Source organism: Triticum urartu, chromosome 1A, assembly GCF_056163025.1.
Source record: "Triticum urartu cultivar PI428250 chromosome 1A, HENAU_Tu73, whole genome shotgun sequence".
Taxonomy (NCBI): Eukaryota; Viridiplantae; Streptophyta; class Magnoliopsida; order Poales; family Poaceae; genus Triticum; species Triticum urartu.
In genome coordinates this window covers 484073667-484145755 of record NC_141873.1, presented here as the reverse complement: position 1 = coordinate 484145755, position 72089 = coordinate 484073667, and the positions used below count along the sequence as shown (strand labels likewise).

Below are 72089 nucleotides of genomic sequence, written 5' to 3'. Positions count from 1 at the left end.
ATTTGTGAACATTATTACAAAATTTTGAATATTTTTTGAATTCATCAACATTTTATATTATTCGCAAGCATTTTTTAAAATTTCTAGAATTGACGAACATTTTTTTGGAAATTGGTGGAACATATTTTGAAGTTCATGATCATTTTTTTTAATTTTACATTTTTTTGAAATGAATGATCCTTTTTTGAATCAGCGAACATTTATCAATGAATAAACTATTTTGTAACCCCCGAACTATTTTTGAATTTTTAGGATATTTTTATATTCATGAACATTTTTTTAATTGATGAGATTTTGTTCTATTTCATTAACTTCTTTAATGCACGAACTTCTTAAAAAATCATAAACATTTTTTGATTTCCCGAACATTTGTTTTCAAAATGTGAACATTTTTTGAATAAGCAACATTTTTTTTACAAAAAATCACGAACATTTTATGATTTATTAAACATTTTATTTCAAAATTCTATTTTTTAAAGTTCGGAAAATTTTTTGTGTCCCAAATTATTTAAAGTAAAAAACACAAACGGAAACAAAAAAAATGATTTTTTTTAAAAAAACAGGCCGCCCGATCATGGCCGTCCCAATCGGGCGCGTTGCGTCTTCTCCAAGCACGCAAAGCGCAGTATAGGAGGTCCCTACTGCATGGACCGGCCCAGGCGGGGGATTCCCCTATGTGGAACATTTTTTTATCACTTTAGGTGATATTTGTGTTGACGCAGAGCACTAGGTTTCCACAAAATTAATGTTGACGCTGCAGTTTGGTTTGGCTGGTCGGTGCAAATCTTCAGAGACCAGGACGACCCAGAGACTTTGGAAGCTATGGCATGTGGAGAAGGACTTGCCCTGGCTAGTGATTTAGTTCTGAACAAAATTCAGATCGCTACTGACCGTCTTACAACTGTCAAGCATCTTTAGGGATCCTACTTAGGACGGAACTGTGTGATCATCAACGATACAATGGAGAAGAAGATGGAGTTTCTCGAAGCATAGATCACACATGAGGCGTGAGATCATAACACTCAAGCACACAACCTGGCTAGGCAACTCTGTTTTTAGATTTTGGTCGTCATATGTGGCTGGTGGCGGCCAGAATTCTTGTTTATTCTTGACGTTGTTCCTTAAGTAATATAGTGTGCACTTTTTCAAAAAAATTAGGTGACATTGATGGGTAATATTTTGCAACTTGGGGCCAATTTCCGTGACGTACTGCCAGAAGCAATAGCTCCATTATTATTAGATACAAATTCCGGCAAACATCATCAATTCATCATTAAGGACAGTAAAACTGAGCCTAAAATGAGCTCTCTCAAGCCATCGGCGATTTTGGCCGTTGGATTTCGGTTTGGATCAATTCTGGCCATCAGATCGTCGTTCCATTGCGAGTTTCCCGCGACCTGGGCCATCTGTCCTGATGGGCTGCTAGTCTCATGACTTTTTCGAGGTCTGTGGTTGATTGGGCTTAACTGGGCTGTTATGGAAGCCCAGTCCACACGATCGACCCCGCATCACCAGCGGTGGCTGGATCGACCCTCGCGTCTCTCAACCGTCACCCGCTTCGACTAGATCCCCTTCATCTTTCTCTCTAGCAGCGACCGCCGCCTTGCACCGCAGCCGTCTGCCCCCACGTCGTCATGGTAGGAAGATGCTGCCCTGTGTGTCCTCGCTCCCGATCTCCCCAACAGCTGGATACAGAGGATGCATGCGCTGTGGGATATAGAGGATGCATGCAGTCTGCATGGATCTTGCTGAGGCAGCCGAGGGGATCAAACCGAGCTGAGGCGCGATAGGCCCGAGGGGATTCACGATTCGGATCGCCTTGTCTCAATAAGTCTTAAATTGGTTGTAGCTCTGATTTTTCCAAAAGTTTTCAGCGATTTGTTAGTGGGGGTAGGGCGTAGTTCCGGTATTAGATTAGGTTATCCCCATCTCTATAAGGGCATGTACAATGGTGGCATATGGATACAGATGCCTCATAACAAAAAGTAATTTGAGGCATATGTGTTGATTTTTTCTTCCCAATGCAAACTACCACTAGTGGGCCTCATAAAAAAATGACTCTCACTACACATGCATCCCTCCTCTTCACTTCAACTTTTTCCAACTTTATGCACGGACCACACTTTTCTCTCTAAGCACCCGCCTCCTAGAGAGGATCCTGCTTCCCCATCCGAACCTACTTTTTCTGTTATTCGATCCTACATGACATGTGTGGCATCACCCTAGGGCTATGCATTGGCCATGCCCTAAGTCTTCAATTGGCCAGGACCACTCCCTTTTCCTTGTCCAATGTAACAAATCTAGCGATTCTAAGCTGTAACAAATCTGGCGATTTTGACTCATCTTTGGTTACTATACCGAAATTGATATTTTCTTGTTAGAGATTCCTTTAGTTCCATGCGACAACTTCTATTGTTATAGTATTGGATATGCTTGCTGAATAACTAACTAGAGAACTGCCATATGCATAGTAACACAATTGTGGAAGATCTTATAGTTCCTAATCAAGATAGCACAAGGAAAGGGGGAAGAAAGGTTATGCAAATATCTAATTATGTTAGACATCACTACATGTAAGAGACAATTTATAATTAAACTTTCCTTTAATAATTAGTGTACTCAACTCTCCTTTCTTAATATGTTCCTGTTGTTTAGACATGATTCTCTATCCATGTCATGATACTCTTTCCTTTTCTGTATTTGTAGATGGAAAAGGATGTAGGTTTGATTCCAGGTACAATTAATCAATCTAGAAGGGAGAAAAAATTCTTTGTAATTTACATACCATGTGAGTTTGTTGTTAAATTCAACATCTTTTAGCAATACTATTTATGTCGTCCTTTTTGATAGCCTGGCAATGACAGGCAATATCCATGATTGTTCTGCATAAAGAAAATGCACTATCCAATACAATCTTCTTTGTAATAATTGTCAACCCCTAACATTCAACATTACAAATAGACGGGCACAACAACTTGCTAGCATGAGTTATTGGTATAACAAATGTGCAAATTCGTTGCTTTGTGTATTCTGGTGTACCATTTTTATTACTTAGTTGAAGTTGCTGCTTTAGTGATAGATAAATGCCACTACTACTTTGTTAATCAAGCTGATCAAACTTCTTTTTATTGCACCTTTCTCTCCCTGAACCATTTTAATCATTTTTTACCGAAGAACCGAACTAACATAATTTGATTGTCAGGTCTTCAGTTTCAACTAGAAAGGAAGAAATTCTTCAAGCCTCAAGCATTGCTAGGTTTCGACAGCGAGATTATCTTTTAAGTGTAAAACAACGGTGAGTTATTTGTGCATTTCCTCTCTGAATTTCTTATGATGTCTCGAATTATGACTCTCTTTATAGTGTACTCATGCACATAAATGCCACACTGTTGTTTGCTCCTATGGTTGTTGAAGGAAATATGCCCTAGAGGCAATAATAAAGTTATTATTTATTTCCTTATATCATGATAAATGTTTATTATTCATGCTAGAATTGTATTAACCGGAAACATAATACATGTGTGAATACATAGACAAACAGAGTGTCACTAGTATGCCTCTACTTGACTAGCTCATTAATCAAAGATGGTTATGTTTCCTAACCATGGACAAAGAGTTGTTATTTGATTAACGGGATCACATCATTAGGTGAATGATCTGATTGACATGACCCATTCCATTAGCTTAGCACCCGATCGTTTAGTATGTTGCTATTGCTTTCTTCATGACTTATACATGTTCCTATGACTATGAGATTATGCAACTCCCGTTTGCCGGAGGAACACTTTGTGTGCTACCAAACGTCACAACGTAACTGGGTGATTATAAAGGTGCTCTACAGGTGTCTCCAAAGGTACATGTTGGGTTGGCGTATTTCGAGATTAGGATTTGTCACTCCGATTGTCGGAGAGGTATCTCTGGGCCCTCTCGGTAATGCACATCACTTAAGCCTTGCAAGCATTGCAACTAATGAGTTAGTTGCGGGATGATGTATTACGGAATGAGTAAAGAGACTTGCCGGTAACGAGATTGAACTAGGTATTGGATACCGACGATCGAATCTCGGGCAAGTAACATACCGATGACAAAGGGAACAACGTATGTTGTTATGCGGTCTGACCGATAAAGATCTTCGTAGAATATGTAGGAGCCAATATGGGCATCCAGGTCCCGCTGTTGGTTACTGACCGGAGACGTGTCTCGGTCATGTCTACATTGTTCTCGAACCGTAGGGTCCGCACGCTTAAAGTTACGATGACAGTTTCATTATGAGTTTATGTATTTTGATGTACCAAAGGTTGTTTGGAGTCCCGGATGTGATCACGGACATGACGAGGAGTCTCGAAATGGTCGAGACATAAAGATTGATATATTGGACGGCTATATTTGGACACCGGAAGTGTTCCGGGGAAGTTTCGGATAAAACCGGAGAACCGGGGGGTTACCGGAACCCCCCGGGGGTTTAATGGGCCTCATGGGCCTAAAGTGGAGAAGAGGAAAGGCAGCCAGGGAAGGCCGCGCGCCCCCTCTCCCCGTAGTCTGAATTGGACAAGGAGGGAGGGGCGGCGCCCCCCTTTCCTTCCTCTCCTCTCTCCCTTCCTTCCCCCTCTCCTACTTGGACAAGGAAAGGGAGGGGAGTCTTACTCCCAGTAGGAGTAGGACTCCTCCTGCGCGCCTCCTGCTAGGGCCGGCCGCACCCCCCCTTGGCTCCTTTATATACGGGGGCAAGGGGGCACCCTAGGACACACAAGTTGATCTTCGTGATCGTTCCTTAGCCGTGTGCGGTGCCCCCCTCCACGATATTACACCTCGATCATATTGTAGCGGTGCTTAGGCGAAGCCCTACGACGGTTAAACATCAAGATAGTCACCACGCCGTCGTGCTGACGAAACTCCTCCCCGAAGCTTTGCTGGATCGGAGCTCGGGGTGCGTCATCGAGTTGTACGTGTGTCAAGAACTCGGAGGTGCCGGAGTAACGGTGCTTGGATCGGTTGGACCGGGAAGACGTACGACTACTTCCTCTACATTGCGTCAACGCTTCCGCGTCGATCTACAAGGGTACGTAGATCACACTCTCCCCTCTCGTTGCTATGCATCACCATGATCTTGCGTGTGCGTAGGAATTTTTTTGAAATTACTACGTTCCCCAACAGTTGTCCTATTCCTAGCAAATTATTCGGTTTATGCGGCTATCGGTGAAGGTTGCGCTTCTTCTTGGTGTGCCAGGGCTTGGTTTGGTTCAAGCTCCATGTATCAATAGATGACGTTGTGGGAGAAACTAAAAACTAAGGTGACTTTTCTTTTCTGTCGTTCTTCTTTGGTTCTTAGTGTTTGTGTTTGGCCGAACAATTAAGTCAAATATAAGCGGACCAAAATAAGTACTGGATGATTTCCTATAGCAAAGTCGTGAACTCTTTTACAACATATTATGTGCCCAATTTTTCATTAGTTAATTGTTGTAGTTTCTCTGTTTAGGCTTCTCAAATAATGGTCAATTAAACAACTAGAAAGTAGAAGGGGCATCCCATAGTTGTATGTGTAGTCCATTTGAAAGATTGAGAATCTGTAAGTAGCTTTAGCTGATGAAGTAGAGGTGCACTCATTCTAAACTGATTATACCGGTGTTATACATTATGTTCTCTCTTGACTTCTTAATCCATAGTTGCTGGTACAGCTCCACCTTAATGTTCAAACCCTCGATATAATGTACATGATGGCCAAGGTTGCTCAATAGAGCTTCATGGTTTCTCTGCTCTAGATGGCGAAGTTGGAAGAAAATTGAACGACATGGTTCCTTTCATGTAAGTACTTATTTCCTGCTCATCCAACACTGCATATGTGGTTATTGATATAACAGTATTGTCGGAATGCCAAACCGCAAAGTAGAATTTGAGCAGCAGGCTTCCAGTGGTCATTTATACTTTATAACTCTACATATGCCTAGTTAACATTAATTCACTGCCTGGAGCGGATACGTTCAACATTTTTCGGTTTGTACAGTTTCAGCGGTTTACTAAGTTCCACTCTGGATACATTTCAGTTAACCTTGCCAACAAACACAATAGTTTTTGTCTACTTTGTATCATACAAAAGCAACTTTACATGTCACTTTTTTCGGAAAGGGTTGCGTATGCTACACACTTTAGTGAGGTTTAATTCAAGATATTTTTGTCATAACTGACCGTGATTGAGTTTTCCCTAAGTTATAAAGTTTAGCACCATTCCAAGATGTCAAGGTATCTATAGAACTGTTTTAACTTGCTGAAATATTTGCTTCAAGTACCGTCTTATGCATAATGTGTCTTACCATTACAAAATTTCTTGTATCATATATTCTGTAATTCTGGATTTGCCTCTATGATTGTTTCTTGGAAGCAGAGTTGAGCATACATTAAAATATTTGTGAGAATGATGGCAATGTACACTCTTCCGTGAACGCATAATAATAGTAATGTATAATTCTTCCAGTCACTTGATTAACAAATGGAATGGTAAAGATGTTCAGGGACAGCTGCCTCACAAACCACATTGGCTCCCAATATTTTGGTGCTTCCAGTCCATTGGATGAACAAAGGTTGCTTGATGATAATAATGGTACTGCTGTTATATTGGAGTGTTGGTTGTATATGAAGGGGAGTTGTGGGTTTGTGAAACATTGAATGATGTACTAATTGCTTTATCTGGTAGAATGACTTGCAAAAAATAAGGCATGTTAAATGTTTGATAGTGTTTCTTGAAGCTTGGCATTTCAGGAGTCTAATTGCAGATTGTGATTAGAGCCGAGAGTAAGCTTTTGGTTTATGAGATTGTATGATACATTTGATATGAAAAATTTGCAGCAATTATTCATTTCAATGATGTTATATAATAATTATTATTAATTTTCACTTCAATATCTTGCATCTGAATTATGATATTTAGGACACTAAAAACCTGACCCACTTTTCAGCCCTCTCATGCCTTCATCTTTCTAGGTTGTCGGATTGTGTGATTCGATCGTTCCTGGCGGTCCAATCAGCTTGAACATGATGTCCTAAGGGTGTATAGTATTTTGCTTGTACAATCATTTTTAAAAACATCCCACATTTTGTTAACTTCCACTAATGAATTTGTTCAAATTACCTACCATACTATTGTACAAATGGATGGGCGCGGCAACGCGCGCCACCAATGATCTAGTATCCCTAAGTCGAGGTCCTTTGAACTGGCCAATCAATCAAGACATTTTTAATTTGAATTGTGTTGGAGTTGAAATGGTTTATATGTTTTTATAATGGTTTATATGATTTTATAATGTCCTGAACATATGATTGTCACTTAGGTTAACTGGTAGGATGAAGCATGCTCCACCTGTGAAACAAGGCTAGGAAATTGTAGAGATGAAAAGTAACTCTAGATATATATACAAAATCTGCACAAGAAAGTAATGAAATCCAAATAACTCATGTATATTAGTACTATTAATCTATTAATGTAAGAAGTATTGAAGAAGAGAAGACTAGGTTCTGTTGGGAAAATTACGAAGATGCTATGTTGCTAAATCATCTCCTTCTCTAGTCTAACTCAATACTACCTCGGTAACTTAATGTAAGACCCGAGTAGTAGTTAGACACTACATGGATACCTTCTATTGTGTTGGAGCTAGTTTTGTTGTTGCAAAAACTCATATTGACGGTTTTTGATTATTGGCTTAAGATATAGGTATATGCTATTGGAGATGCTCTTAGTGGGTTAGGCGGAGGCCGTTTTAGTCCATTTCATTTGGTGTAACAGGACCATGTTCTTATTCATCACCAGTTGCTTGTAATGGCTTTCTTCATTCTTAATGATGAAAATGACAGGCAATGTGCTGCTTGTTCTTGAAAAAAGGTTTAGATCCACCCATTAGGAAGCCACACGAGTTTATTTATTGAGGGTAGAAAGGCATCTACCGTGGTTTACAAGAAGATGACGCCAATCACTAGGATACAACTGTGGAAGTAAATTAGGAAGGTTTAAACTGGAATAGATAGATATAGATCGAGTCCATAGTGATTACTACTACATGAGATCTTAACTATTTAATCCGCTAGGATGAAGATCGAAGGGAATGCGGCTTTCCCTAGTCACCTTGAACTGCTAGGATGAAGCATGCTCCACTCTAGGAAACAAGGCTAGGAACTTATAGAGATGAAAAGTAACTCTAGATATACACACAACTTGCACAAGAAACTAATGAAATGCAAAATAACTCTTTATATCAATCTATTTAATGTAGTAAGAAGTATTGAAGAAGAGAAGACTAGGTTCTGTTGAGAAAATTACAATGATGCGATGTTGCTAAATTATCTCCCATGTAACTTAATGTAAGACCCGAGTACTAGTTAGACACCACATGGACACCTTCTATTGTGTAGCTAGTTTTGTTGTTGCAAAAACGTATACTGATGGTTTTTGGTTATTGGCTTAAGTTATACTCCATCTAGTGTAAAAGACGTTTTATAGGACGGAGGGAGTAGGTATATGCTATTGGAGATGCTCTTAGTGGGTTAGGCGGAGACCGTTCTTGTCCATTTCATTTGGTGTAACAAGACCATGTTCTTATTCATCACCAATTGCCTATAATGACTCTTTTCCTTCTTAATGATAAAAATGACACGCAATGTGTTGCTTGTTCTTGAAGAAAAAAAGTTTTGATCTCACCCATTAGGAAGCCGCATGAGTTAAAAAAAAGGCATCGACCATGGTTTACAAGAAGATGACGCCAATCACTAGGATACAGCTGTAGAAGTAAATTAGAGACGTTTAAACTGGAAGATAGACATAGAGTCCATAGCGATTACTACTACTATACATGAGATCTTAACTACTCCATAGTGTCCATAGTGACTTGCTGAGAAGAAGACTTGGTTGACTATCCCCTCCAACCCTCCATCAATCCAAGAAGCTCGCAGGCGGCAACACTATGAGCTGGTCCGACCTGCCAGCCGAGCTCGTTGCCGGGATCGCCGACAGGATCACCGAGCATGTGGACCTCGCGCGCTTCCGCTCGGTGTGCCCATCTTGGCGCTCGGCCTCGGCGGAGCACGCCGCGCGCCGCCGCGCCCCCCTGCTCCTCCTGCCCTCCCAGAGCTACTCCCGCGCCGACCGCCGTCTCTGGTCCCCCGCCGACGACAGCATCAAGGAGACCCCCATGCCCGCCGCGTGCGGCCGCTCCTTCCTTTTCGCCTCGCCCCGCGGCTGGACGCTCGGCGTGGCCAACGACCTCTCGGCCACGCTGCTGCAACCATTCACCGGCGCGTCGGAGAGCCTGCCCGCGCTGCCGCCTTTCTTCCACGGCGAATATGAGAAGATCCTCCGTGACATGGTATGGGATCGGTCCCCTGGCGCCGTCATGATCTCGCCGGGCAAAGGCGTGTTCTTCTGCAAGCTGCCGGGCGACGGCGGGTCATGGAGCGCCGCCGGATCCTCGCAAACGGCTGCCGTCAGCAGCATCACCTACGACGACGGTACGTTTTACCTTCTGGACGGGCGAGCCCGCAGGGTCACGGCCGTGGACGCCGCAACTTTCGCCGTGACCGCCGTAGTCGAGCCACCAGATCTGGTGTCGCCCAGACACGCTTGGTGCACACCCGAGTCCACGCTCGTCGTGTCCTCCGGCGAGCTGCTCCTCATCGTCAGGACGCACCTCTTGTTCCAAGTAGCACCATACGGCTCGGGGGGCCTCTTCAAGGTCTTCCGCGCGGACAGCCGGGGCCTGGCGGCCGGATGGTCGGAGGTCGCCGGCGGCGGCATCGGCAACCGCGCGCTGTTCGTGGACCATCTCCGCGGCTTCTGCGTGGAGGCCGGCGGGCTCAACGGGGTGCGGAGGAACTGCGTGTACGTGGCCAGCTCGCACGAGATGGTGAACGACGACTACGGGCTGGACGTCTATGGGAGGTACACCGTCTCGGTGCTCGACCTCGACGACCTCACCACCCAGGATCTCTCGTACGGGAACCTGTTGAAGTGCATGTGTGGTAGATTCTGGCAGTGGCCTTCTTGGATCATGCCAAGTCCGCACTGATCCAAACAAAACTATGTGCTTTGTAGCAGGAATAAGAGCTGTTAATTTTCGACCAGTTAATTTATCAGTTTTGCTAAAGCACATCTAGATGTGCCATAAGTATTGCACATCTAAGTCCTATATCATTGATCTTACGTTGAGATTCGTGTAGATATTTTTTTTTTCTTTTTCTCTTCATACTTGATTCACTCATTTAGATGTGCAATAAGTAGGGCACATCTAGATGTGCCCTAGACATTCCCTTAATTTATACAATCAGCACGGATGGTACGATGTTCAGGTTTTATTTGCAATATTTGTCAGACGTGCTTTGGGTTACAAGTGAGATGTGGTTTAATTTGCAATTTTTGGATTATGAAACGATTCACTCTGTTGCTACGAATAAAATGTGCATTGGTCATGGCCCGGCCCGGCACAGCATTCCCGGACGGTCATCCCGGCACACCACTGCGATATGCAAATGTAATGTTGCGTTCATCAGCAATTCCCATGCATAACCAGTTTTCCCTCACCATGGGAAGTGACATATGAAAAGATGATGAGAATGACCTTTTATGTTTTCCTGAACAGTCAATTTGCAAGACTACATAATTAGTAATCGTATCTCTGCTTCAAAAATATAAATAGTTTCATACTCCCATCTGTTCCAAATTACTCGTCGTAGAAATGGATGTATCTAGAATTAAAATACATCTAGATACATTCATACCCGCGACAAGTAATTTGAAACGGAGGGAGTACTATGGTACATTACTCAATGCCTTGCAAACAGAAAACACGAAGAGAAAAAAACTATCAAAACAATGAAACCACGTGACAAAACCAAATTTAAAAAGCAAAAATGCAAAGTATACAAATATTGTAAAATTGTGACATGAAATGCAATTCGAAACGGAGGGAGTACTATGGTACATTACTCAATGCCTTGCAAACAGAAAACACGAAGAGAAAAAAAACTATCAAAACAATGAAACCACGTGACAAAACCAAATTTAAAAAGCAAAAATGCAAAGTATACAAATATTGTAATATTTGTCAGACGTGCTTTGGGTTACAAGTGAGATGTGGTTTAATTTGCAATTTTTGGATTATGAAACGATTCACTCTGTTGCTACGAATAAAATGTGCATTGGTCATGGCCCGGCCCGGCACAGCATTCCCGGACGTGTCATCCCGGCACACCACTGCGATATGCAAATGTAATGTTGCGTTCATCAGCAATTCCCATGCATAACCAGTTTTCCCTCACCATGGGAAGTGACATATGAAAAGATGATGAGAATGACCTTTTATGTTTTCCTGAACAGTCAATTTGCAAGACTACATAATTAGTAATCGTATCTCTGCTTCAAATATATAAATAGTTTCATACTCCCATCCGTTTCAAATTACTCGTCGTAGAAATGGATGTATCTAGAATTAAAATACATCTAGATACATTCATACCCGCGACAAGTAATTTGAAACGGAGGGAGTACTATGGTACATTACTCAATGCCTTGCAAACAGAAAACACGAAGAGAAAAAAAAACTATCAAAAACAATGAAACCACGTGACAAAACCAAATTTAAAAAGCAAAAATGCAAAGTAAACAAATATTGTAAAATTGTGACATGAAATGCAATTCGAAACGGAGGGAGTACTATGGTACATTACTCAATGCCTTGCAAACAGAAAACACGAAGAGAAAAAAAAACTATCAAAACAATGAAACCACGTGACAAAACCAAATTTAAAAAGCAAAAATGCAAAGTATACAAATATTGTAATATTTGTCAGACGTGCTTTGGGTTACAAGTGAGATGTGGTTTAATTTGCAATTTTTGGATTATGAAACGATTCACTCTGTTGCTACGAATAAAATGTGCATTGGTCATGGCCCGGCCCGGCACAGCATTCTCGGACGTGTCATCCCGGCACACCACTGCGATATGCAAATGTAATGTTGCGTTCATCAGCAATTCCCATGCATAACCAGTTTTCCCTCACCATGGGAAGTGACATATGAAAAGATGATGAGAATGACCTTTTATGTTTTCCTGAACAGTCAATTTGCAAGACTACATAATTAGTAATCGTATCTCTGCTTCAAATATATAAATAGTTTCATACTCCCATCCGTTCCAAATTACTCGTCGTAGAAATGGATGTATCTAGAATTAAAATACATCTAGATACATTCATACCCACGACAAGTAATTTGAAACGGAGGGAGTACTATGGTACATTACTCAATGCCTTGCAAACAGAAAACACGAAGAGAAAAAAAAACTATCAAAACAATGAAACCGCTTGACAAAACCAAATTTAAAAAGCAAAAATGCAAAGTATACAAATATTGTAAAATTGTGACATGAAATGCAATTCGAAACGGAGGGAGTACTATGGTACATTACTCAATGCCTTGCAAACAGAAAACACGAAGAGAAAAAAAACTATCAAAACAATGAAACCACGTGACAAAACCAAATTTAAAAAGCAAAAATGCAAAGTATACAAATATTGTAAAATTGTGATATGAAATGCACGCATCGTCCCCCCCCCCCCCAACCCCCACCAAAACACAAGCTTCATTGAATTGATGATAAGCTGCAACAACAACACTTAGACGGTGTTTGTTTCAACTTTATGGACCAGATTCAGCTTTGAAAAAGTTGAAAATGAAACAAACAACTATTTCAAACCAGCTAAAATGTGATTCACGCTATTTCCGGTGTTTTGGGCTGAAGCACATCCCGGTGTAATTTAGTGCCAAAGCTGATTGTGTCAAATCAGCTTTGCCAGCATAGTGAATACATAGCTGATCTGAAGCTAAAGCCCAAACAAACACCTTTGGCCAGCCCAATCTGCCATGAAATTTCAAAATTATTATTGTACACTGCATGTGGCTGTCATGCATTCTCGTATCAAAACAAACATGTGGCCTGTGGCCAGGCATTTGTCGTCATAGAACAATGGTTTGACTTCGTACAACTGATATGCTTGACACTTTAGAACTCAAACCGGCCAAGAAAAGTGGCACTAGCAAGACACAAGTGCTTAAACCCTTATACAAGAACCCTTTCTAGTGGCTCCCCCAAAAGAGCAACCTTAGTGGCGTGCGCAAATAAGCCCATGATAGTAATAACTCTTTACTAGTGGCATGTTGGCCAAAAGGCACACCACTAGTAAATGGGACCCAATACTGGGACACCACACCAGTAGTGGCATGGATGTCGCGGGCACGCAACTTGTAACGTAACTACTAGTGATGTTGGCCTCTGGTGCGCACACTAGTAGTAACTGGTGCGGTCCCACTTTTGGACCCCACTTATTAATGGTATGCACATTTTCCCGCACGCCACTACTAAGCTCGATACTAGTGGCGCCGTACAGAATGTCACACGCACTAGTAACGTATGCAAGTCTCACTTACAAGTTGCGCGCCGGCACGCCACAAGTAAGTGGCTTATTAGTGGCGTTCATCACACTAGGCACATCATTATGGGCTTCGCTCAACAATTTACCTGCTCTCACATCTTATGCGCCTATCACCCTCCTTCTTCCTCCTCTCTTTTCACTTTTTACTCCCCTCTTTAACTTCATCCTCCTCTCCTTCTTAACCCCCCCCCCCCTATTTCTCCCTCCTCTCGGTCACTCCTCTCTTTCATTTCAATTTTTGATTAGTTTTTTAATTTTGGCGCCCTCCTTGGAATTTATTATTTTTTGCTTTCCTTTAATTTTGCTCAGGAACATCCCCTGCTTTGCTAGGCCCGAACTCTTGGAGAAACTAAATGTGGTCATGGATGAGGAAACCACATTTGAGGCTCACCTCGAGAAAAAAGAGGGCTTTAACTTCAGGGTTTTTTTCACAAAGAAAAAGATCAAACTTTTTTGGTTGCCCTGGTTGGAGAGGATTGACCAAAGCGTACATGTTTGAAGTTGGGATGGAGCACTACCTGGATACTGCCAGAACAGCTCAGCTTTATGTCATGGTACATTTGCCCACACTTCCAATAGTTTGTATGTGTAAGTTTTCCTTACCATACGTAGTAATTTCGTGTAAACTCTATATTATTCTTCGTAACTAAAATGTTCTATATATAATTGGACATATTGTTTCTTTGTGTCAAAAGAAACTTGTAGGATAGTATGCTACTAAAGGCATCACAACTGGTTTGCAAGAGATGGAGGAGGTCATAAGCTTTGTAGACAATATTGTTGGGAAATGTAGTAGAAAAGAAAAAAACCGCCCTACGAACACCCATGAACAATATGAAGATGCATAAATGGTTTGGATCACGATTGTTACTGACTCCGGAGTGCAGCAGAAGTAGATGAGTCGGTGTAGATCGTACATGGAGTCCCTCGAACTGTTGATGACGATCCCGCGAACCGCCCTCGAATGATCCCTTGAACAGAAGACCAAAAGCACGACCTCTCTACTTGGTTGCAAGCGTACAGTCTTCATGATCCGGCAACGCTTCGCCGTCCAGAGCTAATCATCACCGGAGAATTAGAGGGAGGAGATTAGAACTGTATAGGGCTTTTAATTATGAGGATTAGAGGATCTAGGTCAAGCTCTAATCGATCAACTTGAATCCACTAGAACTAGAAGACTAGAGGGGGCTCCAAAAGTTGTGTGTCCAAATACTACCAAAATCTCTAGTATATATAGGTTGGGAGGGGAGGAGGAGGCGCCACACAAGGGGGAGGAATCCTCCCTCCTTGCGTCGGCCCTAGGAGCCTCCCCTACATGGGCCTTGGTGGCCTAATTCTCCCTCCACTACTTAGCCTTTTAAGGCCTGCTGATACTAAATTAAATATAAAAGCCTTCTAGCAATTACTAGAGTCTTTTATTATTAATTTAACATCTCCGGAAACATTTTCCACCTATATATTGTTTATTGGTAATACCTGGTATTGCCCGATAAACTCTAAAAACCCTTCCGGTGACCCCGAAACGCTTCTGGTTCCTCTCGAAACTATTCTGGATATTAATGAAACAATTCCACAAATAAATCCTTGATACTCTCATCCTACTAACACTCAAAAGATCGTGATTACCTTAAGCTTGTGATCCCGTGATGCCTACTATGCAACTTTATTCTTGTAGACTCTATTGGGCCTCCAAGCGCAGAGTTCTACAGGACAGCAAGAATTTTCCCTCAAGTAGATGACCTAAGGCTTATCAATCAGTGGAAGGTGTAGGATGAAGATGGTCTCTCTCAAACAACCATGTGATCACAATACAAAGAGTCTCTTGTGTCCCCAACCCACCCAATACAGTTGTCAATTGTATAGGTGCACTAGTTTGACGAAGTGATAGTGATACAAGTGTAATATGGATGGTAGAAATAGATTTGTATAATCTGAACAATTAAAAACAGCAAGGTAGCAAGTACTCCCTCCATCCCATAATGTAAGACGTTTTTTACACTACACTAGTGTCAAAAAACATCTTGCATTATGGGACGAAGGGAGTAGTAAACATCGAGCAAAATGGTATATCAATGCTTAGAAACAAGGCTTAGGGTTCATACTTCCACTAGTGCAATCTCTCAATAGTGCTAGCATAATTGAATCATATAACAATCCTTCAACATGAAACAAATAATCGCTCCAAAGTTCTTATCGTAGAAAGTAGGACAAAAACGTGTATCAACCTATGTTCCTAGATTACCGCAATGTCAACACGGGAATCCGAAAGTTGATCACCAAAACATATATCAAGTGACACACTAGAATACCCCAGTGTCACCACGAGTATCCATAGGCAAGACATACATCAAGTGATCTCAAATCCAAATATTTAATCCAACATACGAAACTTCACAGGGGAAGACTCAATTCATCACAACAAGATAGAGAGGGAAGAACACCATATGATCCGACTATATTAACAAAGCCCATGGTACATTAAAATCGTGCCAAATCAAGATCACAAGAGAGATCAAACACATAGCTAGCTACTGGTACATACCCTCAGCCTCGAGGGTGAACTACTCCCACCTCATCATGGAAGCAGCGGGGATTATGAATATGGCCTGTGATGACTTCCCCCCTCCGGTAGGGTGCCGGAACGGAGCCCCGGATGAGATTGCTTCAGGACAGAGGCAAACGACTCCGAAAGAAACTCATCTAGGTTCACTTTTGGGGTTTACCCAATTTACAAGAATTTTCAGCAATGGATTCACGCTAGGGGGAGTCCCAAGGGTCCCACAAGCTCGGGTGGCACGCCCTAGGGGGATGCCAAGTGGGCTTGTGTCCCCTAGACACCTTCTGGTCCATCCCCGAAGCTTTGTGGGTCACTTCTTGTCCGTAAAAAATCACCATAAATTTTTGTGGCATTTGGACTTCATTTTCTAAGGTTTTTCTGCGAAACAAGAAATAGCCAAAAAAACAGGAATTGGCACTTGCACTAAGTTAATAGGTTAGTTCCCAAAAATCATACAAAAGTGCACCAAAACCATATAAAATTATTGTAAACATGGCATGAATACTTCATGAATTATAGATATGTCGGAGACGTATCAGCATTCCTAAGCTTAATTCCTACTCGTCCTCAAGTAGGTTAATGATTAAAAAAATCTATGAAGTGTGAATGCTAGCATAGTGCATAAGTTTGATCAATGATAATTCCAATCACTTTTTCTAGCATAATTATATATCATAAAGAACAACTCTTTCTCACAAAACTCATCATGATAAAGTAGCAATCAATTCACATGTTATGGTTCAAACAATGAATTTCTTGAAACTTAACAACCTATGTTCTTAGTCACCAAACAATTACAATTCAATTTATTTCCAGAAAAGTCTAAGTAAGAGCTTCACATACTCAATTATCATATAATCTTGTATGATTGCTAGTACTCAAAGCATATTTATAGAACAAATAGCATCCATTGAACACAGAAAAAGATAGGGGCTTAATGCTTTGCCTCCCAACTTACTTATCATAGAGATAATTGTCAACAATAGTAACTCATGATCGAATATATTTGAATGGATATGTGTGCCTGGTTCTTTCCCCACCACATGAGGCTTGCCAAGTAGAGAATTAATGAGGTTGTAATAAGAAGTTGACTCAACATGAAAAGTAAATAGATAGGCCATTCACAGAGGTGAGCAGGGATTTGCTGATGTGCGAGAGCTCATTGCTTAAAACAGAGATAATTTTATTTGAGAGCTGTACTTTTCTTGTCAACGGTTTAATGACAAAGTTTTAAATATCTTCCATGCTAAACACATTAATAGAAGTTGCCATAATGAAAAAGGTTTTGATCCCCCACAACCTTACAAACACAAGTCATGGTTAGCTGAAGCCACACGTGCCCTCCAATCAATCAACTTTCCAGGGAGATTTTTTTATATTAAGTTAAGCAGGACTGGGCATCCCTTTTACCAGCCCCCCTCAAATTTGACAAGTGACTAAACTCTTTTCCATGAGTAAAACACACTTAGTGACATTGACATTAGCCTTTAATAATAATAATAATAACAATAATAATAATAATAAATAAAAATAAACAAATAATGACAAAATCACCACACATTTTACACAAAAACTGCGCTTTTTATAATATATGCAAGAATAAGCATATAATAGTGTATTTTTCACAAAAAAAGATCCCTAAGAAGGAATGAATAAATGGCATTGGTGTTACCCATAAATAAGAAAGACAAAACAAATCAAAATAGTAAAGTTTTCTAGGGATGAATGAATTAGTGGCAATTGTATCATCCTTTAAGAAGAAAGAAAATGAAATAAAATCTAAAACCAAATCAAAACAATGAAGTGTTCTAGGGAGGAAAAAATTAATGGCACTGTTATTATCCTTTAAGAAGAAAGAAAATAAAATAAAAACTAAAACTAAATAAAATAAAAATAATGAAGTTGTATAAGCAATAATGAATTAGTGGTATTGTTATCACCCTTTAAGAGAAAAACGTAATGACAAAATTCGCACAGAATTTACACAGAAATTGTGTTCATTTTCTAATATGCAAGAATAAGCATATAATAGTGATTTTTTCACAAAAAAGTACCCAAAGAATGAATGGGTAATGGCATTGGTATTACCCTTTTGAAGGAATAAAATGGAATAAAAATTAAAACTAAATTAAAACAATAAATTATCTACGTAAGAATGAATTAGTGGCAATGGTATTACCTTTTAAGAAGTAATAAAATAAAACTTAAAAATCAAAATAATGAAGCTTTCTAAGAAAGAATAAATTAGTGACATTTTTTGCACACAATTTACTATTTTTATATAATATACAATTGTAAGCATATAATAATGGATCTTTTGCGAAAAGGAACTTTTCTACAAAAAATGAATTGGTGGAATTGGTATTATCCTTAAAGAACAAAGAAAAAGAAATAAAAACTATACCAAAATCAAAATAATGATGTTTTCTAAGTAAGAATGAAATAGTAATGGTGGTATTAGCCTTTAAGAAGAATAAAAATAAAAATAAAAAAGTTGCACAACTTTGTACTGAAATTGCACTTCTTGATACAAGTAATACACATATAATAGTACAACTTTCACACTCTTATGTAGTTATATGCTTATTGTATAGCACTTGCGTGAATACAGTTGCACTCATGAAACATCCCAAAAATAGCTATTTTTTTAAATAATACATTTTTTATATTAAATTTCAAAAATATCACGCCATAATTATATTTTTTAAAAATATTACCCAATCGGCCTACTGCTGACCGATTGGATCCAGTCGGCCTGCTGCTGGCCGATTGGCCCCCAGTCGGCCCACTGCCGGCTGATTGGATCCAGTCGGCCCACTGCTGGCCGATTGGCCTCAGTCAGCCCACTGCTCGCCGATTGACACTCAGTCTGCTTCCTCTAGGCCGACAGGTGCATGCACCTATTTATCTGTTAAATAAGTATTTGAAAAATGTTGAAGAAGTATTTGAAAAAAATGTTGATCATGCATATAAAAATGTTAATCAAGCATTTAAAAAAATATTGAACAAGTATTTTAAAGATGTTGAACAAATATTTGAAAAATGTTGAATAGGTATTTGAAAAATATTAAAGAAGCATTTTAAAAAATGTTGATCATGTATATAAAAATGTTAACCAAGCATTTGCAAAAAATGTTGAACAAGTATTTCAAAAATGTTGAAAAAGTATTTGAAAAATATTAATCATGTATATAAAAATGTTGAACAAGTATTTGTAAAAATGTTGAACACGTATTTGAAAAAATATTAATCATGTATATAAAAATGTTGAACAAGTAATTGTAAAAATGTTGATCATGTATATAAAAATGTTGAACAAGTATTTAAAAAATGTTAAACAAGTATTTTTTTTTAAAATTGAACAAGTATTTGAAAAAAAGTTTAACATCTGGAAGCTGGTGGGGTAGTTATTAGCTGCATTGGTGATCGATGCCTGGTCTCCATGGCAATCACCAAAGCAGCTAACCACCCCATTAGTTTTCAATTGCTCGTTAGAAAAGGGATCGCGACCAACTAGAGATGACTGAGCCGGTCTTCTCCATTATTTCATTCTTTTTTCTTTCTATATTATTTTTTCAAATACTTGTTCAAATTTTTTCAAATACTTGTTCAACATTTTTATATACATGATCAACATTTTTACAAATAATTGTTCAACATTTTTATTTACATGATCAATATTTTTTAAAATACTTGTTCAATTTTTTTTTCAAATACTTGTTCAACATTTTTTTAAATACTTCTTCAACATTTGTCGCAAATGCTTGATTAACATTTTTATATATACATGATCAACATTTTTTAAATACTTCTTCAACATTATTCAAATACCTATTCAACAGTTTTCAAATATTTGTTCAACATTTTCAAATACTTGTGCAACATTTTTTTAAATGCTTGATTAATATTTTTATATGCACGATCAACATTTTTTCAAATACTTCTTCAACATTTTTCAAATACCTATTCAACAGATAGATGGGTGCATGCACCTGTCGGCCTAGAGGAAGCAGGCTGGGTCCCATAGGAAAAAGATGATGGATTACAAAAAAAGAAGCAAAACGCATAAGAATAGAAAAACAGAAAAGGCATAGGGAGGGAGGAGGGCTGGGTTGTCAGATGGGCTAGAGAGAGCTAACTTGGTCGTCCGGTGAACGGGCCTCAGCTCATTGAAATACTGAGTCACCCAACACAGACGTTAGTGACAAATTAAGTCACTACACATCAGGAAAAAACATGAATCTTGGAGCAACAATCTCTGTGTTAGTGACAAATTTTCAGCTCAGGAAAAAAAAACATGAATCTTGGAGCAGCAATCAACAGGCTGAAAAATCTGAATTCAATTTTCAGGCAACTTACATAGTGGCGGAGCTAGACCAAACCAAAGAGGTGGATCTATGCACGGTAGATATTTGTATTAGCGCTCAATATAGTAAAGCTCGTGGGCCTCGTGGTTTAGCTTAAGAATAATCAAACCAAAGAGAAAGAGGATCAGGGAGCAATCTTCCTCACAACCTCGATCTAGAATTACTCCGCACTCCACACTACTCAGTCTACTCCACACGAGCAAAAGTCAACCAAAGCTCATAGCTCCGTTTCCATCGCATTCCTCTTCCATCCCTCCATCAATCCAAGAACACGCAGACGCGAACACCATGAGCTGGTCCGACCTGCCAGCCGAGCTCGTAGCCGGGATCGCCGACAGGATCACCGAGCATGCGGACCTCGCGCGCTTCCGCTCGGTGTGCCCTTCTTGGCGCTCGGCCTCGGCGGAGCACGCCGCCCGCCGCCGCGTGCCCCTGCTCCTCCTGCCCTCCCAGCAGAACTCCCGCGTCAACCGCCGTCTCTGGTCCCTCGCCGACGACAGCATCACGGAGATCCCCATGCCCGCAGCGTGCGGCCGCTCCTTCCTCTTCGCCTCGCCGCGCGGCTGGACGCTCGCCGTGGCCGACGACTTCTCGGCCACGCTGCTGCACCCCTTCACGGGCGCGTCGGAGAGCCTGCCCGCGTTGCCGCCATCCTTCCACGACGGGTATCAGATGATCCTCCGTGACATGGTCTGGGACCGGTCGCCTGACGCCGTCATGGTCTCGCAGGGTAAGGGCGCGTTCTTCTGCCGGCTGCAGGGCGACGGCAGGTCGTGGACCCCCGCCGACCTCTCGCCGCCAGCTCGCGTCGGCAGCATCACCTACTGCGACGGCGCGTTCTACCTCCTCGACAAGCGCGCCAACAAGGTAACGGCCGTGGACGGCGCGACCTTCGCCGTGGTCGCCGCGATCGAGCCGCCAGATCTGGTGATGCCCGACCGCTCGTGGGTGCGCGAGTCCACGCTCGTCGTGTCGTCCGCTTCCGAGCTCCTCCTCGTCGTGCACGGAGGATGCCACCGCTCGAAGGGCCTCTTCAAGGCCTTTCGCGCGGACCGCGGGAGCCTGGCGGCCGGGTGGTCGGAGGTCGGCGGCGGCGGGCTCGGCGACCGCGCCGTGTTCGTGGACCACGTCCGCGGCTTCTGCGTGGAGGCGAACGGGGTGAACGGGGTGCGGAGGAACTGCGTGTACGTGGCCAGCGCGCACGAGGAGGCCAACGCCAACTCCGGGTGGGGCGACTGGGGGAGGTATACCGTCTCCATGCTCGACCTCGACGGCCTCACCACGTCCCAGAATCTCTCCCACGGCAACCTCTTGAAATGCCTGCACGGTAGGCAGCGCCCTTCCTGGTCGATGCCAAATCTGCATTGACCTTGCTCCTCCAAACGAAAAAAACTACGTGTGCGAGTTGATCGCATTGAGGTTGGTTGCAGTAATAAGCAGAGCTGCCAGTTCGTCTACTATTCTAGTTTTAACTTGCGCTACTTTGTCGGGCTTGTTTTATTCTACGAGAAGTGAAAGATCTAGCTTCAGTTACGAGAATTTGATTATCAAATGTGTCACCGTGTTCCTAAGGGCATGCCCAACGCAACAGGCTGGAGGGATGCCTCAGCTCTCCACGTCGGCTCGGGTGGTCCTCGATTGCTGTTCGTGCTGCTTGCAGGCTAAAGGGGGATCTGCAGAGGAGGCCGTCTCCTTCCTGCCAAAAGTGGAGCGAGGCAAAAAAAGAAGAGAGGAAGCTGAAGGAAGCGTGGGGCTGAGATCTGGTAAAGCAGGAGAGAGAAATATGAATAGTAAAAAAGTTGGCCTGCTGAGGCTAGTGCTGCGTTGGGCAGTGGATTTTTGGACGGTGGTTTCCCTGCTAATTTTCTACGTGGCAATGGTGAGGCATTAGGTAGGTAGTGCTTCCATTGTACATGCCCTAACAAAGTACGTACAGTACCAGCCTTTGTATCAGTGTATGTATGTTTCTCTTCATGCTCTGCCTTTTCACGGCCGACGTGCAGCCTGATTGACGATTGTTCTGATCGCCTGATCTGCAACACGATGCGCCGCGCGCTGCGTTGTCGAGACTACATACGTTTTGAGAGGTGCGCATCGAGTTTCAAATTGGCATGGCATCGTCGCCTCAGGTGTATTCTGTAAGCAATTTTGTGCGGCTTCTGAATTTTGACAAAGGAAACAAATATGTGGATGCCAACAATGCAAGCGCAACCAGTGAAGACGAGCTCAAGCAATCACTCGGTGAGCACCACTACGGACGAACCAGGAATCTTGGTAGAGAGGGGCCAATATAAGAGGTAAAATGTTGGAAGGGCCCAAATATATAAATCTGGAGCATCTTCGGCTAACAACGAAGGGGTGTTCAAAAAATATATATGGTGTTTTCAATACGATAGTGGTTAAGTCTCAGTCGACTAACCACCTCACCCAGCCAAGTTTCATGTCCACTATGGATACTTACCCTATATATTCTATGCGTCTTAACCGGACCGCAGTCCACAGGCTATTTTATACTGTTATTTCTTATTTATTTTATAAAAAATATATAAATTATAACCATGGGTCGCAAATATATAAATAAATATAAAATAGCTATAATAAGTGAATACCCCCTTCGTCCGGAAATACTTGTCCTAGAAATGGATAAAATGGATGTATCTATAACTAAAATAAGTCTAGATACATTCATTTCTAGGACAAGTATTCTCGGACGGAGGGATTATTATTTATATGAGCATTTTTTAATTTACTACGTGAATACTATTTATATAAGAAACTTCTAAAATCTGAAGTTACTATGATACACGAATATTATTTATATGAGCATTAGAAAAGTAATTAAATACCTGCATATATAATATATATTTTTATTATATGTAGAAATGTAATTAAATACGTGCATATATAATACATATTTTTATTATATATAGAAATTTAATTAAATACGTACATATATAATATATATTTTTATTATATATATTATTAATAACATTGAATTAAAATTTACATATATTTATAAATTTGTAAAAATAACAGTGCGAAATGGACCACATGGACTGCAGCCCATTTAAGAAAACATACAAATTTTATGAAAACATGTGAATACTTTTTAAAGCAAAAAAATGTTGTTTATAAATTGTGAACATTTTAATACTTATAGAAGCATTCATAAATATGCACAAAATTATAAAATTACCTTGATATGTTTGTATTCAGTATGCAAATTATTACATGAATATTTTTGTAATCTATAATTTAATCATATGGATAAATTTTAAATTGCGTGATTATTTTTATAATTGAAATTTTTTATTTATATTTGGATTATTTATAACACATAACTATGATTTACATATATTCTACATTTTTTACAAAAACAGTGCAAATTCGGCTCTACAGACTGCAGCCCAGTTAAAAATCAAATGATATATAATGTCTATATCCACTTAGCCGCGTTCATTCTGTATATTGTAATTTATTTTATTTATATGTATAATATTTATAACACATGATTATATTTACATATAAGAAATAAAAGTACAAAATGGGCCACATGGACTGCTGCCCCGTTAATACTCTATGGACATTGTAACCTGTCTGGTTTAGTTGGTTAGCCGCGCTCATTAGGGTGGCTCAGATCTTGTTGAGTTCGAGTCCAGCTGAAGCATTATTGTTCCTCATAAAAAAAGACGGAAGCACTATTTTTCTTTATTTGTGAGTCGCTGACATGTGGGGCCCATACGGCAAACTATTATACATTTAGAAAAAGCCGCGCTCATTAGGTTGGCTCAGATCTTGAGTTCGAGTCCAGCTGAAGCACTTTTGTTCCTCGTAAAGAAAAACTGAAGCACTATTTTCTTTGTCTGTGAGTTGCTGACATGTGGGACCCATACGGCAAACTATTATACATTTTGACCCGCATCAGGATCTTTTACGTGAGAAAAAAAAAGAGGTTTTTCTCCACAAGATAACACCAGGACCCGCGGCTAGTCCTGGCCATGGGCAGCCCGACCCGTACGGCCCGGCCCGAAAAAGCCCGACCCGGCCTGACCCGACCTTGCCCACGGGCCATCAACTAATTATAAGTAAAATACTTGAAGTAATAAAAAATTAATATAAGTTCTGCTGCTTTTTTCTAGAAATATGGCTCATTTGGCTTGCGAGCTGGCTCGAGTTAGCTTGTTATAGCTAACGAGCTAAATCTTGTTATACCAAAGAGATTCAATATGTTACGATAATGAGCCGAGTCGAGCCAACGACGAGCCGAGCGAGCTAACAGAGCTTCGAGTTTTTCGTCCAGCCTTATGCTTGACCCTCCATAGTCTTCTTCATATCATCCTGTATATCCTCTTAGGCTAACCGGGCACACATATTCTCCACTGCTTGTTTTTTGATCGGTACATCTTATTCTAGCGATAACACCCCTACGTACACGACCCAGTGGTACATTGTCGCTTCTCAATCTTGTTATGAATTCTTTGGTCATTGGGTCTATGTAACTGTGTGAACCTCATTGTTTCTTTTCTCCACAACGAACAGAAAGTGCATGATTGTGATCAGAGATAACTCTACTTACTATCCATGAATGGTTGTCAGTTCGATGCAGCCAGATCATTGCTCTGCAACCAGCTGGGTTCCTGCAGAAACCCTGCATCCAATGTCTCTTCTGTTAATTTAAATTCCAGTTATGCATTGTTTAAATCAATTAACCGTCTCACTGTATCCTGCTATTTACATGTTTCTAATTTACCTCACATGACCAGACAATATCCTTCCTTGTGGTGTAGTCGTTGTTTGGTGTTTGGTTTAGGAACTTTTTAGTCCCAGAAACTAAAAAAAATCCCTAAAAAGTCCCTAGGAACCAAACGGGGGGACTTTTTCTACAGGGACTAGAAAAAGACTCTACTAGAAAGTCTTTTTTGATTAGTCCCTGGGACTAGAAAAAGTCCTAGGACTTCTAAACCAAACACCCCCTTAGACCTTTAATTATTCTGTGATCCCGAAACTAATTTTCCATGAAAGTGTTGTAGAATTCCTTTGCTTCTTCGTATGAGCTCCCAAAAGATAGATGGGCTAAAAAGAAGGACGAGCTAGCCTGCGTTGCCCTATGGTTTGTGTGTGTGGCGTGCCGTTGCGGACTTGCGGACTTGTGTGTGGCGTGCCGTTGCGGATTTGTACGTTGGCTGCAAAGGAATCAACAAACAATTTTAGCTAGCTGATGAGTGGTCCTCCTCCTATCCCCCTGCCTCATATATATCTGATGCATCTCATCGCCCTCGTATCGGCATTATTCTAGCTGAGGTTCTAGCTACTACTCCCTCCGTTCCTAAATACTTGTCTTTTTAGGCATTTTAACAAGTGACTATATACGGAGCAAAATAAGTGAATCTACACTCTAAAATATGTCTACATACATCCGTATGTAGTAGTCATTTAAAATGTCTCGAAAGACAAATATTTAGGAACGAAGGGAGTAGTATGCATGTGACACTGCTGCCACAAGTCCCTAGCGTGCCTGCCTGAAAAGATCGTCGACCTGGCTTCCTGATGTTCCTGGTTGGCTGCAGCAGCAGATCATATCTACTTCTGCACAGGTATCTTTGGCTGGTGGAGGTAGTACCTAGTAGCTATGACGACGAGATCGAGGCTTTCTTTCTTTCTTCTTTTTTTTTTTTGACACGACGAACGATCGACCAGAATCTTCTTCTTCTTCTTAATAAGAAGAGTAAGTGGACAAAGAAGCACGTAACTTGGAATTCCTATCACATTAGGCGTTTCAGCCATACGGAATGATCACCTACCCGGCCGGCCAGGGAGAGCTACTAAAACAGCATTTGGGATGGGCGCCAGAGTATCCCGGCCGGGACGGAACGGTGAATTCAATACGATACGGGATACGGGCGGCGCGCAGGGAGAGAGGATGACCGTGCGTCGTTGATGTTCGTTACGCTACGCAGGAGCCCGACCCGATGGACGTACGCAGGGAGCATGCATCGCATCCGCTCCATGGACCATGCATGCATCTCGCAAATGTGCTAGTAATGTAACGAAATTGCTCCGTGCACGACACAAGTGGCCGATCAATGCACGACACGTAAATCCAGCGGCCGACGCCCTTGTTAATCAACGTTTGTCCGGCCAGATTTAATCCATCGTCTGTGCATCGTCCACGTTTCATCGTGTGTACTCCTACTAGCTAGTTGCCACAAAAACCGAGCATAGTCGTTGGCATGCATGGAGATAGATAGCTAGCTAGCTAGTTGGGTGGTCCAGTATCCCCTTATATATATAGAAGGATTCGATCATCATCGCACTGCAACAGAAGCCAATTAAAGTCGCTAGCAAAAGGCTAGCATGCATGATCCTGCCTGGTGCGCTCTCGTTCACGGTCTTCCCGTACGTGCCCAACCAAAGCAGCGCAGCAGCTCAACCAAAGAAGAAGGCACGCGCGTGGTCATCCGATCCGCCACGATCATCCGTATGTATACCGACGGTGCGTCGCTGGGGATGATCCATGGACATTATATTGTGCCCGTGTACCGGCCCGGCCGTGTGTGCCGCGTCCAAGTCCAACCCACGCAGCTAGCCGCGTCGCCGGACAAATGGCCCGGCAACGGCGGCCAGGGCGTGATCATCGGTGTGATCGATCACGGCATCGATGACACCCACCCGTCGCTGGAGGACGCTGGGTTCATGGAGATGCCGTCGCCGTTATGGAGGGGGTCGTGCCATCCGTACATGAAGTGCAACAAGAAGTTGATAGGCGTCAAGAACATGTACGTCCCCGACGATGATTTCATCACCCTGGCCCGTGACACGGAGGACGGGCACGGCACGCATGTTGCCACCACAGCTGCCGGCAACTTCGTGGCCAACGTCTCCGTCAACGGGCTTGCCAGCGGCACCGCCTCCGGCGTGGCTCCTTACGCCCACTTGGCAATCTACAAGGTGTGCACAGAATCCGGAGGTTGCCCCGAGGCAGCCGTGCTGAGGGCCTTGGACGAGGCGGTGGCGGACGGCGTGCACGTGATATCGCTGTCCCTCGCCGCGAGGAACATTCCGACGTACGACCACAGCTCCATCGGCATCGGCGGCTTCAACGCCATGCAGCAAGGCGTCCACGTCGTCGTCTGCGCCGGCAACTACGGCCCGGCTGCATCCTCCGTCCGCAACGCCGAGCCATGGTTGCTCACGGTGGGCGCCGGCACGGTGGACCGGTACTTCCCGGCCACCGTGTACCTCGAAGGCCCAGCAGATGACACTCACGCTTTCGCCGTGGGTGAGAGTCTTGCCGATAGGATGAAGCTCCTGATGCTGCCGTCGCCGACATTCCACCCTCTGCTGTACCGTACCGAGGACCATCGCGGGTACTGCGCGTATCCTTACGAGTTGATTACCTTGGTTTCTGGTCATGTCGTCATCTGCGACATCGCCGACAGCATTGATCGTGATCTCACGATCAAGTTAGCCCGTACACTTCTGAGATTGCACGCTTCGGCCGTTGTCTTCGTCGAACCAGAAAAGGTTGGATATACCATTGATTTGCACGACTTCGGCCCATTGAGTCAGGTCATTCAAGTGACCCACAAGCAGGGGGAGATCCTGAAGAAGTTCGCGTCAGGCGGGCCGGTACGCTATGCCCTCGTCAACTGGGATGTCGGCACGCAGGATTCGTCGCCGGCAACCTACGGTGGTTGACTTCTCGGGGCGTGGCTTGAGCAAGTGGAGCCCCGGCGTCCTCAAGCCGGATCTGCTGGCTCCGGGGCTCAACATCCTCGCCGGCGTGCCCGCGAGACCAGAGGCGTTCGCTTTCAAGTCGGGCACCTCGATGGCCACGCCCCATGTGAGCGGGCTCGTGGCACTTCTGAAGAGGGTGCATCCTACGTGGAGTCCGGCCATCATGAGGTACGTAATTCCGCCGGCCAATGCAAGCAATCATTTTTTTTTTGCGTTTCCACACACAGCGTTATGCAAGCAATCATATAACGAGACCCCCTTGGTTCCCGAGCTGCTAGCTAGTACGAGTACTTGTTACAGTAGTAGTATCTAATACAGTATTCGATCATGCTGCTGCTTTTTGGATCGATTTGCAGGTCAGCGCTGATGACAACAGCCTCCACCCGAGACAACAGCGGGGGGCGCATCCTGGACGAGCAGCGGGGCCCGGATCCTGCTGCCCTCTACGCGACAGGCGCTGGCCACGTCGACTTGGCCAGGGCCATGGACCCTGGCCTGGGATACGACATCGACAAAGCACAATACATAGGCTACTTGTGCTCCAACTTCGGCGAGATGGCGATGCGGGCCGTTACCCGCAACAGCTCCGGCTTGTGCTCCGATCATGAAGGTGTGCCCCAAGAACAACTCAACTATCCAAGCATCGTCGTGACCTTGTTCCAGCTGCAGCAGCCCGTGGTCAGGACACTGACCAACCTGCAAGCCGAAGGCCTGCCGGAGGTGTACAAGGTGGCGGTGGCCATGCCCAGTTTGGTGTTGGTCGACGTGGAACCCGCCCAGCTGATTTTCACGGCGCAAGGACACAAGCAGTCCTACTCCATCCGAGTCGCCCCGATGCCCAAGGTCACGTTCGTCAAGGGAGCCGTCTTCGAGGGCTCAATCACTTGGTCGTCAAGCGGCCACGTCGTCCGAAGCCCGATGGTCGCCGTCGTCGACCTGTAAGCTGGGGAAGACGACTGAAGTGAAGCAAGGGAAGGGGCAGTCGTGCGTTTGTTTCCTGTTGATCTGTCTGCTGCAGGGACGAGACTTGCCTGCTCCCCCAGCGTGCTCCCATCCGTGCTCCCGCATACGTGGCATGATTTAATTGGAACAAAATAAGGCCCGGCCCCATCCTGCTGCAGCATGCATGCATGTTCGTTTCTATTTTCTTCTTCGTTAACGTTGCTCTGCTAGCTAGCTTAGTCAGGGCGCCGACCAGCAGGCATTGCTATGCTGGCGGTGTGGCCAAGAGTTGCCTAGTGCTAACTCCAACAGTTCCCCTCTTCTGATCGAGCGCTTGTGGACTCTATCATCCTCGATCGTTTTATTTAGCTAATGAGAAATCAAATGGCTGCTCCTCTGAATTCTATTCTATCCCGCCTTCAATTCTTGATACAAACCTAGCTCTACTTGTGAAACGTCGTTTTATCTTCAACTACTACTCCCTCCATTTCTAAATACTTGTCTTTCTAGACATTTCAAATGACTACTACATACGGATGTATGTAGACATATTTTAGAGTGTAGATTCACTCATTTTGCTCCGTATGTAGTCACTTGTTGAAATGCCTAGAAAGACAAGTATTTAGGAACGGAGGGAGTACTTGTGAAACGTTTTTGTCTTATTACTCACTCGTACCTGTATCCTGTAGTAGTAGTTGCATCGCCATACCTCAAGGAAGGAAGAAATTGGCTTGTGTACAGGCTAAACTTTCCATTGCATTCGTATTCGTATATGCTTCAGGCCCTTCACGGGATCAGCAACCAATGCCGCAAGTTCAGTAATCCCATCTTAGGATTTCATTTTCAACAAGGGTTTGTCTAGGAATCAGTCGACTGAGAGAAGTCTCAGTCGCTGACGTCAGTATGTGTCAGCCATGCATAGCATAGGCCACGTTCATCCAAGTTTCTGTTTCTTACTGTCTTTTGAGCTGGGCTTCGTCCTACTTAGATTTTTTTGCCTCGTCTCTTGCTCTTGTCCGTGATGGGCTGTTTTGTTTTTGCTTGTACGTATGTGTGCAGTCTTTTTTATTTTCTGTTGTCCATTGGTTCCTTTTTTTATTGCTTGTAGTCGGGACTGTCAGTGTTCGTGTCAACACACGATGTGCTCTTTTCCTCGGCAAAAAAAACACCGATGTGCACTAGAATGTGTCTCTTGAAACATAACACATAACAAAAAAAATGTAATATATTGTATTACTTTGAGCATATAATATTTAAAAAAAAGAAATAAAAAGAGAACACTGGTTGAATTGAATGAGCTTCCTGGTGCATGTGGTAAAAAATGTAAACAAAAGGGGAACGGGCAGTAGAAAATTAAAGCTCACCCTTTGATCAGCAAAAAATATATTTTATGAAACAAGAGTTAAATTGCATATAACTAGTTATTTGACCATCTACTTCTTTCTTAGTACACATCACTAGTTATAGGTAAAACTGTAGGGAAAATTAAAACATATTTTTAAATAAAAAATAAGTTACACACGGATAACACACATGTAATTGCGCATGATCGACGGACACGGAACTACATGCAATCAAACATTTATGCAAGCATATGGCAATATTTTAAGAAAAGAAATTAAATTGCACACAAATAGCAAGCATACAATTACGTGTGATCGACGGACATGCAACTGCATGCGACTGTCGTGTGTATAAATAATGGCACTATTTTTTTAAAGAAAAAATGTTAAGTTACACAAAGATTGTGGTAGTGCATTTCCGCATGGCCTGGAGGACATGCAATTGCATGTGGCCGCACGTGTGTAAAATCAGGTGATGTTATTTTAAAAATTAAAAATCAAAACATCACTATTTAGAAAAAAAATCAAAACATAAAAAATTTAGAAGAAAAGCATAAAATGAAAAAATGGAAAAAAAGAAAAGGTCAATAATAAACCCACATACCAAGCCGCCCAAGTTTCTTATCCCCCCTAGCATCCTAGTTACCCCCGTCTAGTGTGGCTTGCGGTTGCATGTGGGCTACAACATATGTAGTTACATGCAAGTAGGTGACCCATTTGGAAAACAAACACCTGTATAGGAAAGATTAAAAAACACATAAAAAATCATGGTACACATGCAATTGCCCTCTTGCCAAACAAAAGACCATTGAATTGTTGTCGCGTTGAAGACATGCAATTACTGTCGAGAGTGACACTTACAGTTGCATGCATAGGGAGACACTTGTAGTTGGGGGTGGGGAGTAACGCTTGCAGTTTCATGGCTACTATCGGGCATGCCCTACGCCACTCCTACCCCGTCGTTGTCGCCTCCGACAAAACAAATCCCTAGTTGCAACCCTGTTGGAAGACATGCAATTGTAGTTGGGGGACGACACTTGTAGTTGCATGACTATTGTGGGAGATGCAACTGACCCCTTCTCCTCGAGATCCCTCCGACAAACAAAAGCTTGGTTGCAACCAACTTAGAAAGACATGCACTTGCATGACTATAGTTGGACATGCAGTTGTGGTCGGGTGCGATGCTTGCAGTTGCGGGGATGTTGTCGAGCTTGCAACTGGCCCGCCCCTTCTACCGGCGCCCCCTCTGACAAAACAAAAAACTTCAGTTGCGGTCAGGCTAGAAGACATGCACTTGCGGATGGGTGTGACACTTACAGTTGCATGCCTAGTGTCGGACATGCAACTGGCCCACCCCCTCTCTCGCCGCCCCTTTCGACAAAATAAAGGTCCAGTTGCAACCATGTTGGGGGACATGCAGTTGCGGTCGGGTGCGGCGCTTGCAGTTGCGGGGCTTTTGTCGGGCTTGCAACTGGCCCGCCCCCTTTAACGGAACAAAAAAGTCTAGTTGCAGTCGGGTTACAAGACATGTAGTTGCGGGTGAGTGCGACACTTCCAGTTGCACTCCTAGTGTCGGACATGCAATTGGCCCGCCCCCTCCGACAAAACAAAGGTCCAATTACAACCATGTTGGGGACATGCAATTGCGTCTAGGTGTGGCGCTTGCAGTTGCAGGGATATTGTCGGGCTTGCAGCTGGCCCACCCCCTCCGACAGAACAAAAAACTCTAGTTGCGGTCGGGTTACAAAGACATGCAGTTGCGGTCGGGTGCAACACTAGCATTTGCTTGGCTGTTCTCGGGCTTGCAACTGGCATGCCCCCGCCGACAGAACAAACAAGTCCAGTTGCGGTCGGGTTACAAGACATGTAGTTGCGATCGGGTGCGACATTTGCAGTTGCATTCCCAATGTCAGACATGCAACTGGCCCGCCCCCTCGAACAAAACAAAAAAGTCCAGTTGCAATTGCAGGGATGTTGTCGGGCTTGCAACTGGCCCGCCCCCTCTGACTGAACAAAAACTTTCAATTGCGGTCGAGCTAGAATACATGGAGTTGCGGTCGGGGGCGACACTTGCAATTGCATTCCTAGTGTCGAACATGCCACAAACAAAGTTAAAAAAACAGAAACAAAGTCTAGTTGGCCGGTGAAAAATATTTTTGGAAAGGAAAAAAGATAAGTTACATGCCAACGACATACATACAATTGTGTGTGGCCGATGTGCATGAAACTATGTGTGCTCGACGGGTGTGTCAACGATAATATTTTTGGAAAGAAAAAAAATGTTGCATACGGACACTGACAAATAAAACATGGCATGTGATTCAATGTACAATATTTAATAATAATAATAATAGCATTTGAAAATAAAAATAAATTAATAACAAAAATAAAATGGGAACAAAACCAAAATGAACAGCCCTATTAATCGCTCCTGTCCCTAGATAACACGAGCACTAAAAAAAGTTCAGCCTAGAAGAAAGCCCAAAAAACAGATAAAGGAAAAACCACACCACCCCTCCTCACGGCCAGCCCATGGGGCAGTCCAACAGAAAAAATAAAAGAGAAGGCAAGAAAAGAAAAAAGAAACAAGGTAATGGGCCGGGGGCACAACTAACAGGCCGATTCAGCACAAGCAAACGGCGACCCTGAATCTTAAACATATCACGATGGAAGGTCAAATACATCGACTGAGACTTCATTAAAAATCAGTCGATTGATTTTTAGCCCAACCGTTTCAACAATAGTGGGCGCATCAATTCTGGTTTTTATTTCATTCAATTTCATCACAACTTTCTATTTTGTTTCATCGTTACCAAGTTTCAAACTTTTCCTTCAAGCCTCAGGGACAGGGACTGTGTGTGTTCACGGTGCCTCCTTCTAGGTCCTGTTTGGATTCATGGGTTAGAGTTAGTTTGGATTAGTTTGGACTTAACTAACCCAAAAAATCCAAACAGGAGGGTTAGTTTGGGTTAGATTGGGTTAGATGCATCTAACCCATCCTAAAAAACTAACCCACCCATGATGTGCTTATTTGGGTTAGTTCTTCTTGGCACCACTAAAAAACATCATTTTCTCTCGCTCTTCCCGCAGCAGATCCCTCCGCACTTCCTCGAAGCTTCTCGTCCTCTCCCTCCCTCCCTCTCGCACCGCCCGTGAAGACGCATCGCCGTATCCGCGCTCCATCTAACCCTGCCGTCCAAACATCTCTTTGGTTAGAGTTAGTTTAGGGTTAGTTCAGGGTTAGAATCTAACTCTAACCTCTAACTGAGTTAGAGTATCCAAACAGGGCCCTAGTCTAAACATGCACACAACAGAGGCACGCCGTAATAACTCAATGAGAAAAATTCACTGTAGGTCATAAAACTTGAGCCGGATGACACTTTGGTACCACTACTTCAAAATACCCGAACTAAGGGGCATATATTTGCGCACAGGGTTCACTTTGGTCCGTATGTATGATTTCGTCTACGTATTCGCTGACTTGGCCGAGTCAGCGGCCGCCAGCTAAGCTTTGACCGCCACGTAGTCGATCCTAGGGTGAATACTACTCGATCCGGGATTATTTTTGCAAAAACGCCATGACCAGCTCCCTGTCCGTCTTCTTCCCCACGGTGGGCTTCCTCAGGAACAGCTTGATCTTCTTCCTGCCGAGCCAGCTGTGGTGCTTGGTGGCGCGCGGCGGGCTGAACCCATACAGAGCGGTGCGGCGGAAGATGCAGCCTGTGCCGACGTACATGGGGCCCTGCAGCCCGTCCATGGCGCGCATGGCGACATCGAAGAAGACGAGGTTGTGTTGGCGTACCGGTCGTTGGGGTCGATGCCCTCGAACCGCTGCGGGAACTGCACGTAGAATACGCGGTCGCCGCGGCGATCGAGCATGTAGCACATCCCTTCGCGGAGCGCCGCCGAGTTGTGCACGTAGTGGTCGCAGTCCAGGTTGAGGATGAAGGGCCCGTTCGACATGATGGCACTCGTCCTGACCAGCGTGTTCATGGCGCCGACCTTCTTGTTGTGGTCGTACCCGGGCCTCTTCTCGCGCGAAACGTACACCAGCATCAGCAGCCGGATGTCCACGCCCGTCGTGTCGATCAGCGTGCCGGACTCCGCCGGCTCACCGCCAAGCACTGGCTCCGACGTCGGTTGCGCATGCATTGCCTGCGCGTTCATCAATCATTTGGAGAAGATACATGAGCATTTCGAATCGATTGAACAAGCATTTCGAAAGGAATTAGTATGTCAGCTGCAACAACATCTATGGATTCGATCAATCACCTGAATGATGCCAGCGTAGTTGCCGTGCGCGTGATCCGTCGCCCCGGCGAGCCAAGTGCCGGCCCACTGGGAGCCGTCAGACATCCATGTCGCTTGTTTTTACACGAGGAATTGGTACCTGTATGGGCTGAGGATGGCCTGAGAGACGCTGGTCTTCCTCGTCAGGGGCCGGCAGCAGCGGGCACCGAAGTTGGGCGGCTCCTCGATGCCTGTCACATCCCTAGTCCCGGTATGCACTAGGCTAGCCCTTCATCTTTCATGTGTGCATCATGTTTAAATTTTTAAATGAACTTGAAATGGGGGATGTTCAAACCCTAGCATAAAAAGGAATCCACCAGGTTCAACTAAAATAATTCTCAGTGAACCCAAATGGCCTTAAAAAATGTTCATCATTTTTGGGAAATGCTGGAAACAGCAACCAGAGGTGATGCACATTTTTGCATGACATTTTAGATTGTTGAATTAACACATATTGTATTTTGAATTGGAGCAAATAAATACTATAAATACTTTATTTCTTCAATAATTCTGATTTTTGTTGAGGAGCTTTGGAATAATCCTTTTAGTCCCTGCAAAATATATCAGAAGCAACAAAATTAGTTTGGTTCAAAAACCAAATTAAAACAAATGTCAGAAATAGAAAACAGAAACAAAATACTGAAAGGAGAGAGAAAGGAATTACCTGGCGCTTACCTACAGCCCAGCGGCCCAGCTGTGCTGCCCAACCCACCTGGCCCGTGCCAGTCATCACCTACCTCTGCCAGTAGGCAGAGGAGGGAGACAGCACACGCGCGCCCGCGGCGCCACGCACCTTCCTGCTCGCCTGCGTTATCGAGGCCACCGCGATGCCTCGGGCCTTCTCTTCGGCGCCGCCCCGAACCCCTGGACGTTTCACTCTCCCCGTCTGCCCTCTCTCTCGCCCTCTCCTTGCCATGGCCGCAACTGTCAAGCGCTCGCCGCCGTGAAACCCGCAGCCACCGTGCTCCCCTCGCCTCTCCGACCTGCCCACGAGCTCCGCCTCGACTCCCTCGACCTCCTCGACGAGCCGCACGCTGCCAGACGCGCCGCAACGTCCTCACCATCATCGCCTTCAAGCTCGGACGCCGGAGATCGCGTCCGCCGGCCCGACGACTCCAGACCTTCCCCGAGCTCTCTGAGACCCTCGTCCGACTCGCCGTGAGCTCCTCTACCGAACCCCCCTGCCCCCATGCTCAATACCGCAGCGTAGTCCTCGTTCCCGTCGAGGCCGAGACTTCGCCGGCGCCGGATTTGTCATCGTCGCCGTTTTGGCTTGTCTCCATCTAAACCGAGCGCGTCACCGCACGCAGGGCACTCCCAGGAAGCCGTGGACCTCACCAGCTCACCCGAGATGCGCCGTAGTGCCTAACCCGCTAACGCCGAACGCCGGCCGCCGCCACGAGCTCGACTCCGGCGAGCTCGCTCCACCCTAGCTCCTCCCGCTCGCACCATTCGACGCGGAGAAGTCTCCTCGTTCCGTAGATGGCCTCGGCCTTCGATTTGGTCGCCGTGGGACGAAACCCCAATGCCTCCGCCGTCTCTGGCCTCGCCGGCGACGAGCCGCGGGTAAACTCCGGCGAGTTTGACCCCGGTTGGCTGGGTTTGACTCCCCTCCGAGTCACTGACACGCGGGCCCGACCCTACTAATTAATCTAGGATTAGCGCTAATTAAACCAGGATAGTTTAGTTAGTAATTGACACGCGGGACCCACTGGTCAGTTTGACCTGGGCCTCTCCATTGACCGTTGACCGTTGACGTCAGCATGATGTCATGCTGATGCAGTAAATCATTTACTAGATTTTGTTAATTCTAAATAATCCAGGAAAATCCAGAAAATGATTTAAACTTCAAAAATTCATAGTAATTCAAACGTAACTCCAAATGAAAAGTTTTATATATGAAACATTATCAGAAAAATTCAAGGAATCCATCTGTACCATTTTCATGCATGTTTGAACAATGTTTGTCCTCTGTTTTGGACAAAACAAATAAAGGGCATTTAAATAATCATATATGGAGTTGGAATTTGAATCATGTATTCAAACCAACTTCATTTAAATCATAGCTAGATGCATTAGCTCAAATCACAGCATGTTGCCATGTCATGATCATGCATCATATTGTGGCATCGCATTGATTGTGTTCTTTCTCAGTTGCCGGTGTTTGTCCCCTCTCGATAGACGTGTTTCCGACGATGTGATCGATGACACCGATGAAGAACTATAATATCTTCAGAAGTGCCAGGCAAGCAAAACCCCCTTGTTCATTCCGATACAATCCCACTCTCTCGCTCCTGCTCTCTTTTACTGCATTAGGACAACAACGTTTCAACTGTTACATGCTGCGGTAGCTGAACCCCTTTCCTCTGCATGACCTGTCATTGCCACAGTAAATAGATGAAACCCACTAGCATGAGTAGGAGTTGTTTGAGCCCTGATGTGCCTACTCATTCATGCTTGTTTGTCATGCCTGCTACTGCTTAGAGTTGAGTCAGGTCTGATTCATCGGGGATGAATTGGAATGTGGTGAACATGTCCTACTGTTGAGAGCTAAGTGTGTGAACACGATTTGGTAAAGGTAGCGGTGAGAGGCCATGTAGGAGTACATGGTGGGTTGTCTCATTGCAGCCGTCCTCAGGAACTGAGTTCTGTGTTTGTGATCCATGAACAGTTACTACCACGCATTGGAATGCTTAAGTGCCCCTCTCGACTTATTAACCAACCTGATCTCTGTCCAGGAGTTGCAACTAGTTTCTGGTGTTTGTAGGTAGTGTCAGTAGTCTACCAAGTGGCACCCGGTACAGGTGGGCTTGGGACAGACTAGGCACCATGGCCGTGTATGCCAAGCGTCGCCCGTTTGGTGGGCTTGGAACCCTGTACACATCGTTTGGGGCCGTGAGCGACACCCCGGCCGGATCTCCTTGCGGATGGAACCCGAATAGGCGATAAACCTGGACTAGAGACTTGTGTGGTTAGTCAGGTCGTGGCCGACTCCCTCGCCAGGCTTCTGCTTGAAGGTTGCCGAGATACACGACGTGTACATGGTGGTAAGTGGCGAGAGCGTGTGTGAAGAAGTACACCCCTGCAGGGTTAATATCATCTATTCGAATAGCCGTGTCCGCGGTAAAGGACTTCTGGGTTGCCTATATCAGTTCATAGACAAGTGAAAGTGGATACTCTAAAATGCGCAAGATAAGCGTGAGTGCTATGGATGGCATTCTCGTAGGAAGACGGGAGCGGATCCATAGTGGTGTATTGATATGGTGAATATGTGGACTCGTGTGCGCCACCTCAAAAGAGTTACTTGCGGTCGTAGTTCAGGATAGCCACCGAGTCAAAGCTGGCTTTCTGCAGTCAAACTCCACCGCCCCCTTTGTTGATACTAATGCATATGTAGCTAGTTCTGATGTAAGTCTTGCCGCGTACATTTGTACTCACGTTTGCCTATTTTATGTTTTGCAGAGAGACGTCAGTCTCGCTAGTAGTTCCGTGTGGACTTCGACGTTTAGCTTGATACCTCAGCTACGATCTTGTGCCCTCGGCAGGATCTGGTAGATAGTCAGGCTTCTCAGCCTTTTTCATTTGTAGATGTCTGTACTCAGACATGTTAAGCTTCCGCATGTGCTTTGACTTGTATGCTCTGAATGTTGGGTCATGAGACCCATGTTTGTAATATCTCGCTCCTCGGAGCCTAATGAATAAATACTTGAGTCGTAGAGTCTTGTTGTGATGCCATGTTGTATTTACACATATCGAGCATATTGTGTGTATGATTGAAATGCTTGGTATGTGTGGGATCCGACAATCTAGTTGTTTATCCTCGGCAGCCTCTCTTATGGGGAAATGTAGTCTAGTGCTTCCTTGAGCCATAGTAGTCCGCTACAGCCCGGTTCACCGGAGTCCTGCTAGCCCAGCACTACTGCTCAGGACACTTGACTGGCCGGCATGTGTTTCACTTCGTTCCTGTGTCTGTCCCTTTGGGAAAATGTCACGCGGTGACATCCGGAGTCCTGCTTAGCCTGCTACAGCCCGGGTTACCGGAGTCCTGTTAGCCCAGTGCTACAGCCCGGATTCACACGCTGTTGACCGACATGCTCGAGGTTGATTCATGTATGCCTATCCCCATGGGTTAGTGCCGCTTTGGGTTCACGACTAGCCATGTCGGCCCGGGTTCTTTGTCATATGGATGCTAGCGACACTATCATATACGTGAGCCAAAAGGCGCAAACGGTCCCGGGCCAGGTAAGGTGGCACCCGTGGGAATACCGTGCGTGAGGCCGCAAAGTGATATGATGTGTTACATGCTAGATCGGTGTGACTTAGGATCGGGGTCCTGACAATGCCGACGAATCCGGAGGTGGCCCCAGCGCTGTTGCCGCCGCCGCCGTGCTCGTTCTCGGGCCATAGAGCGTTGCCGTAGCTGTAGGTGCCCTTGGTCTCGAAGAGCCACCGGGCGTGGTCGAAGTCGGCCGGCTTGCCGTTGTTGCTGGGCATGGGCATTTTGATGGAGTGCACCATGGAGAAGCGCATGGACATGGATGTCATGGGCATCTGGTCCCTCTCCTCCGACGAGGAGATGGCGTCGTAGTCGTCCTTGTCGACAGAGTCGTCGGTGTCGCTGCCGGCGGAGTAGGCCTCCTTGTAGCCTGGGTAGTTGCCGGAGGCGGCGACGCAGTCCATGTAGCACTCCTCGCAGATCATGAAGCTGCAGTCACAAGGCGGGTGGCCGCCAACGCCGGCATGTCGGAGCCGCGCATCTTGCAGGACATGTTGACGGAGGCGGCCGGCCGAGCGCCGTCGGCAGAGTTGCTGAGCACGTGGGCGCGCATCGCGCAGTTGAGGCTGCCGGTGAAGATGGTGCCGGAGACGTAGCTCCTCTCCGAAAGCACCTCCCCCTCCTCCTTAGCCGCGGGCGCGTTCGTGGATGCGGACGCCGTGGTCCTGTCCGGCGTGGGCGGGATGTGCACGGTGTAGTGCACGAACTCGGCGCTCGCGTCGGCACCGTCCCTCGACGCGTACCGGCTCCCCCCGCTCAGGCGCACCGGCGAGACCTGCAGCGTCGCGGTGGAGGAGCCGATGGAGTGCCTAGGCACGGGGCTGGTGAGCCCGGACCCCCTCCTCACGACCCCATCCCCGGGGCTCCCGCCTCCAGCACCCTTCCCTCTCGTCGGCGACACGGTCACCGTCACCGGCTCGCCCGCCGGCAACGACAGCCGCCGCGACATCCCTCCACCGGTTCACCCCCGCCTCCTCCAAATCAGCTCAAAACTCCAGACGATCAAAGAACCAACAGCAAGCAGGGCGCTCAGCAGCTCAAACCGATTCCTCGCGCTCAAAGAAGAGAAAGAGAAGGGTGGTCATGGCGTTTTTGCAAAACCACCCTAATGACTCGACATGCATGCCAGGCTGCCGAAGCTCACGTGTATTCTCCGATGCCCCAGGCCGTCTCCACCAGGTCCCTGGCCCTGGCCCGCATCTCCGCTCCCTCGCTCCTTGTGACGAGCCGCCGGATGGCGGCCTCCATGCCGCCCCTCTCGAGCGCGCCGGCGACCTCGAAGCCCACCCTCCACACGTGCTCCACGTACCTGGCGTTCCCCATCTGGTCGCCGAAGTGCGGGCGACACAGCTTCGGCATCCCCTCACAAACGCTCTCCGTCGTCGAGTTCCAGCCCCCGTGCGTCCAGAACCCGGCCATGGCCGCGTGCCAGAGCACCTCCTCCTGCGGCGCCCACTCCACCACCATCCCGCGCCCGCGTGTCGCCTCCTCGAACCCATCCGGCAGCCATGTCAGCCCGTCCGCGGTGACCAGGCCCGACCGGACCACCCAGAGGAACGGCACGCCGCTGCCGGCGATTCCCCAGACCGTCTCCACCAGGTCCCTGGGCGAAATGGCGTTTTTGCAAAAATAACCCCGGATCGAGTAGTATTCACCCTAGGATCGACTATGTGGCGGTCAAAGCCTAACTGGCGGCCGCTGACTCGGCCAAGTCAGCGAATACGTAGACAAAATCGTACATACAGACCAAAGTGAACCCTGTGCGCAAGTACATGGACTATAGTTCGGGTATTTTGAAGTAGCGGTACCAAAGTGTCATCCGGCTCAAGTTTTGTGACCTATAGTGAATTTTTCTCTAACTTAATAGTGGTATCGGAGAAGAAGAGAAAAATGTTAAGAGATAAAGCAAACGAACATCACTTTCTTATTCACTGATGTGGGTATTTATACCCTTCCAAAGGGTGTGTTACAAGAGGTGTCTTTTAGAAGAAAGACACGAGCCAATAGTCGCGTCCGCTGCCTAGCAAGCGACGGTGGTTAGGGGAGAGGCAGGGATTATCCCTAATTAACATAAGTTAATTAATTCTTAACACTCCCTCTAATCACCGCTTCTCCTTGTAATCATACACAATCTTCCTTAAATTTTCCTCCAAAAACCCTGTGGAAAAAAAAGGAGGATATATATGCTATATGCCCATGAAAAACTCCTTCCAAAAACCCAGTGGGAAAATAAAGAGAAAATGACATATTATCATATTTGTATTACTATTACCTCATTAAAAACCTTTCATGAGAAACCATTCAGGAAAAACTCATAAAGGAAAATAGTGCAATACAAAAGATCCGAAGATCTCGAACAGGTTATCATTCATGAGTGCACTCCCCCTGAACCTTGCAAATAATAAAGTCACCTCATACCAATTCCATTAACTTATTTCTGGAATGAAGAACTTGGTAAAGACTTTGTGAATAAATCACCAAAATTATCACATGACTTCATTTGCAAGACATTTATCTTCCACCTTTCTTTCTTCAACTCATGGGGAATAAAATACTTTTAGAGCCATACACATTCTAGTGTTGTTCTTTATAACCTGTCTGCATCTGCATAATACAAACAAAACATTATCTTCAGAGATAATGGTGGGTGGTTCCTACCAACCAATCCCACTTGAACTTTCAAGAAAGTTCATCATTCCGTGAAGTCACATACATTCATGTGATGCTTCATACGAATCAACGATTTTAGAATGACTAGTGGATGCAGCCACTAAATATGTCTTCTCGACTTCCCAGAGAAGGTCAAAGGTCACACCTTCATTCGAGGAGACAAAAACTAGTCTGTGATCTAGGATTATGGGGATTTAATATATACACAGCATCACAATATCCAACCATGGTCATATCTTGATTTGTTTTCTCATAGAACAATCCAAGATCTATGGTGTCCAGAAGATATCTGAAAATATTCTTCACACCAACCCAACGCCTTTTAATCAGTGATGCATTGTATCTAGCTAATAAATTTACTGCTAATGAAATACCAGGTCTGGTACAGTTTGCTAGATACACGTGTGCTCTCATTGCACCGTGATATGGAAACTCAAGTCCAAATTGTTGGGGAACGTTGCAGAAAACAAAAATTTTCCTACTCGTTTCACCAAGATCATCTAGGAGTTCAACTAGCAACGAGCTATCGGATGCATCTACATACCTTTGTAGATCGCGCACGGAAGCGTTCAAAAGAACGGGGATGAGGTAGTCGTACACGACGTGATCCAAATCACCGATGACCAAGCGCCGAATGGACGGCACCTCCGCGTTCAACACACGTACGGGACGGGAGACGTCTCCTCCTTCTTGATCCAGCAAGGAGGAAGGAGAGGTTGATGAAGATCCAGCAGCACGATGGCGTGGTGGTGGATGCAGGGCGTCACAGTAGCAGGGCTTCGCCTATACTACGAGATAGAGACGTAACGGGGAGAGAGGGAGGCGCCAGGGGCTGGTGTGTCAAGTCCCTCCTCTCCCCCACTATATATAGGAGGGACAAGGGGGGGTGGTGCGCAGCCTAGGAGATCCAATCTCCTAGGTGCGGCGGCCAGGGGGAGGTTTCCCTCCCCCCCAAGGCACCTCGGGGTGCCTTCCACTAGGTGGACTCCTCCCCCATGGAAACCCTAGGCGCATGGGCCTAGTAGGGCTGGTGCCCTTGGCCCATCTAGGCCAAGGCGCACCCCCCTACAGCCCATGTGGCCCCCCGGGACAGGTGGCCCCACCCGGTGGGCCCCCGGGACCCCTCCGGTGGTCCCGGTACAGTACCGATAACCCCGAAACTTGTCCCGATGGCCGAAACAGCACTTTCTATATATAATTCTTTACCTCCGGACCATTCCGGAACTCCTCGTGACATCCGGGATCTCATCCGGGACCCCGAACAATATTCGGGTTACTGCATATACATATCTTCACAACCCTAGCGTCACCGAACCTTAAGTGTGTAGACCCTACGGGTTCGGGAGACAAGAAGACATGACCGAGATGACTCTCCAGTCAATAGCCAACAGCGGGATCTGGATACCCATGTTGGCTCCCACATGCTCCACGATGATCTCATCGGATGAACCACGATGTCGAGGATTTAATCAAACCCCGTATGCAATTCCCTTTGTCAATCGATATGTTACTTGCCCGAGATTCGATCGTCGGTATCCCAATACCTCGTTCAATCTCGTTACCGGCAAGTCACTTTACTCGTACCGTAATGCATGATCCCGTGACCAGACACTTGGTCACTTTGAGCTCATTATGATGATGCATTACCGAGTGGGCCCAGTGATACCTCTCCGTCATACGGAGTGACAAATCCCAGTCTTGATCCATGTCACCCAACAGACACTTTCGGAGATACCCGTAGTCTACCTTTATAGTCACCCAGTTACGTTGTGACGTTTGGTATACCCAAAGCACTCCTACGGTATCCGGGAGTTACACGATCTCATGGTCTAAGGAAAAGATACTTGACATTGGAAAACTCTAGCAAACGAACTATACGATCTTGTGCTATGTTTAGGATTGGGTCTTGTCCATCACATCATTCTCCTAATGATGTGATCTCGTTATCAATGACATCCAATGTCCATAGTCAGGAAACCATAACTATCTGTTGATCAACGAGCTAGTCAACTAGAGGCTTACTAGGGACATGTTGGTGTCTGTTATTCACACATGTATTACGATTTCCGGATAACACAATTATAGCATGAATAAAGACAATTAACATGAATAAGGAAATATAATAATAATGCTTTTATTATTGCCTCTAGGGCATATTTCCAACAGTCTCCCACTTGCACTAGAGTCAATAATCTAGTTACATTGTGATGAATCGAACACCCATGGAATTCTGGTGTTGATCATGTTTTGCTCTAGGGAGAGGTTTAGTCAACGGATCCGCTATATTTAGGTCCGTGTGTACTTTACAAATCTCTATGTCTCCATCTTGAACATTTTCACGAATGGAGTTGAAGCGTCGTTTGATGTGCCTTGTCTTCTTGTGAAACCTGGGCTCCTTGGCAAGAGCAATGGCTCCAGTGTTGTCACAGAAGAGCTTGACCGGCCCCGACGCATTGGGTATGACTCCTAGGTCGGTGATGAACTCCTTCACCCATATTGCTTCATGTGCTGCCTCCGAGGCTGCCATGTACTCCGCTTCACATGTAGATCCCGCCACGACGCTTTGCTTGCAACTGCACCAGCTTACTGCCCCACCATTCAAAATATACACGTATCCGGTCTGTGACTTAGAGTCATCCAGATCTGTGTCGAAGCTAGCGTCGACGTAACCCTTTACGACGAGCTCTTCGTCACCTCCATAAACGAGAAACATTTCCTTAGTCCTTTTCAGGTACTTCAGGATATTCTTGACCGCTGTCCAGTGTTCCTTGCCGGGATTACTTTGGTACCTTCCTACCAAACTTACGGCAAGGTTTACATCAGGTCTGGTACACAGCATGGCATACATAATAGAACCTATGGCTGAGGCATAGGGGATGACGCTCATCTCTTCTATATCTTCTGCCGTGGTCGGACATTGAGCTGAGCTCAATTTCATACCTTGTAACACAGGCAAGAACCCCTTCTTAGATTGATCCATATTGAACTTCTTCAATATCTTATCAAGGTATGTGCTTTGTGAAAGACCTATGAGGCGTCTCGATCTATCTCTATAGATTTTGATGCCTAATATATAAGCAGCTTCTCCAAGGTCCTTCATTGAAAAACTTTTATTCAAGTAGGCCTTAATGCTGTCCAAGAGTTCTATATCATTTCCCATCAAAAGTATGTCATCCACATATAATATGAGAAATGCTACAGAGCTCCCACTCACTTTCTTGTAAACGCAGGCTTCTCCATAAGTCTGCGTAAACCCAAACGCTTTGATCATCTCATCAAAGCGAATGTTCCAACTCCGAGATGCTTACACCAGCCCATAAATCGAGCGTTGGAGCTTGCACACCTTGTCAGCATTCTTAGGATCGACAAAACCTTCCGGCTGCATCATATACAATTCTTCCTTAAGGAAACCATTAAGGAATGCCATTTTGACGTCCATTTGCCATATTTCATAATCATAGAATGCGGCAATCGCTAACATGATTCGGACGGACTTCAGCTTCGCTACCGGTGAGAAAGTCTCATCGTAGTCAACCCCTTGAACTTGTCGATAACCCTTAGCGACAAGTCGAGCTTTATAGATGGTCACATTACCATCCGTGTCTGTCTTCTTCTTAAAGATCCATTTATTCTCTATGGCTCGCCGTTCAACGGGAAAGTCAGTCAAAGTCCATACTTCGTTTTCATACATGGATCCTATCTCGGATTTCATGGCTTATAGCCATTTTTCGGAATCCGGGCCCGCCATCGCTTCTTCATAGTTCGAAGATTCACCGTTGTCTAACAACATGATTTCCAAGACAGGGTTGCCGTACCACTCTGGTGCGGAACGTGTCCTTGTGGACCTTCGAATTTCAGTAGGAGCTTGATCAGAAGTATCTTGATCATTATCATCAACTTCCTCTCTAGTCGGTGCTGGCACCTCAGGAACATTTTCTTGAGTTGCGCCATTTTCCGGTTCAAGAGGTAATACTTCATCAAGCTCTACTTTCCTCCCACTTACTTCTTTCGAGAGAAACTCTTTCTCTAGAAAGGACCCATTCTTGGAAACAAAGATCTTGCCTTCGGATCTGAGGTAGAAGGTGTACCCAATAGTTTCTTTTGGGTATCCTATGAAGACGCATTTTTCCGACTTGGGTTCGAGCTTTTCAGGTTGAAGTTTCTTGACATAAGCATCGCATCCCCAAACTTTTAGAAACGACAGCTTAGGCTTCTTCCCAAACCATAATTCATACGGTGTCGTCTCAACGGATTTCGACGGAGCCCTATTTAAAGTGAATGCGGCAGTCTCTAAAGCATAGCCCCAAAAAGATAGCGGTAAATCAGTAAGAGACATCATAGACCGCACCATATCTAATAGAGTGCGATTACGACGTTCGGACACACAGTTACGCTGAGGTGTTCCAGGCGGCGTGAGTTGTGAAACTATTCCACATTTTCTTAAGTGTGTGCCAAATTCGTGACTCAAGTATTCTCCTCCACGATCTGATCGTAGAAACTTGATTTTCCTGTCACGTTGATTCTCAACCTCACTCTGAAATTCCTTGAACTTTTCAAAGGTTTCAGACTTGTGTTTCATTAAGTAGACATAAGTCATCAGTGAGGGTGAGAACATAACGATAGCCACCGCGAGCCTCAACACTCATTGGACCGCATACATCAGTATGTATGATTTCCAACAAGTTGGTTGCTCGCTCCATTGTTCCTAAGAACGGAGTCTTGGTCATTTTACCCATGAGGCATGGTTCGCACGTGTCAAATGATTCATAATCAAGAGACTCTAAAAGTCCATCTGTATGGACCTTCTTCATGCGTTTGACACCAGTGTGACCAAGGCGGCAGTGCCACAAGTATGTGGTACTATCATTACCAACTTTACATCTTTTGGTACTCACATTATGAACATGTGTAGCATTACGCTCGAGATTCATAAAGAATAAACCATTCACCATCGGAGCATGACCATAAAACATATCTCTCATATAAATAGAACAACCATTATTCTCGGATTTAAATGAGTAGCCATCTCGAATTAAACGAGATCCTGATACAATGTTCATGCTCAAACTTGGCACTAAATAACAATTATTGAGGTTTATAACTAATCCCGTAGGTAAATGCAGAGGTAGCGTGCCGACGGCGATCACATAGACCTTGGAACCATTCCCGACGCGCATCGTCACCTCGTCCTTCGCCAGCCTCCGCTTATTCCGTAGCTCCTGCTGTGAGTTACAAATATGAGCAACGGCACCGGTATCAAATACCCAGGAGTTACTACGAGTACTGGTAAGGTACACATCAATCACATGTATATCACATATACCTTTTGTTTTGCCAGCCTTCTTGTCTGCTAAGTATTTAGGGCAGTTCCGCTTCCAGTGACCGCTTCCCTTGCAATAAAAGCACTCAGTCTCGGGCTTGGGTCCATTCTTTGGCTTCTTCCCGGCAGCTTGCTTGCCGGGCGCGGCAACTCCCTTGCCGTCCTTCTTGAAGTTCTTTTTACCCTTGCCTTTCTTGAACTTAGTGGTTTTATTGACCATCAACACTTGATGTTCCTTCTTGACTTCTACCTCTGCTGATTTCAGCATAGCAAATACTTCAGGAATGGTCTTCTCCATCCCCTGCATATTGAAGTTCATCACAAAGCTCTTGTAGCTTGGTGGAAGCGACTGGAAGATTCTGTCAATGACCGCATCATCCGGGAGATTAACTCCCAGCTGAGACAAGCGGTTATGCAACCCAGACATAGTGAGTATGTGCTCACTGACAGAACTATTTTCCTCCATCTTACAGATGAAGAACTTATCGGAGACTTCATATCTCTCGATCCGGGCATGAGCTTGGAAAACCATTTTCAGCTCTTCGAACATCTCATATGCTCCGTGTCTCTCAAAACGCTTTTGGAGCCCCGGTTCTAAACTGTAAAGCATGCCGCACTGAACGAGGGAGTAGTCATCGGTACGAGCCTGCCAAGCGTTCATAACGTCTTGTTCTGCAGGGAGAACAGGTGCGTCACCCAGCGGTGCTTGTAGGACATAATCTTTCTTGGCAGCTATGAGGATGATCCTCAGATTCCGGACCCAGTCCGCATAGTTGCTGCCATCGTCTTTCAGCTTGGTTTTCTCTAGGAACACGTTGAAGTTGAGGACTACGTTGGCCATTTGATCTACAAGACATATTGTAAAGTTTTAGACTAAGTTCATGATAATTAAGTTCATCTAATCAAAATATTAATGAACTCCCACTTAGATTAGACATCCCTCTAGTCATCTAAGTATTACATGATCCGAGTTAACTAGACCGTGTCCGATCATCACATGAGACGGACTAGTCAACGTCGGTGAACATCTTCATGTTGATCGTATCTTCTATACGACTCATGCTCGACCTTTCGGTCTTCTGTGTTCCGAGGCCATGTCTGTACATGCTAGGCTCGTCAAGTTAACCCTAAGTGTTTTGCATGTGTTCCGAGGCCATGTCTGTACATGCTAGGCTCGTCAACACCCGTTGTATGTGAACGTAAGGATCCATCACACCCGATCATCACGGCGTGCTTAGAAACGACGAACTTTAGCAACGGTGCACAGTTAGGGGAGAACACTTCTTGAAATTGTTATGAGGGATCATCTTATTTACTACCGTCGTTCTAAGTAAACAAGATGCAAAAACATGATAAACATCATATGCAATCAAATAATAAACGTGACATGATATGGCCAATATCACATAGCTCCTTTGATCTCCATCTTGGGGCTCCATGATCATCTTGTCACCGGTTTGACACCATGATCTCCATCATCATGATCTCCATCATCGTGTCTCCATGAAGTTGCTCGCCAACTATTACTTCTACTACTATGGCCAACGCGTTTAGCAATAAAGTAAAGTAATTTACATGGCGTTTCTTAATGACACGCAGGTCATATAAAAGAATAAAGACAACTCCTATGGCTCCTGCCGGTTGTCATGCTCATCGACATGCAAGTCGTGATTCCTATTACAATAGCATGAACATCTCATACATCACATATAGATCATTCATCATTCATCACAACTTTGGCCATATCATATCACAAACCACTTGCTGCAAAAACAAGTTAGACGTCCTCTAATTGTTGTTGCAAGTTTTACGTGGCTGAATTAGGGTTCTAGCAAGAACGTCTTCTTACCTACGTTAAAGCCACAACGTGATTTGTCAACTTCTATTTACCCTTCATAAGGACCCTGTTCATCGAATCCGCTCCAACTAAAGTGGGAGAGACAGACACCCGCCAGCCACCTTATGCAACTAGTGCATGTTAGTCGGTGGAACCGGTCTCACGTAAGCGTACGTGTAAGGTTGGTCCGGGCCGCTTCATCCCACAATGCCGCTGAAGCAAGAAAAGACTAGTAGCGGCAAGAAAGTTGACAAATCTACGCCCACAACAAATTGTGTTCTACTCGCGCAAGAAGAACTACGCATAGACCTAGCTCATGATGCCACTGTTGGGGAACGTTGCAGAAAACAAAAATTTTCCTACTCGTTTCACCAAGATCATCTAGGAGTTCAACTAGCAACGAGCTATCGGATGCATCTACATACCTTTGTAGATCGCGCACGGAAGTGTTCAAAAGAACGGGGATGAGGTAGTCGTACACGACGTGATCCAAATCACCGATGACCAAGCGCCGAACGGACGGCACCTCCGCGTTCAACACACGTACGGGACGGGAGACATCTCCTCCTTCTTGATCCAGCAAGGAGGAAGGAGAGGTTGATGAAGATCCAGCAGCACGACGGCGTGGTGGTGGATGCAGGGCGTCACAGTAGCAGGGCTTCGCCTATACTACGAGATAGAGACGTAACGGGGAGAGAGGGAGGCGCCAGGGGCTGGTGTGTCAAGTCCCTCCTCTCCCCCACTATATATAGAAGGGCCAAGGGGGGGTGGTGCGCAGCCTAGGAGATCCAATCTCCTAGGTGCGGCGGCCAGGGGGAGGTTTCCCTCCCCCCCAAGGCACCTCGGGGTGCCTTCCACTAGGTGGACTCCTCCCCCATGGAAACCCTAGGCGCATGGGCCTAGTAGGGCTGGTGCCCTTGGCCCATCTAGGCCAAGGCGCACCCCCCTACAGCCCATGTGCCCCCCCGGGACAGGTGGCCCCACCCGGTGGGCCCCCGGGACCCCTCCGGTGGTCCCGGTACAATACCGATAACCCCGAAACTTGTCCCGATGGCCGAAACAGCACTTCCTATATATAATTCTTTACCTCCGGACCATTCCGGAACTCCTCGTGACGTCCGGGATCTCATCCGGGACCCCGAACAATATTCGGGTTACTGCATATACATATCTTCACAACCCTAGCGTCACCGAACCTTAAGTGTGTAGACCCTACGGGTTCGGGAGACAAGCAGACATGACCGAGACGACTCTCTGGTCAATAACCAACAGCGGGATCTGGATACCCATGTTGGCTCCCACATGCTCCACGACGATCTCATCGGATGAACCACGATGTCGAGGATTTAATCAAACCCCGTATGCAATTCCCTTTGTCAATCGATATGTTACTTGCCCGAGATTCGATCGTCGGTATCCCAATACCTCGTTCAATCTCGTTACCGGCAAGTCACTTTACTCGTACCGTAATGCATGATCCCGTGACCAGACACTTGGTCACTTTGAGCTCATTATGATGATGCATTACCGAGTGGGCCCAGTGATACCTCTCCGTCATACGGAGTGACAAATCCCAGTCTTGATCCATGTCACCCAACAGACACTTTCGGAGATACCCGTAGTCTACCTTTATAGTCACCCAGTTATGTTGTGACGTTTGGTATACCCAAAGCACTCCTACGGTATCCGGGAGTTACACGATCTCATGGTCTAAGGAAAAGATACTTGACATTGGAAAACTCTAGCAAACGAACTATACGATCTTGTGCTATGTTTAGGATTGGGTCTTGTCCATCACATCATTCTCCTAATGATGTGATCTCGTTATCAATGACATCCAATGTCCATAGTCAGGAAACCATGACTATCTGTTGATCAACGAGCTAGTCAACTAGAGGCTTACTAGGGACATGTTGGTGTCTGTTATTCACACATGTATTACGATTTCCGGATAACACAATTATAGCATGAATAAAGACAATTATCATGAATAAGGAAATATAATAATAATGCTTTTATTATTGCCTCTAGGGCATATTTCCAACACAAATATCTCTTCATCACTGCCATTAGGCCTTAATGGGTCCTTATCTCTAGTAATCCAGAGATCTCAAAACCATAGTTCCTTAATGGATATGACTTATCCATGTTGAACTTTCAACAATCTTTTGGATACATGTAGACTGATGAATAAGTATTCATGAAGGAATACGCTCAAGTTCCAAACTCAAACAAAGTTTGGTCTCAACCAAATCTTACATCTTAAACTCCGTCATAAGATGATTTGCTTGTGTCATGTATTTCTTGTGTAGTTCCAATGATATTCAGATCATCAACATACACATAAATTGTACAAATCCTTCTTTGGATTTCTTGATGAGTATACATGAGCAACTATCATTGTTTGAGTAATCCTTCTAACAAAGGAACTCACTCAGTCAGTTATACCACATCCTTGCCGACTTCAAGTCATAAAATGACCTTTGAAGCTTCCACAATACATGTTGCGAATAAATTCAGAATCTTAATTCCATCAGGAATTATCATAGAGATATCTGAATCAAGTGACTCATACAACTATGCAGTCACAACATCCATCAGTTTGATAAACAAATTCATTATTCACTGCCAGTGATATTAAATATCGGAACGTTATTCCACTCACAACAGAAGAACATGTTTCATCTTAAACGATGAAGGGTCTCTACGTGAACACATGTGCTACAAGCCTCGCTTCATGTCTCACCACCTCTTGGTTTTCATTTCTCATGAACAAAAAAACCCATTTGCTCCCCCGGGGAACAAATTCATAGGAGTGGGTATTACTGATCAAGTCAATGCCCCCTCTTCTTGAGAGCGAGCGCATCCTCAATTGTTGCCTTCCTTTGGATCAACTAGAGCATTTTAGACACTCAGCCATGCATGGAATTTGGTTCTAGATCCAATCCAAGGTCTTTCGCAATTCATGAGGATAAATAAATGTCGACATAATGTAGTCTTTATTGTATGATTCTCCCGAATCCATATCCAGAGTGGAGATTTCATCATTACCTTTTGACTCTTTGTGATTTCCCACAACAGTTGAGTCAAGGTCTTCCGATGTCCCAGCACAAATATTTGTGTGCACACTCGTGCTGGGTCCTAGATGTGTCCAACATCCTTCAGGTGTCTTTCAACCCTTGGTTGAATATCAACATGAAGTTGACCTACATTTACTGTTTGAGGATTCCTCATTCCCCTTGGACGCTTCCATGAAGCCTTTTCCTCTTGTGTCCAGATTCCTCCCCCTCTTCGATGGCCGAGTGGACCTATGGGTCACATCCACTCTTTCTGACACAATCACTATGGGAACATTTTACTTTGTGACACCTATATACTTAGTAAATGCAACCGGCAGATTATTTGCGATACTTTGCAAATTGATAATATTCTGAACCTCCAGTTCAGATTCATTCGTACGTGGACCTCAGGACTAGATGTCTATTCACATCTCAATCTATTTTCTGGCATTCAATGTGGTCCATATCTCCCCCTAATGCCGGAAAATGTCCTGATCAAAATACAATCAGCATACCCGGCCATAAACAAGTCCCCTTCTTAGGACTACAGGTACTTTATGATTGACGGAGAATTATACCTCACATAGATCCCCAATTTCTATGAGGGCCCATATATGTACGTTGCGGTGGTGAAATATGTATGTATCCAACACAACTGAATTATCGCAGATGGGAAATACTTACTCGTTTCCACGTACTAACTGCAACAGAGAGACCATATAATATGCAGTTCGTCGAATTTGTATATGCAGTACGTAAAACTGCAATGTCCCCAACTAGATGTTGGGAGATTACAATTCTATAGGAGCAATCTTGCTATCAACTTATCCTCTTGACAAGTGATTCCGCAAGACTAATGTGGGTATGTACACAAAGTACTAATATGCTCCACAGTTATGCCTCAATCTAGGCAGTAATCATCAAATGCTCACAAACTAAATTTCGCAGCATTATCCATTCTGATGGATTTTATCCCGTGCTAGGATTGATTTGCTCTCAAATTAATGATCCGAGCAATCAACTATGTAAACGCATGGTCCCTTATAATAAGACACACATTGGACCATCTCACTGATGCATCCAAAAGCACTATAAAATATGTGAATATCCCATATGACGGTTGAACTGGATCACACACACACACACACACACACACACACACACACACACACACACACACACACACATATATATATATATATATCTCCTATCCAAGGAAATCTAGTGGCCCATCCTCTTTCATGAGATAAGATGGCCTTGTGATCAGTTTCCCGGTCTGCACACATCGTGCATACACAATTCAATGAATTTAGAAAATTCACACCGTTAGATTTGTGTCCAATCGGACCATCAATAATTTTCTCATCATCCCAATACTAGGGAGACCCAGGCAATGTTGCCATATCTTGAACTTATCAAGACTCTAGAAAATTATCTTATACGCCAAATGCGCATCTAATTTAGTCTAGGATTTAGTCTAGGATTTAGACCCAGGCAATGTATGTATATATAGTACAATCCGAAAGATAGAGAAGACATTTTGTCTAGGATTTCATTCAAATCCCTTTTGCTGAGTCATGAGTAGGCTTCCAACCTCACTCGCTTTATGGGTTTCAACATAGAAACCATTGCGGATATCCTTAAAACTCAGCAAGGTACGAGTAGAATCTAGATACATCAATGCACCCATGATTACCATGTAGTACCCATAGGGAGTGTAATTGTGGCTTGACCAGAACCAACAATTACCGTATCACGACCACAATTGTCATGACACTTCCGTTACTCTTATCAAGAGCTTGCAATGGAAACACTTAATCTCCCAAAATATCGTGTTAGTAGACCCAGTTTCCACTTAACACATTTCCTTCTCAATTGGATTATTTCGTTAAGTTTCTAAAGAGAAAGAAACCAATTTCAACATATGATTGAACTCATATGGAAATAATACATACATCATAAGCTATATATGTCAGAGGATATACCACAAGCATCATGTCTGATGACATAGCTATCATATTATGTTGATGGACATAATTCATTTTACAGCATGTAATATGTCTATAGACATCATTACAATGCATGACAAAAGAGACTGAATCCGGTCTCCATATATGTCAATAAAATTGAAGTCCACTAACATGTCATCGATACTCAATAGTGGACCTTCCTTTTGCTGAGCATGATCCTAGTTGCCCGTGTTCCGAGGAACATCTGGGAACTTTCAACCATTGGGAAATCATTGTTATTGCAAGTGAAGTAAGATTCACACTTGTTCCCATGGGCCTCTTGCCCTTAGCCAATTGATGAATGTACAAATCCACCAAATGCATGGAAGTATCACATTTCCTTACATTGTGAGTCGTATAACCACATGTGTAGCAACCGAGGCTACTGACCTTGTCATTCTCCAAGAAATGACTTTTGCCCTTTTGTGCTCCATTCATATTCTGTTTCTCATCATGTCTCCACTTTTCTTCACCATTGACAAAACAATTCAGTCAAAATCCTCATAAAAGGATTAAAAGTGGAACACATTTCATCGATGAGATTGGAATCTGAAACCGCACTATCGCAGAATCTCAACCCTCGGTTGATTTGATGCTCATTAGAGTTGTATGTTGTCACTGACTCAAATTCATGGAATCGGACGAGCATCCATTTCCTATGCACTTCAAGCATCATCATCACCATATATTGATCACATTGCTCCTCAAAAGAGCTCTAGAGTATCAGATACCTTTATAGATCATGGTGTAGTGAAGTGCAATGTAACATACTTTGCTATAGTGACTATAGCCGGAGCCCCTGAGCGGGTGTGGTTATGTGGGAACTAAGATCCCGGGCTGCCAAGTTAATTTTGACATTCATGGCCTAGGTTTGATTATTGATGCCATCAATAGCAAACACAGGAAAACACTCTCTTGGATATGTCCAACATATCCTGCATGAAACCATCATACACAATTAATTTACTCTCTAGTAAATTAAGTTACAAACATCGTCAACATATGGCAATCATCAAATTGCGTAATCAGGTATGTTGATGTACTAATGTGCTTCACAATACGGTAATATACAAGCAATTACCGTGAAAACACATTCTGAACAAAAACTGTAGAGCTAAATGCTCAAACAGAAGAAGAAAAAACAGAAAAGAAAGAAAATTTTGGCCTGGGTCGAAGCTATATAGCATTGCCCAAACCCATGGCACACACACATGCCACTTCATTTCTTTCCTTGTCCCGTTTTCTCCTTTTTTTTTCAGGTTATTTATTACGGGAAGTTCCCGAGCATGGGCCTAGCCCATTAGGACCGTTGTGGACCTCCCTGGCCTTTCGTGGCCATACCTGAGCGGCAGGGGAGCAGTTTCCAATCGGAAAAATTCCCATAACCACCACCGCCGGCAGTGGTTCCGTGCACGCCGGTTGTCTCCGCATCGGAGTACGTCGGTGCCACGACTTCGGCCAGAGCCGAGTTGCTGCGGAGGGCACCCATCCCCGAGGCCGCGTCGCATACGTCACCTCGCAGCCGACAGTCGCTGCCAAGCCGTCGCGCCGCCGACGCCATGCACACTGCGTTTTGGCGTTTTGGGATGTTGACAATCCTGAGATGCTGGCGATGCCGCCGGCGTGACCCGCTTTGTTTGTATGATGGAGAACCATGATCTACCGAGTTTAATGGTCCTGCTTTTTGTAGTAGACGGTCGATCCATCCTCATCTTGTGCCAGATTCGGTGAAGTGATTCTCGCAGGAAGTACATGAAAGCATAATCAATCATCGGCTGATTGTTCTTAATCAAAATACGACAACTAAATTAGCATTCTACTGATCAACTTCCTGTACGAATGAATGCATGCAGTCGTCTTTTTCGTGGATGGCCTGTGCATGGCCGTGCTCAGCGCCGATGGCGAGGCAACTCTTCTCGCGTGGCCGTGCCGCCGTCGCACTGCCGCTGCAGCCCGCGTTGTTGACGCCGCGTCAGATGCAACCCGCAGTCGCATACAGTCGCCGTGGCACTACATGCCGCTGCGTAGCCGGCCGTGCCGTCGCGTGCCGTTGCTGACGCCTCGCGCCGCGGCAACCGAAGCCGTCTTGGTGCGTCGCGATGCCAAATCGTTGATGCATGGTTGCACCATTCTTTGTTAAGGCCGCCGTCTTCCATGTCGGCGACGCCGTGCATGCAGCCGTCGTTCTTGGGACGGCCTGTCTGTTTCTCGTTCTGTGGCCTAATTGCTCTCGGCAGAGAAAAGTGCCGATAACGTGTTAAGAGATAAAGCAAACGAACAGCACTTTCTTATTCACTGATGTGGGTATTTATACCCTCCCAAAGGGTGTGTTACAAGAGGTGTCTTTTAGAAGAAAGACACGAGCCAATAGTCGCGTCCGCTGCCTAGCAAGCGACGGTGGTTAGGGGAGAGGCAGGGATTATCCCTAATTAACATAAGTTAATTAATTCTTAACAGAAAAAACACAGAGTTACTTAGCAGCAGCAGCACTTTAGCAACCAAGGGTCAATATTTGAAGTTGTGCAGTGAAAATTAAAACGTTCGGGTTCTAAATAGGAGTATATAACCAACCAATGCAAGCTTATGCCCCATCGGCGAGGAAAGGGTTCGCCATCTCATGGTGAGACCAGCATGACCGCCGTGCTCCTGCACGCCTGCAAAAAAACACAACAGGACACATCAAGTTCAGACCTGTAGTTGTAAACAGGGCGCAGCAACGGCACATATACCAAAAGTGAATTATTTAGCATAGACCTCAAAATTATGTAGGTAATCCCTCCGTCCGGAAATACTTGTCATCAAAATGAATAAAAGGGGATGTATCTAGATGTATTTTAGTTTTAGATACATCCCTTTTTGTCCATTTCGATGACAAGCATTTTCGGACGGAGAGAGTAGTTTCTTACGTTTCTTCAGGTAACTACAGGAGGACTGACTACTCGTCCTAAAGGATAATCTACTACTCCCTCCGTTCACTTTTGTAAGTTGTTTCAGACAACTGAAATTAAGCTGTTTTACACGCTGTCTAAAATGTCTAAAACGCCTTAAAAAAATGAACAGAGGGAGTAGAAACACTAGCGCCTGATAGGCTGAGCCTACCTTTTCTGAATTCATTTGTTGCTAACAACCTGACAGCTCCCCTAATCTATCGCATCACTCAAATAATAGAGGAATGACTAAGTATAAAATCAAAACTGTCAGAAAACAAATACTTACAATGAGGCCAAGTTGTCTGGTTTTCCCTTTCCCTGGTAACTTCATTCTGTTCAGCGCGGTAAAAACTAACTTAACAATATTCCATCCGGATACGCAGCCAGGCATATACTTACTGAGAAATGTAGCACTAGTATGGTTGATGGATGATCTAGTTCTTTGCAGAACAAAGAATCCCATGCCCCGTCTACACTTAGCTCACTCAGAGTTCTAATAAGCAGTTATCTTATCCCTTAGCCGAATTTTAGTTAACCAATTAGCTAGCAAAAAAATACTAACTGCCCAAATAATTGAGATATAAAATGTGTGTCCTAAGTCCCTAGCTCTTGCCAATTTCAATAAGCAATACCAAGCGTTATACAAAAGAACCAAAGGAATCAGAAAGTACCTCTTTCAGACTCAACCGCTTCATCTAGCACTAAGTTGAGTGCTGGTCATATTATGCCTTTAAAGTTCCTGTCACTGGACATATGAATATGGCAGCAGGTCAGCATATAGAACAAACCTGAAAGCTACAAAAGGGTCCACGCATTGAAACGAATAAAGGAGGTTATACATTCTTCAGCTACTAGCACAAGAGACTGTAATATGTATACATTCTTCAGCTTATACATCCTTTTTGTGTTCTTATACCCAGTCTTATAGGAAGCACAAATTATGTGAGTGAATTTCACAAAACCTAGGTTTTACAGCTCACGTGTCACAAAAGACTAGGTTTTGGAATGCACAATTAATCCCAGGATTTGTGGTTCGTGCAACGTCCAACAAAAATACTTTACTTATGATAGGACCCGATTTAAATAAACAAAAAGTAGGGAGTATGTGGCAGGTTTCGTCAACTTCACCCGACGACTTAAAACGACTACCGTACATAGCACCAGCCAGCTCAAGTTAACACAAACACAGAGTGCAAAAAGATATATTTCCCCTTCATTCATATCACAAGGCAATCTGCATTGCAACTATTCATAGGAAGCCACTTAATTGTGTTCAATAGCTAAATCCTTATCATGTGTAAATTTGGAGCACCGGATTGTTATGCTGACAAAAAAATTAGAGACGGAGCAGGAGGGGATGGGATGTGAAATAAATCAACCTTGTCGACGAACTTGGCCAGGTCGATTGCAGTCCCCTTGGCTGCGCCCAGCGTGATCATCAGGAAGTAAACGAACAGCACAACTCGTCCACTTCGCTCGACGAGATGGCGCGTGCTCTGCGGGTGTCTCTGGCGGTGCCCACCCTGCTCCGCCTCCTCTCCTCCCACCCCTTCCTCTCCGCCGCCGCGCAAGCCACGCTGCTCAAGTCCTCCTAAATAATCAGTCTACTAAGATGAAAGAACACTACATCTAAAAAAATTCTTAGAACAGAAGGTACCTTATAATCAGGTACGTCCTTCGTTAGTAGCTTCATCCCAAGGGCCTGCATGGAAACAAACAATACATCATCATGTATGAGAATGAGACTGCTCCCCTAGAGATACAAAAAAATATTTAGCATCTCCAACTTTTGGAATAGCCCAGCCTTAGAAAAGCAAAAAATAATTTCTCATACAACTTGATAGAACGCTCAAGATCACCAACACGAAGCATGACTTGACAAAGAAGTTCATGTATCTCTATCTCAGCCCTCTGGATAAGGGCAAACCTGTAGCCATCAGGTCCTGTGCAAAGGCAATAATAGTGGATCCTCCCTTGACAGGACCAGGTTCACGAGTGATATTGCCACCCTTGGATTTAACATGCTCAGCCAACTTGTACACCTGCATTTGCATCCATGATCTAAATAATAAAAATTTGCATCCATCATATCATATGAATATAATAATTTCACAGCATCGACATAGGCTATTGCAAATTGATAATACTGCATCCTCGTTAGCGATTCCGAAATGCCCAAAGCGCTCTCCAATGTCATACTTGTCAACACCATAGTCTGTTGAGCAAGGTTAAATTTTTAGCACAGTACAAGTTACCGAAAATTGAAATGCTTTACCAGGAAAAGAGTTGGTCAGTTCATATGAAGAGATAAATGTATTTTCCTTATTGGTTTGATACATATTGTACAACTGCAAACATAAGTGGCATATTGGAGAAACTGTGCCACAAAACTTTTGGCAGCTCAGTGAACATACTATATGTCAATTCAAGTGCGAAGTTGGTGTCCTCTGGTCCAAAGCCAAGGAAGGCGTTGGTGTACTTCTCATCAGGAACATCTCTTTTCCTCAGCAGTTTCATCCCAAAGCATTCTGTGTATTACCTCCCACAATGACAAAGATCACATCAAAGCCATGATATTACTTGCAGATGTTGCAAATGTCACTTACAATATAGTAACATCCTTGATTATGCGGTCCAGATCGCCGACACGGTAAACCGCATGGAGCATCCTCTTGTTGTCCTGTTTATGCCACTCAAGCTCATGCCACTGAAGCACAGCCTCAGCTGCCTTCGTGGCTTCACTACGAGTTGCCATCCCTGATGCAAGAGTGTTACATCTAATAAAAATGAGAGAGAAGCGTGGCGGGGGGGGGGGGGGGGGGGGGATCCAACTTTTTTAGAAAAAAGGCCTTGGCCCGACTTTATAAATAAAGCCACACGGCAGCGTCACAGACCCGAACAACCCGAACAGTTAGCGAAACACCGCAAATCCAACGAACATAGAGCCTGTAGCAAGCGAAAGAAGTTTCAGAGCGATACATGGCACCCTGCCATACACGGCGCGCAGGCCGGAGGGAAAGAGAAGACTACCACCAAACGGATATAACCACCGCGACATTGATCAGACGTTTGGGCCCAGCCCTGAGAAGAGGGATGCCGAAGCCCGAATTTTGGCGATGAGCACGTCCAGGGCATCCCGATCGTCGTCTTTAGTCAATAATCTCCACTGCTGCAATATGATACAAGATTTGAAAAGAACGTCAGCAGGTTTAGATGGAAAGATATGCTCAATAGTAAACTTGTTCCTAATAGTCCAAAGAGCCCAACATAAGGCACCCAAGCCAACCCAGAACACCCTCTTGGTGACCCCAACCAGAACCTTGGCTAGGGTTCTAAGCTCAGAGAAGGACGAGGGATTCCAAGAGACCTGAAGCTAGGATCTGACACAGCTCCAAACGAACTTAGCCAAGACACAATGGAAAAAGATGTGTTCCGTGTTTTCCAGAGCACCACAAAGGTGACAAAATTCCGATCCCGGACCATTGCGCTTGCGAATCTGGTCAGCCGTAGGAAGGCGGCCTCTGAAAGCTTGCCAAAGAAATATCTTAATCTTAGGAGGCACTTTGGACTTCTAGATGTTAGAGAATCTATTCGAGGGGGCACCTCCGATAAGCCTAGAGTAGAGCGACTTGACCGAAAACCTGCCAGAAGACGAATGAGGCCAAACAACAGAATCCGGCGCCTCCGAGAGCACAGGGAAGAGGGCAGAAAGATTTTGCCAATCCTCCAACTCTTCAGGAGACAGGGAGCGGCGAAAAGCCAGGTCCCAATTATTATCCGCCACCTCCGCGATGGAGATGTCCGGCTTAGGACAGTAAGAAAACAAAACCAGGAACTTAGCAGCCAGAGGAGCATCTCCGCACCACCAATCCCGCCAAAAACGAACCGACGTACCATTGCCCACGATAAATTTAACATGCTCCAAAAAAATAGGCCTGACTTTGACAAGGTTCTTCCAGAATTGAGACCCTCGTCTAGCAGACGCAAACAAGGGGCTAGATTGAGGGAAATACTTGGCCTTGAGGATAGAATACCAAAGAGAATCAGCCCCAGTAGTCATAATTTGCCTAACCCCCCAAGGTTCTTAGGCCAACACATAAGCTGCCACTTGACTAATCTATATTTTCGTTTATTATCCGCCGCATTCCAATAAAAGGCACCCCTGTGTTTGTCAAAGCCAGCATGAATGCCAGCCGAAAGGAGATAAAAACCCATAAGGAACATAGGAAGGGACGAAAGACAGGAGTTGATTAAAGCCACCTTGCCAGCGTTAGTATTGTATCTACCGCGCCATGGAAGGACCCTGTTTCCCACTTTAGCGACAACCGGAGCAAAGTCCTTAGCAAGAAGTTTAAGAGGGGAAATTGGGAGGCCCAAATACTTGAAGGGAAAGGAACCTAAAGAGCAGTTAAGAAGCCTGGCCACACGCAAGGCTTCCGCATCATCAACACCAGTAACTAGGACCTCGCTTTTGGAGAAGTTAATCTTCAGGCCAAAGACCGCTTCAAAGCAAAGAAGGATGAATTTCAAATTGGCAATACAAGCATCATCCAGCTCAACCATAATGATCGTATCGTCGGCATACTGCAAGTGAGAAACCCCTTCGAGAAGTAAATGAGAGACCACCGGACTAATGTGACCGCATTGAGTCGCCCTCGCGAGGATACAAGAAAAGGCATCAGCCACAAAGTTAAAAAGAACAGGGGAAGCAGGATCCCCTTGACGGAGACCCCTGCCATTGGCAAAAAAATTACTAATATTCCCATTCACCGAAACAGCAATGTGGCCCCCAGTAACCAACTGCATGATACGATGCACATAAGCGCCATCAAAACCTTTCGCGAGCAGGACCTGCTTAAGAAAAGACCAACCGACCGAGTCGTAGGCTTTCTCAAAATCTAACTTAAGAATAATCGCTTTAGAGCTCCGAGAGTGCAGGTCATGCACAATTTCGTGCAAGGAAAGAATACCATCTAAAATAAAACGACCCTTAATGAAAGCAGATTGGAAGGGGCTAATAACTCTATGAGCAACAGGAGAAAGGCGGTTAGCAAAGCCCTTAGCGGGAATTTGGCAAAATTATTAATCAGAGCAATAGGACGAAATTGAGAGATTAATTCAGCCCCCTTGACCTTGGGGATCAGAGTAATGACGGCGTAGTTCAAGCGGGAAATATCGATAGTACCAAGGCAAAAGCCCTGTATGACACTGCAAACCAGCTGCCTTAGCTGAGGCCAGAATTTTCGGAAGAAAGGGATAGAAAAGCCGTCAGGCCCGGAGGCCGCATTCGGGTTAGCAGAGTTAACTATATCCCAGATTTCCTGATCAGATAGGGGAATCATCAACGAGGCATTGTCCTCGGCCGATACTTTTAAACCCGTGTTCCAGAGAGAAGGGGAGATCGAGAGGCCCGAAGGAGGTTTAGCCCCAAGCAAAGTAGAGAAGAAGTCCCGCACGTGATTCATAATAACAGATTGGTCCGAAGACCGCACACCATTGATGATCAGATTGTTGATGCCACAACGCCTCCTCCGACCGTTCGCAATGGCAAAGAAATAGGCAGTGGGGGAATCGCCTTTTAGCGTCCAATTGAGCGTGCCCCGCTGGCGCCAATACACCTCGGCCTGATGGTGCAACTGCATTAAGGCAGCCTCGAGGTTATACCTCACAGAGCACCCATCCTCGGAGAGCCCAGCAGAATCGGCAGTAAAGTCTAAGGCCAAGATTTGGGTCTCGAGGAAATCCTTGGAGCGGCGCTCCTCTGCCGCACGGTTGCGAGACCAGCCTCTAAGAAATTTACGCAGATTGTAGGAGCAATAGTGCCAATCATCCAGAGGACCGAAAGAGCGCGTATTAGAGGAGAGCAGGTGGGATATCTTCTCGGCTAACATATCAACAAAACCATCAACGAGCAGCCAAGAGGCATCAAATTGAAATCTAGCCGGGGGTCTAAGGTTAACAGAGCCGTCGTCAACAATTAGAGGGGTATGGTCAGACCCAACAATGCATTTGGCACCAAGGGAAGCCCTAGGAAAGAGGGAGTCCCACCTAGGACAAATGAACACTCTATCAAGAACAGATCTAACAGGATTAACCTGGTGATTGGACCAAGTAAAGCGGGCTCAAACCCGAGGAAGTTCACGAATAGCATTGGAGCTAATAAACTCGTTAAAAGCATTCACCAAAGGCCAAGAGAAGATATCATTGTTTTTATCAGAAGGGTAGCAAAGGAGATTAAAATCACCCCCGATAACCATCGGGAGGTTACAGGATTCGATCTTCACAGAAAGTTCGTTAAGAAACAGAGAAGACATAGAGTGATCAGCAGGCCCATATACCACGATAACCTCCATTAGAGTATTCGGCGCTTTAAGACATAGTACAGCACTAACCCAAAAGATCCCATGGTCATAAGCAACAACATAAAAAATGTCTTTATTAGAGCCTATCAAGATCCCACCCGAGTGGCCCGAGGAAGGTAACACATGCCAATCAAATCTGTCCATACCCACGATGGCAGAAAGTTCATTAGGGGAGAAGGATTCCTTAAAAGTTTCAACCAACCCCACAAAGTCAATATAGTTCGAGCAGATCATATCTTTTATTTGGTCACGACGCCCCCTAGCGCCGAACCCTCTAATATTCCAAAATAAGGCTTTCATTTATATGACAGATTCTTAATGCGGAGACTAGACCCGCTAGGGGCCGCGTAGGTTTTAACTCTTTTAGAAGTGCCCCTCCTGGAGGAACAGGGCTGGGGCTGGCCACTACCAGCTCCCACACCCGCCTCCGGAGACAAAGGATTAGTAGAGACATTAGCGTCGGAGGCAACGGCCTCTTTAGCTTTAGCAATGGCCGCCTGAGCAGCCTCGTTAGCCCGAATAATTGAAAGAAGAGAGCTAGGAGAACCAACATTAGAATCTACCACCACACCCACATCCGACATGATTTTTAAAAGATGATTGTCCGAAAGAGAGGGTAAAACCAACCGAACCGGAGAAGAACAAACAGAATGAGTGGGATGAATACCTGGGGTAGGAAGATCCTTCGCCGCAGCCCGCTTTTTCGCCCGCTCCAGAACAGAGCCTCCCGAGTTGGCCACCCGCCGACCTTTGCGGGCCGTAGACGCCGGCGACCGAATCGCCTGCGCCCGAGGAACGGGGGAAGCCGGAGATGGACCAGAGCGAGACATGGACCCGGGATCCTTGTCGAGATGACGGCAGACACCGGTAATGGATTGTTTTGAGCCTAGAGAATTCCTGCTCTTAGCTGAGAATTTGCGCACCGAAGACTTTTTCTTCCTCTGAGACTGGGCACCCACCACATCACGCTCAGGGGAGGCAGGCATATCCTCAATCCCGGAGCGGGTGGGGGAGATCGGGCGAGCCGGGAGGTTGGAGCAAGCACCAGACTTGGGGGTAGCCGACACAGGCGGGATCTTCAGAGAAGCAACATCAGGAGCAGCAGCCATGGAATCAGTAGGAGGAATCGCCAAAGACTGCCGAGGGGCAGCACTAGAAGGAGCTTGAGACTGGAACAGCTCCCTTTCAGACTCAGCCAAGCCATCCCATTCAGATTGGGTGAAGCGAAGATTGGAGCCATCACTCTGGTTATTACCACCCATCGATCCATCCCCGTCCTTATCGTGTTTATCCGTGGGATTAGAAGGAGGAGAAGGGGGAGGAGGGGGTTGATAGGCAGCCGCCCCCTCCACCCGCACCCTGAGCCTGATACCGCCGGGGGAGGGAAAAACATCGACCGATCCATGAACACGACCCGGATCCAGACACCAAATCTTCATCCTAGCGGGGCCAACCTTATTCAGAGATTCCAAATCCACCTCCACGGGCTTCCCAATTAGAACCCCCACCGCCATGAGAAAGGCAGACGAGCGGAGCCCAGCTGGTAAATCATCAATCAAAACCCAGACCTGAGAAAGAGGGCCAACCGCCGTACCATTGCAAGTTGCCGGCTTGACTGAGACGACCAGTTGGTTGAGGGGAAGGGTGAAGCTAGTACAAGAAGCGATCATCCACAGGCACTCCTTGGAAGGGAACACAACTGAAAACTCGTGATCAGAAATCTGGGCCACTTGCCAATCCCATCCAGCCTCGTCCGAGATCCGGAGCCCATCGAGTAAAGTCTGGGAAGAGATCTTCTGGTCCTTCACAGAAATAATAGCCGCATTCAAAAGCGAGGGGGCCACCTCCAGAGTAGGCAGATCACTATCAAAAGCAAAGAAGGCACAGCCAGGGAGGCCAGTACCAAACTGGAGGAGCGAGGGAGGTTTCAGTCTATTAGAGCAATTGACCGTGAGGTGCCCATCAGAGCGGAAAATCAGGCAGAACGGAGGGTTGGTACATCGAGATTGGAAGTGATTGGGCTTGTGGCAGGCGAAGCAGGTGAGCGCAGAAGGATTGCTGTGGGAGGCAGAGGAGGGGCGGGGATGCGGGAGCGAAGGAGGAGGAGGCAAGATCCCGTCCCCCACCACCGGCGAGGAGGAAGATCCAGGGAGAGGACCGGAGGGGCGCCGCGCCGCCCCCACGAAGGACCGAGGCGGCGGGCGGGACCCCACACCGGCACCAGCCGGACGAGGAGGGGGGGGGGGAAACGCACCGGGGCAGGTGCGCCGCGCCCCGCGCCAAGCACAGGCAAGGAGCCCGAGGAGGAAGAACCCCCACCACCGGAGGCCGCCGCCGCCTCCCATGGATCCACCACAGGAGGAGGAGAGGGACCAGAAGTAGGACGCGAAGGGCCAGAGCCAGGGGCGCGCCCCCGCTTCGAGCACTGTGACCAATCCGGATCCGCAGCCCAGGCCGCACGGTCCCGAGCCACCTGCTCGCGGGCCGCTTGCTCCGCCTCCAGCTTAGAGCGGAGCTCGGCCTCGAGCTCCAGATCCACCACAGACGCAGGTGACTCCTCGCGCGGCCGCTTACTGCCCGACACAGCCTCGCACGACGAGTCCCGAGACTTGTCCATGGTGAGCACCGCAGCAAAGGAGAGGAGAAGGGGAGGAGGAGGGCTAGATCTGACGAGACGGCGGATGGGAAAGCGGTGGCGGCGCAAATCTGCAGCGGAAGCCGGAAAACCTAGCAAAGGGGGGGAGGAACCACGGGGAATCCATAAGTGGCCGGTCGACGCCGTGCCCACCTGGGCCCGACGGGCTGAATGGGCCACCGAAGCGGAAGGAGCAGGCAACACAGCGGGGACCCTAACTGGGCCAGTAGATGCTAGAGGGGGAAAATCGACGACAGACGAAAGCGGGGGAAAAGAGGTCCCACCTGGTGGGGCAGCAGCGAGCGGCCCAACAAGCCCACCAGAGGGCCCAGCTAGCGGCCCATTACCCAACGAAGTGACCACCAGATCTAGGTCAAGCGACACCGGCGGCACCAACCGCCCCGGGAGCACCGCTGCCGGCGGCGCGGCAGACGGGGAATCACCACAGGAGGAAGAGGATGATGGGGAGAGCCACCAAGCTCCCCATCAGGGGCGGCTCCCAGAATCCCCAAACCAGGAAGAACAGCCGAACTCTTACCAAACTTGCACCGACTGCGAAAAGCCAGGATCCAGCCATCATCGGGCACCGCAGCAGCCCAAGGCCGACCCATCCCACCAGGAGCAAACTTGCGGGGGCGGGGCGCAGGAGGGAGGGCCGCCGACCGCCCCGGACCCGCCGGCGAGCAGCAGGGGGAGGAAGGAGCAGACCACGGCTCGTCCTCATCGGAGGCGAGAGCCCAAAAGCGAGATCCCAACACGGGTAGAGGAGAAGGAGGAGGAGAAGACAACACCGGCACGCATGCAGGGGGGGAGGGGGAGGGTCGCATCAGCGAGGGGAGGGGAAGACGCTCGGGCCGCGCCACCGGCGACGGGGAGGGGGATGGAGAGGCGGGGGTGGATGGAGAGCGCCTAGGGAGAGAGGGAGAGGAGGGAGAAGGGAGAGCCATCCTCCGGGGGCATCCAACTGCGAATTAGAATTACCACCAAAAGGAATTACCACCGAAAGGATCAGTGCTCAGCTGACAGAACTCTAGGTGAAGACATCTCCTTTTTTTCACTCCCAATCCCTACATCTATATTGGACAGACAGCAGCAAAAGTCGCAGCTCAACCAAATCAAGATGCAACGCTCCCCATTGGAGAACTTTGATGATGCATTACCCATCCATTTGATGGACACACATAACGAAAAAAGAAAGAAAAAGAAGATGAAGATGGGTGTTCCTGCTCTTACAAAGATCCTCTTGATGTCTTGTAATCTAAACCCAAAGTTGCTTTGAAATTAAACTGAAATTGGAGAGGATAAGTATGTGTTTGAAAATGTGCAGCTTTCAGATGTGGAAGCTGATAGAATAAAACATATGCCGTGCTGCTGTTTCTGTTTATAAATCTCTACAAATACTAAGCTCCCTATAATTCTTGCCTTCTCCTTACTTCACATGTCCACATCAAAATGGACCCCACTTTGATATCATTTAGTTAAATACTAATCTTTATACTACACCATGGTGGATCATGGACCCCATCTATAGTTCACAACTACAAAAAAATAAGTTGAATACATACATACATATATATATATATATATATATATATATATATATATATATATATAGTTGTATGCTTTATTGGCCAAATAATGAAACTTAGACATGTCGTTTCATTTTTTCTAGAAAAAGAAAATGTGGTGAGCTCAAAGCTACAGGTAATTTCTGACAACTCTCTCACTTATCCTTTCTCTGCCGCCAACGCCCACCATAGCATCACGCGGGCTAAACCACACAACATCATTTCTCTCCCTCCGCTTCCCTCGATCTGTATTCTATCAAAAACATTCGTTTCACTGAAATTTTACCCACCTCTTCGCACACTCATATGGCTCCATTAAGCCCCTTGGAATACGGAGCCCCTCCATTTCCAATGTCGCCTCTCAAGTCCATTGTTAACTTGCAAGCCACGTAAGCTCCCCGTCGATGCATATTTTTGTGGCCACCCAATGCTGGCCCGTGAGGTTTACTACCTACATCTCACACAGTAATTGCACGTGATACCCATGTCAACTCTCGCATCAGTCGCCGATGCCGCTGTTGCTGTTAGTGTTGCTCGACTCGGTGATGGTGGCAGCTGCGATTGATACCGTGAGGAACAATTCGATGGTGAACGAGGGTGGTATGATGAGTTAGACGCATTTTGTCGGATGCCACCTAATTACTGATAAAAAGATCATGTGAGTATTTATTTGTGAACCTTTTCTCTACACTTTATAAACTGATAAAAGATCATGTGTGTATTTATTTGTGAACCTTTTCTCTACACTTTGTTTGCTTACATGTCATTAATACTAAGAGAATGTATTATGTAAGCAAGTGTGTGTGTTTATTTGGTAGATGGTTGGATGCATCAACTGAAAAGGAGCTATGTGTGTCTAGCCTCATCTGAAGTCGTTAGAGTGCAGAAAAGTCATGATTGTACAATGATAAAATAGCATGTGAAGTACAGTGAAGATGAAAAACTATATGTTTAGAGATGGCCATTTCTGCAATTAGATATATACTCAAAATTATTGGTGGTATTCATGCCATTTATTTTTGTTTACATTTTATTTTATGTAATATGGATCTGATTCTCAGATTAAAAATGGCATATAAACCATTTAAGATCTCACCTTGCTCTATTTTGTGTGTGCATTGTTTAGTATTTATTGGCAGAATATTCTTACATTTACATAGTATTTGTACTCGATCGAATTGATTGAATTTCTCAGGACATAATTATACCAACTATTACTGACTGTGGAATAACTAATGCAGAAAAGTCTATTTGATTTCATTACAATAAATATGTGACCTTGTCTCGATGGCTAATCAAGTCATGAATAATCATTTCTTGAGTTTGCAATGCTCATCATATATGTCGTACATTGTCTACATATTGTCGGAAATTTGTTCAATTCTTTTGTTGGAATTTTCATAGAACCATGTACACAATTTACCTTTCATGACATTTCATAATTCTGGTTGTATTTTAATTGTCTAAGTATCTAAGAGCTTAAACTTTTTTTACGGGGTCCTGTGTTCTATCCCTTGAGTGGTGTAGTCATATTCTTGCTACAACTCACATAATCATGTTTCTTTCTTTACTTCTCTATATTTATGTGAGTATGTCTAGTGATCGTTTTGCAAGAGAGTGAGATAGTGGTACTACTGTTTTCATTATTTGTACTATATTTATACATTTTCACTAAAAAACATTATTTATTTATCATCGATTGTATTAGACCGGACGCGGCAACGCGCGGTCATTTCCTTCTACTAGTATATACGTTAACAGACGTGCCTGTTGTCCATGTCCAAAGGCAAGTATCCGCCGACACCAGGTCAGTTATCGGGGGACTCCCCAATATGGTTCGACAGGTCCACGAACGACACCGACGTCGGCGTCGGCGTCGGTGTCATCTGCCCGCGGTAGATGTTGTTGTCGAAGGAGCGGACGAAGCCTGGCTTGGCAGAGACCTCCTTGAGCTCCTCATCCGTCAGCCACGCGGCGAAGCCGGTGAAGACGGTCCGGTAGGAATAGAGCAGCCTCGGCTTGCCTTGTGCCGTCGTCGACGATGGCAGGAAGGAGCGGTGCCACGCTCTGGCAGCATCAACATCAGCATCTTGGCCTCCTTCTAGTGGCTCGAGCATGACGATGTAAGTCCTGTAGCCGTCGCAGTCGGCTGGGTCGACATCATCGAGCTCGGCGGTGGTGGACGTGACCGCCGCATTTAACAGCTCGGCGATGGTGGACGCTGGATCGATGTGCGGCTCCCTCTCGTCCAGCTCGGCGATCGTGGACGCGACCGCCGCCAGGAGGAGCAGCAGCAGCGCGAAGCTGCTCGCCATGGCTGCGGGCAAGCGGGAGAAGTGGAAGATTGGTAACGGCCTGTGCTAAAATGTTAAGTTAAAGGTCTAAAATGTTAAACAGAGGGCTAAAGTAGTATTATTTAAAATAATACCCAGGGGCTATTCTGCAAAGTTCAGGATTTATATTTATTTTCTGGAATTAGTTTTCTTATTGGAAATACTTCTTTTCGCGAATACGTAAAGAATTGTGTATCATTTCATTGATAGGTAAAGGAGAACAGTTACAGCAGAGCACTAACAAGCTACACATCCAACCGAAACACTAGCCACGGACGGCAAAGAGAAGCACACAGGCACACAAACCGCGTCACGACCAACACATGACACCTCCATCGCGCGGCCACCACCCCAACACAGACCAAATCAACATACTCCCACCTTATACGCCTAGAGGAGTTGGCAAGTAGGATGCAGGACTCAGCCATGCCGGAGGAGGAAGCGCTCAAGGAAGTGCCAGTGATTTCGTACATTGCGCCATGATAGCCCACGCTCTGGGAAGCAGCCAGACCAAGCACGGTGTCCAACATCACAATCCAATGCTGCATGACAACGCCTTCACGAAGGATGTGACATCATAACGCCGTCGCTGTCCGATCCGGTGAATCGGACCAAGGGTTTCCCCTGGCGCTCAAGGGGCACGGTAGAGAGGCCATGGTAGCGCCTTCAAGAAAGGGACGGCACCCTCGGGTGTCGCCACTATCAGCATGGGCAAGCTGAGCAGAGCTTTTCCAAAGAAGTCGTCGGAGTCGGAGACGCGGACATGACAACATGCTGGCTGGAGCAGCCACCACAGGAAGGCGAGACGCGCCCACAAGACCCACCACCACTCGGCACCCCCCTCGCTGATCTGGGCAGAAGACCCAGACTTGCCGCCACCAGCACAAAATGGCCATCCCGAAGAGGAGGATGGGCCGTGCCGCCGGGAAAGACGCCGGAACCAGGCCAAGGCCCGGCCGCAGCACACACCAGAGGCTGGTGGCTGGCAGGGGAAGCAGGCAGCCGGAGGACGAAGCTGGAACTCCACCGCAGACGCGCGCCAAGCTACAAATCAGCGAGCCACCAGGAAAGGCGACGCTGGTGGCTGGAGAAGGTGCAGCCGGGCGGGATGGGTTTGGACGGGGGGCCGCAGCAGCGCCGAACAGGGCTGAATCCGGCAGCTCCGCAGAGGAGATGGATCTGGCGGGGGAAGATGGACCTGAGGGACGGTGACCCGGAGTTGGAGGGGAACTGGACGACCAGAGGATGGCAGAGGGAAGTGGCTGGAGCAGGGGGCTATGCCAGCGCCGACGAACGACCGGAATAGCGGGACGGGAAGCAGCCGTCGGAGAGGATCATCCCGAGCCGCACCAGAGTGGACCTCGGGGTGGAGGTGGAGGGGCGCAGCGGGAGGAATGGATCTGCCCCGCCGCCACCATCCCGGAGCTCGGCACAGCTTCGCCGGCAATCCCTCCGACGGCGGCAAAGCGAGGAGGGGCGGGGGAGGTTCCCGGCGGCGGCGTGGGTAGGGTTTCCCCCGTGTCGCCTGTGGTGGTGACGCGGGGTCGGGCTGTTTTCGAGTGCCAAAGAGATCCTCTTATTGGAAATACTGAGTAGAGGGGCGCTAACGCTGCAGTGCTCGGATCCTTGCCGGCGTTGGAACAAATCGAAGAGGAGCTCGAGGAGATCATTACCCTGGGACGTAAACACGTCGGGGAGGTCCGGGAGATGCCGTTCGTCGGAGGAGAGGGATGGAGGTCGTCGGAGTAGAGCGAGGAGTTGGTTCCGGAGCCGGGGACGCGTCGGTTTCGGCCCAAACGGGATGCGGCGGCTCCGGGATTGCTTCTGGGCTGCTTGGCGACGGACAAGGCGGCTCTGGGAGGCGAGGCTTCGAGCTCGACTTGGCGCGTCAATGGAGGGCGGCGGCGGCTAGGGTTTCGGCGCGGGGCGGCGGGATCGGATGCGGCGCGAGGAATCGGTTGCGGCAGATGCGGGAGATACGGGAGCACGGGGCCCAACTTTTATAGGCGTAGAGCCCTAGGGTCTCCGGGGCGCTCACGCCGAGGCGGACTCGTACAGCACGGCCGGGTTCGGTTCGATGGAGGCGAGGGTGCGGTGGGTCGCGCGGGAGAGAAAGGCCAAGTGGGCCGGACGGGGAAAGAAAAAGGAGAGGAAGAAAAAAATGGGCCGCAGGGAAGAGAAATGAGTTTCCGCCCAGTAGAAAGAAATAGAGAAAGGGAAAAAGAGAGAAGAAATGACGTCGTGGTGTACTTCTCCTGGCGAGGGCGGCAAGCAGGACGTGGAACGACAGTGATCTCGGCGCGGCCACGCAGCTGCTTCCATCGACGGGGAAAAAATGAATTTTCATAGAACCCCCCTCAAGCTTCCGGAAAATTACAAACAAGCCC

The 72089-nt window shown here is 45.9% G+C and overlaps 5 protein-coding genes and 3 pseudogenes across 5 annotated transcripts; 4 read left to right on the top strand and 4 right to left on the bottom strand.

Moving 5' to 3' along the window:
• Positions 1–8759: 8759 nt before the first annotated feature.
• On the top strand, positions 8760–10168 carry LOC125535898 (putative F-box protein At4g22660). The gene has a single exon (XM_048698970.2). The coding sequence runs from the start codon at positions 8946–8948 to the stop codon at positions 10044–10046; it is 1101 nt and encodes a 366-aa protein (XP_048554927.1). The 5' UTR covers positions 8760–8945; the 3' UTR covers positions 10047–10168.
• A 10210-nt stretch (positions 10169–20378) lies between these two features.
• On the top strand, positions 20379–22363 carry LOC125535890 (putative F-box protein At4g22660). Its single transcript, XM_087526473.1, has 2 exons — positions 20379–21810; positions 21983–22363. The coding sequence occupies exon 1, from the start codon at positions 20680–20682 to the stop codon at positions 21757–21759; it is 1080 nt and encodes a 359-aa protein (XP_087382599.1). The 5' UTR covers positions 20379–20679; the 3' UTR covers positions 21760–21810; positions 21983–22363.
• Positions 22364–26898: 4535 nt separating this feature from the next.
• Positions 26899–28089, top strand: LOC147991830 (subtilisin-like protease 4). Its single transcript, XM_087538833.1, has one exon. It carries the CDS (start codon positions 26899–26901, stop codon positions 28087–28089), a length of 1191 nt encoding a protein of 396 aa, XP_087394959.1.
• A 130-nt stretch (positions 28090–28219) lies between these two features.
• On the top strand, positions 28220–29093 carry LOC125532933 (subtilisin-like protease; annotated as a pseudogene).
• A 4879-nt stretch (positions 29094–33972) lies between these two features.
• Positions 33973–39928, bottom strand: LOC125532932 (cellulose synthase-like protein D4; annotated as a pseudogene).
• A 191-nt stretch (positions 39929–40119) lies between these two features.
• On the bottom strand, positions 40120–55435 carry LOC125532931 (DIMBOA UDP-glucosyltransferase BX8 pseudogene; annotated as a pseudogene).
• A 4940-nt stretch (positions 55436–60375) lies between these two features.
• Positions 60376–64836, bottom strand: LOC147991829 (uncharacterized). Its single transcript, XM_087538831.1, has 3 exons — positions 63834–64836; positions 63619–63725; positions 60376–60609 (listed from the first exon to the last, which is right to left on the bottom strand). The coding sequence occupies exons 1-3, from the start codon at positions 64834–64836 to the stop codon at positions 60376–60378; spliced, it is 1344 nt and encodes a 447-aa protein (XP_087394957.1).
• A 4233-nt stretch (positions 64837–69069) lies between these two features.
• On the bottom strand, positions 69070–71654 carry LOC147991828 (subtilisin-like protease 4). Its single transcript, XM_087539272.1, has one exon. It carries the CDS (start codon positions 69682–69684, stop codon positions 69178–69180), a length of 507 nt encoding a protein of 168 aa, XP_087395398.1. The 5' UTR covers positions 69685–71654; the 3' UTR covers positions 69070–69177.
• Between the last annotated feature and the right edge of the window lie 435 nt (positions 71655–72089).

Coding starts and splice junctions, on each gene's coding strand:
- LOC125535898 (XM_048698970.2), top strand. CDS start 8,946: ATGAGCTGGTCCGACCTGCCAGCCGAGCTCGTTGCCGGGATCGCCGAC.
- LOC125535890 (XM_087526473.1), top strand. CDS start 20,680: ATGAGCTGGTCCGACCTGCCAGCCGAGCTCGTAGCCGGGATCGCCGAC.
- LOC147991830 (XM_087538833.1), top strand. CDS start 26,899: ATGATCCATGGACATTATATTGTGCCCGTGTACCGGCCCGGCCGTGTG.
- LOC147991829 (XM_087538831.1), bottom strand. CDS start 64,836: ATGATCGCTTCTTGTACTAGCTTCACCCTTCCCCTCAACCAACTGGTC. Junction 63,726..63,833: donor GAAGGATCTTCCTACCCCAG/GTATTCATCCCA, acceptor GTGTGGTGGTAG/ATTCTAATGTTGGTTCTCCT. Junction 60,610..63,618: donor CCGTTGCCTCCGACGCTAAT/GTCTCTACTAAT, acceptor TACTGTCCTAAG/CCGGACATCTCCATCGCGGA.
- LOC147991828 (XM_087539272.1), bottom strand. CDS start 69,684: ATGGCGAGCAGCTTCGCGCTGCTGCTGCTCCTCCTGGCGGCGGTCGCG.